We start from the raw sequence: 71,988 nt of genomic DNA on the forward strand, positions 1-71,988 counted from the left end.
TCAGTACTCAATATGCGATATTCTATTAGTAATTCTTTTGTATATCCAGAAGCTTCTCTTGGAAAACCACCTTGGTGCTAGGAACGTTCTCCTAGGACCTAAGCTAAAGAGATAAGCATAATGCAACCCAGCCCTTCTACCTAGGGGAGAAGACATATTCAGATAGATTTTCACTAGGCCATGTTACAAGCATCATTGGAGCCAGGGAGTGGTGGTGCACCCCCTTAATCCCAGCACTTGGGAAGCAGAAGCCTGTGGATCTATGTAAGATCTAGGCCAGCCTGGTCTACAAGAGCTAGTTCCAGGACAGGTGCCAAAGCTACAGAGAAACCCTGTCTCGAAAAAAGTCTCTAATCATCTCTAGCTTTTCAGCATTAGGAGGGGCGTCAAGATGAGTCATGAAGGAGGTAGCTAAGTTCCTGGTAAGGTGGAGAGAAGGCCTTCATGGCTGAGGAGACAGAAGGCATGAAAAGGAAAGACACTCGGCAGCATGATGATGGCCAGGATGTTGGGACAAGCCTTAATCACTTTCTCAGTGTGGAAGGAGAACACTGTGCCATCACAACCTTAGTCACACACAAAGAACACATGAAAGTAAGCACATTCCTTTGCTTTGGCCTCTAGTGGTCTGTAAGATCCTCAGTAGACTAGCTGTTTGAGAAAACCTTTGTTCTCTATCCCTTGCCTGCCACCAGTTTCTATAACCATCCAATACTTAGAGTCAATTTTCACAACATTTTGTACTGTTTTTCTCCTTTGAGTCCCTCTGCCTTCTCACAGCTTCCCCACTTCTCTGATGTATTTCAATCCATTTCTGTAACTTCCAGGTCTGCCAGCATCTCACCTCTCATCACAGTCTGAAATAGGCGGCCCGTCTGTCCACTTTTGCTAAGAGACCGTGAGACAAAGCCTATAAACTGACTTCAGGATAAATATCTGAAAAACAACACCAGGCTTTTTATGATGCCTCCTCTTGACAACTGCTAACAAGATGTTTACAGATTATCACAACAGAAGATAGTCTGAACTAGCGAGATTGCTCAGGAGGTAAGGGCACTTGATGTCAGGTCTGACTGTGTGATTTTGATCTTAAGAATACACATAGTAGAAGGAGAGAAAACTCAACTGACATGCACATGTGTCACACATATGCTATGGCATGCATGAAAGCCAGAACACACACACACACACACAGAGAGACATATGCACGCACACACACACTCACCCCAAAAGTCACTTTTTAAAAAAATTCAAAAGACAATTTGTCAAATTTCTCTTACTTAGTATGGATGGTTTAAATAGGTATGCCCCCTGCCATAGATTCAAGTGTTTGAATGTTTGGCCCATAGAGAGTGGCACTATTAGGAGGTATATTCTTGGAGGAAATGTGTCACTGTGGGGACAGGTTTTGGGGTTTCATATATGCTCTAGCTATGCCCAGTGTGAAGCACAGTCTCTTTGTGCTGCTTGCAGATCAAGATGTAGAACTCTCAACTCCTTCTCCAGCACCATATCTGCCTGCATGTTTTTTTTTTGTTGTTGTTTTTGTTTTGTTTTGTTTTTTTTGGTTTTTCGAGAGAGGGTATCTCTGTAGCTTTGGAGCCTGTCCTGGAACTCCCTTTGTAGACCAGGCTGGCTGGTCTCGAACTCACAGAGATCCGCCTGCCTCTGCCTCCCGAGTGCTGGGATTAAAGGCGTGCGCCACCACCGCCCGGCGACATCATGCTTCTTGCAATGGAAATATGGGACTAAACCTCTGAAATTGTAAGCCAGCCCCAATTAGATGTTTACTGTAAACACATGGTGTCACTTCACAGCACTAGAAACCCTAACTAAGACACTTAAGAAACATTTTTAGCTTAGTGATATACAGACTGTAGGGTTTAGGGGTGATGGAGAATAAAGGAAAATCGATCACATCAATGGAACCTAGACCATACAATGATTTTTCCATTGAAATGGGGAAGAAAGTCAAACCGCCTTTGTCATTAAGCCCTGTTTGGCTTTTGTTCTGAAGGGCAACGTGTTATAGGCATCAGGTTCTGGGAGGCTTGCTTTAAGAGATGAAAGCTGATAATAAGGGAACTCAATAGGAGATGAGTATTTTATATTTACTTAATTGTGTGTGCGCATGTGTGCACACTTGCACGCTTGTATTTGAGGAGGTAAGAGGACCACTTGCTAGAGCCAGTTCTCCCTTTCCACTCTATGGGTCCTGGAGATAAAACAGATTGTCGGGCTTCATAGCAAGCACTTTTTACTAACCATCTCGCTCAACCAAAGTTTTGATTTTGAAGATTTTTGTTAGCAGAAATACAGAAGAATGATCAGAGATTAGCAAGGCTGGGCAAAAGAAATGGAGACAAGAGCAGTCAAGGAAGCAACTGTGGTCGTGAAGGTGAGAATTGAGGAGAGCCTGGAGGATGGTGAGGATGTGGTTTGGTGAAGAGCCAAGGCTAAAGCCAAATGGTATTTAGAAGGAAAGTAAAATGTCATCTGGTAACCAAGTAGACATCTCCTATACAAGTCCATAAAGGCTGACAGCATGTGCATCTTGTTCACTACTATGCCCTAGCCTATAGCACAGTGCCGGATAGATACAGAGCTTGGGAAGGGGGTAGCTCAATGGATAACAAATGAACGAATGAACAAATACATAAACAATGACTGTCACTCACTGGTGGTTAGAAAAACTATAAGGGGATGTAAAGGGAAGGGAAGGCTTGAGTCCTTGCTTACAGTTTTATCTCCAACATACTGGGTTTTAGAAAACTGGAGACTACGGGACAGTTTTATTCTAAGATAAATGTGGAAGTTGTCCGTGGACAGACAGATGGCCATTTATAAGACAGGTGTAGATAGAAAACAAACATGGAGAATGAAACAAAGGGAACAAGGGATGAACATGCTGTTTCTGTGATGAACTGATGGGAGAGGATTCGGAGGTGTGTGTGGAGGCCCAAAAATCTGAGCCTGTTTCTACCTCGTCTAAAGGTCAGAGAGTTGGAACTTCTATTTCTTCAAAGTTATTGTCTGTTTCTATCTAAAAGGTCCCACCTGGATTTCGATCAGAGAGTTCTGCTATCTCAAGGTTATTGTCAACAGGTGTGGCTAATATCCAGGTCTTGTATTTCAAATATTGAGAAGTAGATCTGTTTCTACCTCAAACAAAAGTCTAAGGACCCAACTAAGTTCCTACTCTCTTAAGGAGATAACAATGGATTCCTCCCGGGGAGTGGTTTGCCTGTAGAATGTTTTGGTGTAGGGTGTGAGTGTTACTTATCTTGTTCTAGCAGCAGAATGTTTTTTTTGTTTGTTTGTTTTTTGTTTGTTTTTTTTTTTTGTTTTGTTTTTTCAAGGCAGGGTTTCTCTGTGGTTTTGGAGCCTGTCCTGGAACTAGCTCTTGTAGACCAGGCTGGTCTCGAACTCACAGAGATCCGCCTGCCTCTGCCTCCCAAGTGCTGGGATTAAAGGCGTGCGCCCCCACCGCCCGGCAGCAGCAGAATATTTTTTTTTTTTTCGGTTTTTCGAGACAGGGTTTCTCTGTGGTTTTGGAGCCTGTCCTGGAACTAGCTCTTGTAGACCAGGCTGGTCTCGAACTCACAGAGATCCGCTTGCCTCTGCCTCCCGAGTGCTGGGATTAAAGGCGTGCGCCCCCACCGCCCGGCAGCAGCAGAATATTTAACTAAGAATATAGCCCACAATCTTCAACTGGTCAGTTCATTTCTTGTATTATGTGAATACAGTTTTTTTTTTTTTTAATCTTATTCCTACCTTTTGGAGTCGGGGTATTTAAGCAAATGGAAATTAAACATGGGCGATTTCAGTATTCACTGGAACTCTCTCCCGATACTATCCTGTGCTTCTGTTTGTTATTTTCACTTAAATCTTTGTTCTCTTTACTAATTTTTTCCAATCCCCAGGCCCCTAACCTGGTAAGTGGTACCTTTGTCAAAGCTAGTCTCCAACAGGTATCCCTTGTAGAAGGAGGTATGTCACTGAAAGTGGGCTTTGAGGTTTCAAAAGTCTAGCCTAGGCCTACTGTCTCTTTCTCTGACTGTTGTCTCTGACTCGGGATGTCAAGCTTTTAGTACTGCTCTAAGCACCATACCTGCATGCTTCTTGCAACAATGATAATGGATCAACTCTTTACAACTGTAGTCAAGCCCCCAACTGATGCTTTCTCTTTTAAGAGTTGCCTTTGCCAGAAGTTGGACAGACTTTTAGCTTTGTTGTGTCTTTTGTTGTTGAAATAGAATTTACATACCCTAAAATTCACCATTTTAATGTATAAAGTTCAGTAGTTTGGGGCATTATGTTACCATAACCATGGCCATTATCCACTCTAGAACATTTCCGTCATCTCCCAAAGGAAACTGGCCATCTTCTGAACCATCTTTCTTTGTCTACAGATGATGTCTTAGTCACTGTTCTATTGCAGAGAAGAGACACCATTATCATTTGGGCAGGCATGGTGCTGGAGCAGTATCTGAGAGCTTGACGTCCTGAGCCACAGGCAACAGTCAGAGAAAGAAACAATGGGCCTGGGTTGGGCTTTTGAAACCTCAAAGCCTGTTCCCACTGACACACCTCCTCCAACAAGGCCATACTTCCTAATCCTTTCCTAACAGCTCATTAACTAGGGACTAAGTGGTCAAATATATGAACCTATAGGGGGCATTTTCATTTTAACCACCTCAGATGGCCAACTCTAAATACTTTTTTAATGAATAGAATAATAACAGTCTAGAATTTTCCCACAATGTATTCAAGGCTCTTCCAGTTGTGTGATGAACTGGTCCTTCAAATAGAAACTTAGTATTCAATCTTTCTTGTTGTCTGCCAGTCCTGAGTTCTTGGGTTCAAGTGATCTTCATGTTTCACTTCTTGGGTATCTGAGAATGAAAGACACATGTCACCACAATGGGCTAATGTGTAATCTTCAGCAAATTTCCTTGTATTCTCATCTTTGGTCAATAAGAAGATTCTTCCAGACTTCAGCTATGTCCCTCAACGTCCAAATGATGGGTCCCTTCATCAATTCACAGAGTATGCAACATCCGTATGCTGAAAGGAGTCTCAGCTATCCCTGGTGAATCTGACCCCTGGGAAACTTTCTTCTCTTGCTCTGAGAACCCTGGATGTGTGCATTGCTTTACTCCTGGGGGTAAAAAGTAGAAGTTATCTCAGGCTGTCTTTTTCTTCTACTGCTTGCAACATTAAGCTAACTATTATATGGAACTTTCCCTACAACTAAACACAATCCAGAATGCTACATAATTCCTACAAATTGCTAATCAGTTACCAGGAATAGCAGTTTTTATTTTTGAAATGTGTTTGGGCCAGATCCTCCTGCCTCTGCCTCTGAGTGCTGAAATTAAGTGTGTCACCACCCCTGGGCCACCATAACGGTTTTTAGTTTTTTAGTTGTAGCTTTCTATAGACACACAAGGAAGAAGAAGCACCCCCATCTCTGATGCATACTTTTCTTTTCATTATATTACTGTGATCTAATTACATCATGCATCTTCTAAATTTAGGGTTTGTTTAGGAAGAAGCGTTAAAATTAGCACCCGCAGAAATGTTACAATTCGGGAATTCACATTATTTTGTTAGCGATATAAAGAAGTCCCTGGCTGGTCTTTTTGCCTCCTGTTACACTCATATCCGGAACTAGTTATGATCAGATCCAAGGCTTCCAAACTCCAGATGAGCCCAGGTTTCCTGAGGACCCAGGGGCAATGTCTACTGTGTCTGTTGTCTGCATGAATTGACTTGCTCTCAGAAATGTTCTGTTGCTGGTGGTTGTTTTGTTTTCTGGTGTTGGGCATGGCACCTGGAGCTGTGGTCATGCTACGCTAGCATGCTACCACCAGGCTGCACCACCAGCTCTTGATGTTTCGAAACTGGAGCTCATTGTGACCTCACTGTGCTGCATGGGCTAGACTGACGCGTTCTGCCTCAGCATCTGAAGTGTGGGGGTTACGGTTGCATACTGTGTGTCTGGCTCAAAATTGTCAATTATTTGTTATAAAGAACTAAAAAGAGGGCCAGGAGAGTTGGCTCAGCAATTAAGAGTTTTTGTTCTTGCAGAAGACCCAGGTTCCCCGAATCCACATCTGTTTGACTCACAACTGCCTGTAACTACAGATCCAAAAAGCGTGTCACCTTGGTCTGACCTCCCCAGGCACCAGTATGCACATCGTGGTGGACATTCATACATGGAAGCACATACACAAAATACAAACATTTTTTTTTTTTGGATTTTTCGAGACAGGGTTTCTCCATAGCTTTTTGGTTCCTGTCCTGGAACTAGCTCTTGTAGACCAGGGTGGCCTCGAACTCACAGAGATCCGCCTGCCTCTGCCTCCCGAGTGCTGGGATTAAAGGCGTGCGCCACCACCGCCCAGCAATACAAACATTTTTTGAGGACAAAAAGAGTGACCAACTCCAAATTAAAGTGAAGTGAGCTCTCATGAGCCCTGATCATTCCACTGTGAAATGAGACAAAATGGATACACAATACAAGAAAACCATTATTCTTATTTAATCTTAGCCTGATATACCCACAGTGAGTTGTTTGTTTGCTTGGTTTTTGGTTTTTCGAGACAGGGTTTCTCTTAGTTAGCCTTGGTTGTTCTGGAACTCACTCTGTATACCAGGCTGGCTTTGTACTCACAGAGATCTGCCTGCCTCTGCCTCCCGAGTGCTGAGATCAAAGGTATGCCACCACTGCCTGGCCAACCCACAGTTTTTGTTTTCCTTTCAGTTTCATTCTGTCTATGCAATAGTTGAGAGTAGATTCGGGGTTGCTTTCTCTAGCTGTCTAGCTGCAAGGGATCCGAACAGAAAAACCAGGATGAAGATACCCTGATGACAGAGTGTCAAGAAGGTTAGATCTGATTTCAGTTTGTTTTTTTAACGTTAACATTCAAGTTTCTGTGAGTTCCGCCCACAAGTTTCACTAAAATAATACATCTTTTCTTCCAGAAGAAAAAAATGAAGGACCTTTCCATTCAACTCCTCGCTTTTTATATACTTTCGGCAAGCCCTCATTAAGTGTTAGGCACAATGCTAAGTACATGCTGTGTGCCTTTCATTTCATTCTAGAAATAATTGCAACAAGATAATTGTTTCCATGCTACACTTAAAGACTCTGATTCACAGACGGCTTAGGTTACTGACCACAGGCTCTAAGAAGCCCTAATGGGTCTCAGACTTGGGATAGGCTAAGGGACAAACACATCCTTTTAACCAGTACACAAAGTACCTCTCCTTTTCTTCACCAAGCAATGAAAACTGAATGACCCTCAGTCCTCCCCTGAGATAAGCAAACAATAGTAACTAGAGCTTTTTAAACAATTCTCCTTACTGTGTACATTGTAACAAGTGGCTCTTGTGATAATTCTTTATATGAGTCTGGGCTAGTATAAACCAGCATATGTACCAGAACTCCAAGCACAGTTTATCATGTGTCACAATAAGGCCAGCACTGCCGTACCTCCTGTAAACGTACAAAGGTTGATATATGATGTCTTCACATGCTTTTTGAGTGCACAGTAGAAGTTTTGTTGAAAACAGTGCAAGTTTGATTGATTTGCAACATGAAACAGATCAAATTATTTTGTCAGACTTTGGGAACAAATAATTCCTAAACTTGCAAATCAACTCTTTTGTCATGCTGTACCCATCATGGCTTTAAGGAACGATCTGGAAGAACATGGTGTCTGGGAGACTGTAGACTGGTTCAGCAGTGTGGTCTTCTTATTGGGTTAGCACTGCCAGTTCAGATATCGCGCACTTCCAGATCTTAGAAAACTCTCTGGTGGAAATGTTATGTGAGGACAGGGGCTTGGGTTGTGAATTTCCACATACCAGAGAGCATCCAGAGTGTCCCTGCGGCAGAAGATGCAAAGATTTTTATTCAGATGCGAAAGTAGAAAGGTCATTGTAGGCCTGTTTTCCCCGGAGTTACAAAATAAATAAATAAAATCATTTTTCCTGCCCAAACTAAAGTAGTGTATCACCTCATAGTAAAAAGTAGACATTTGGTCTCTTGAAGACCCAATAATTTTTATGTATTACTTTTTAAAGAATTTTTTATTAGCATATATTAATTCTACATAAATATGGGTTTATTAGTACCTTTTTGTACATGTGTGCAATGTATTTTGATCTTATTCACCACTAGCCTATTTTACCCTCTCTAGTTCTCTTCCTACTCTGGTTGATCCCCTTCCTTTTACCAACTAGCAAATAACTTCCCGTCTATGTTCACATATGTTCACATTTTCTTTTGTTTTCTGTTGTCTGATTAGCTTCCTTAGGGTTCCTCACAAGAGTATGGGCACTTTTCCAATGGTAATACCATGGAAGAAATGTCCTTCACTCCCCATCAGCCATTAACTGCTTATTAATTTCCACGGAGGATGAGGACCCCATGAACCACAGCCCTCCATGACAGGATGCCGAAGTGTGAAATCTTATGTAGATCTTGTCCCAGAAACCACGGTTGTGAGTTCAGGATTGCAACCGTGACTTCATGCCAAGAGGTCACAGATACACACACATCACTCATCCTTCTTTCTTACATTCTTTCTGCTCCTTCCTCTATGATATTCAAAGCATCTTATGGGCTTGGGATTGTTGTCCCGTAGTGGCTGAACATTCGATACTTACCCCAGTACTTTGGCCAAGTGTGAGTCTCTGTGGCTACTCTTGACCACTCTGGTGGGTGGGAGTGGGGTGGGGATGCTTCCCTGACCAACACTAGTCTATGGCCATAGATAATACGTAATTATTCAGAAGGATATACTATGTCTACTTAACCAAACAACAGCAGTAGCTTTCCTTGGAAGGCCTAGGACCTGCTTAGCTGTAGGCTTTTGATTGGTCCCGACATGAGTCTTGTGGAGTGCCACTCCAATAAGATTAGAGAGCAGTTGATTACCCCATAACAGACTTGCCACTGTGGTTCCAGAGGGCTCACCTTGCTGTGCTGGCTGGTTTGGTTGCACATAAGGTTCACGCTTGAGTTAAGACTGTTGGCTCTCCTCCGCTAGAAGCCTGCACACCACCTTTTGGCACTGTGAGGGATAGCTAGCAGACACCAATTATTTTTAAGAGACATGTACGACGAAGAAAGCATTGTTAGCTGTCCAGTGGTGAACAGGTCTTCTCACCCAGGTATCAATGCCTGGCTGTTTTCACATACACATATACACACTTGTCCTTGGTGAAAGGTTGGAAGAAAAGGAAATTTTTCCATGAGGAAGGATTAAAAAACATGGCTCCTTAAACTTTTCTATGTAAGACTGCCCCAGAAATGTTTCCGCAACCCCAGGCATACAGGTATATTAAGTAATACTACAAAACAAACAATTGCCTATGATGGTAAGTCCTCGAGTAAGCTGCCGAGTCTGAGACCAAGATGGTTGTGAGACTCTCTACTTTAAAAATATCTGAGCAAAGTAACTAATGCTGGCCATTCCCCTCATCATCCCCAGAGCGGATCTTGATGTAATTCTGCTCCCATTCAGCTGCTCCACCAGATATGTCAGCAGCATCAACAAGGTCACATGCTCTACCCAGTGCCTATCTGAGATAGTGGGAACATGCCCACACACTCAGTCACCAGCCAGCCTCCCCATCGGGGTAAAAATCTGCAATGGCTGAAAAACCTGTGAACACTCCTACAGCTGGGGGAGCCCCCTCCCTATAGCCCCCCAATACAAATGAAAAGACAATTAAGACAGTTCTTTTTCTTTGTATACACATTGTTATTTTTTTAAAAGACATCGTGTGTGGGGGACCAGTCCCATGAGGAACGGTGGTCCCACAAGAGGCAGCTGGTCCCACGCAGGGCTGTGGTGGGCCACTCAGGGCCTCGGAGAGTCCCCTGAGGCCTTCGTGGGTCACCTTGGAGGATGGGAGCCAGACAGACACATCATGCAGAGAGAGTATGGGTATAAAGTTTATTTAGTGGGTTATGGAAGGGAAAGGAAAGGGGGAAGGAGAGAAGGGGAAAGAAGAGAGAGAGGGGCAGAGGGGAAGAGAGAGAGAGAGAGAGAGAGAGAGAGAGACAAAGTGGGGGAAGGGAAAGGAAGTGGGGAGAGAGAAAGAGAGAGAAGTTACCTCTTCAGGAGAGGGAAGGAAAGGCTGGAGGAGCAGGAGGATCCACTTGTCTAAGCAGAAGAGGGTGGGGTTTGGGAGTGGGTGGAGCTTGTCTCTTAAAGGGACAGGGTACTCAGGGGACAGACCAGGTCAGCAGATCATACCACATATGATTTTACCATTTATTAAAGACAACAGAAACATTGTATGCTAATGAGATGGGTGCACTTGTTTCTTGATACAGTAGTTAAACTGTCTGAATATTTGAGACTCAGAGATATAGAACATCATCGTTGTTTTCCAGAGTTGATTTGTGCAATGATTTTATGGTCATCAGTGCCAGGAACACATGTGTTCTTCACATGAACACAGCACTAAGTGGTAGAAGCATGTTTAAGGACATTTCAGAAATTGTTGGAAATCCTGTTCTAATCTTTAATCAAAGTTCATTTAACAGACTTTAAGTGAAATTTATGTCAGCCGTACAAGGAATGATTGCTAAACTTAAGCCCTCTAACACAGCTACAATCCACAGATGTGCTAACTTGACACTAACACACTGAGTGAGGAAAGACAGTAGAGAAATCGAAAAGTCTTTGTTTTCCGCAATCGAACTATCGTGTTTGGTGAGAGCAGAAAACCTTGTGGTCAGTCAAAACACTGCAGTTCTTAATGAAAGACTCTGAGCAGAGGCATTTCAGGCAATACTGGTTGGGGTTGCATGTCGCGATGGCACGCATAGTTCAACGTGCACTTGTATGTAAAGAACTGAGGCCACCGCGAAGGGACACACTCCCGAGGTGAAGGCCTGCAGAGATACCTCAGCTCCCTTGGCTCCCTTGTGCATTGACTGTTGCTTCCATTGTTGTCAGGGTCTTTGCAGCCGGCCTTCATTTCCCTAGCACAGGATTGCAACCACAGTTTAAGACGTTGTGGATCAGAGGAATTGGTCTCCTCGTAAGACTTTACATTTGAGACAAAGTAGCTCTTCCCAGGGGTGGAGGGTATTGCAAGAACAGACAGAGATGTGCATCATGGCCCTTTTCTCTCTTGCTACAGCTCACACCAGTTCAACTGAACCTGGGAGTACACCCTCCGATTTGGGAACTTTTAATTTTGATTTTAGATTAGATCTGAGCAGAAAGTGTGTGTCCCTTCCCTCTAAGCTTTGCTAAGTACAGCTGAGTTCTCTGGCTAAGTAATGAATGCTTGCTAACGTGGAAGGCTTTGGCTTTCCAGGATGCAAGAGCAGCCTGGACATCTCTGGAAAGAGGCAGAAATGAAGGCTGTTCAGGGCCCCCAGGAGCTTTTGAACCATGCCTTTGCATGTTGTGTTACTGTCCTGTGGTGAAAGCAGTGAAACCCAGACAGTTCCCGGGACTCTTCCGGGGTCTGAATCTGCTTCAACACTGCATTAACAGTTCAGAATCCAAACATCTTCCTTTGCGGACTGGAAATAATCCCACTCAGTAAACAATCCAAACATCTTCCTTTGCGGACTGGAAATAATCCCACTCAGTAAACCGTTCACTTTGCTTCTGAATGTTTTGCCAAAGATTCACCGAATCACAGATTTTTTAATGTTGGGAATGGTAAAACATTGTTAGATGCTTCACTGGAACAGAGTGGGTTTAGGCTGAAAGAGCTCAGGCTGGGCAGCCCACAAACAGCAGTCCAGCTGTTTTGGAACAGTAGCAAAGATGGACCTCTTACAGGCAAGCCTATATAGACCACCTTCCCTGGATTCCACCTTCCCACCCGCTTTCTTCCTGATAATGCAGGCAGCTTTTCAGCAGCAAAGTCAATTCGATTTGTTAACTGATGACCCTGCTTCCTAAATGGATTAAAAGAAAATAATCATGATAAATACAGAGTGCATTGTGGGTGAAGAACTACTCCGGCCACTGGCGGGAGGGTGGGGTTGGGTGGGGTGGGGGACAGGGCTTACTGGATGGAGGTTACATGGGTCTGCTTGAAACAGCCGAGTTACATGCGTGATGCAATCACAGCAGAAGTATGAGTCTTGCACAGGGGCTGTGAAAGTGTGTTTGCAGGGTTTTCTTGGGATGCAGCTCCTCTTTTCTCGGGATGCCATGAATGTTCACCCCAGGGCAGTGAGAGAAAAGAAGGCCAGTGTTGGGAACAGCTTCTGCAATGGCAGATGAAGTTTGTTATTCCCCATCCCGAGGAATTTAGTAAATGGTTTTGGGAAAGAACAGAGTGCATACCGCATCGTTCGCTGCCTCAAGCCCCTGGGGGAGTTGCAGTTAAAGTCGGGGTGCTAGGGTCTGAAGGTGGGTGGAAGGAAGCGGCGTCAGTCAACTTCCTCGGCTGCGGTGGCTGTGGCAGCTGGGTGTGCACAGGGCTATGCCGCCCTCCCCTGGGCCGGGAAGGGGCGGAGCTGGGCGTCACCGGCCCGGGTTGTCCCCTCCTCCCCGCCGCTCTCGGGTGCAGAGCCCTCCGCGGTCGCGGCCGCTGGGAGGGAGCTCTCCCGGAGCCGGAGGCGTGAGTGTGGCTGCCGGGGCTGGGCTGCCGGAGCTCGGTCGCGCCTGGTGTTGGTGAGTTCCGTCGCGGGGTGGTGGGGTGGGGGTGGGGGGATAGGGAGCGGGCGGGGTGCAGGTCTCCACTGCGATGCTGGAGAGTCTCTGCCAGGGCTCGAGAGGCGGGGAGCGCCTGACCCGACTCTGCAGAGAGGATGTAGAACCGCATTGACAGGTGTCGCGACCCCAGGGGCTGGGATTGGGACCCGATGTTGGAGTTTCAGTACTGCTTTTTTGTTGTTGCTTTGTTTTGTTTTTTGTTTTTTAGAATGCAGGATAGACAGACAGTCCAGACCGTGGAGTTGGGGAGGTGTAGAGCCCTGAAGGGCTGGATCGAAGGACTCCGAACTGCAGTGTTGAGGAGCTTGGGGATGGAAGCCTGGGAAACTGGGGTTTGGGGTAGATGTCACAATGGTTAATTGAGGGTGTATGAACGCAGAGAGTAGGAGGGCAGGATCCAGAGGAGGGGGAGTCCTGTGCGCATTCTTGGGGCGCCCTCCACAGGGCAGAAAACGGAACCCTAGAGGGGAATATCTAGTAGAGGAAGAGCAGGACGGAAGGGGGTGCCCGAGGGAGGGGAACCCCGGAAAGAGTAAGGTGAGCCAGGCATGAGCTCCTCCTTGAGAAGGATGGAGCAGGGTATTCCTAGGAGACGCTACAAGGAGCTTAATTGTGCTTAAAACCGTGGTTTGTTGATTTAGGGGCTAAGGTGAACTGAGGGACTGGAAAGCACGAAGTTGCAGAGGTAGTTGGCAGAACAGTGCTGGGAATAAGCCATGGGACTACTGTCTATTCAGTGGAGGTGGTTGTGGACACCCCAGGAGGGTATCCCCTTGACAGCAGATTGAGGAGCCCTAGACAGGACAAGTGGGGTCCAGCACTCAGCAAGCCATGGAGTAACCTAGTGGAAGGATGACCAGTTAGTCGCCAGGACCTAGAGGCAACCAAGTGTGATAACTTCCTGAGCAGTAGTAAGTACCCAGAGGGACCCTTGGTCCTGGTGAGCACTTTGTCTTGCTTAAGTGGCACCTCATATTTCCGACCTGGGTTAGAAATGGCTTTGCTTGGGCATGTGATGATGAGAAGAGACTGGGCAAAAGGAATAATCACAGAGTGAGATTTCCGATACATAAGGGTTATCAACCTTGTGTGCTCTGGCAGAACACATATAATGGAGGTGTGTGTAGAGTCGTAATCCACAGGTACCATTTGCTCTTGTGCAGTCAGGGGCAGCTTCTGAGAAAAGATGGAGGGCGAGAGTCAACGAGCGCATTGCATACCACAGGCAAACTTTAGTGTTCCTGTAGTCAGTGTCTGTAGTAGCGAGCATTCCTTTTCCTGTGGTTAAGAGGAAACTGCCCTTGTAGAAGGTACTAGCCACAATTGCTCTGTTGAAATTATTCGTGGCCTGCTCCCATGTCTGTTCCATCCCTGGTATCTCAGAGGATAGGTGTCTAAGACATATCTAAAAACGTTGCCGGGCGGTGGTGGCGCACGCCTTTAATCCCAGCACTCGGGAGGCAGAGGCAGGCGGATCTCTGTGAGTTCGAGACCAGCCTGGTCTACAAGAGCTAGTCCCAGGACAGGCTCCAAAACCACAGAGAAACCCTGTCTCGAAAAACCAAAAAAAAAAAAAAAACCAAAAAAAAAAAAAAAAGTAACCTAGGCTTTGTCTATTTTCTATTGTTGAACTTGGGTGTATAAGTCTTTTCGTTGAAAGTAACGCTGAGTATCTGGTTGACCCACCCTGCACTGCTAGTTATGTGTGGTGTGTAGTTTATCTGTGTCTAACAACTGATTCATGGCACCTCTGATTTCTTTGCCATTGGAAGGTACTTGTGTTTGGGAAAGAATTCTTTCCTTCCAGGCTGTGGGTACAGGAACATCCTCCAGCACACACTGAGATGCCTGCTCCCTGAGAAAACCAAGAGCTATTTTAAAAAAAAAAAAAACATTTTTTGGGGACGGACAAGGACTCATGTAGCCCAGATTGGCCTCAAACATAGCTAATCCTTTTATCCCTATTCCCAAGTATTGGAATTATAAGCGTGTGCATTGCCAGAAGTATTTTAGTTATTTTTATTTATTTTTTGGTGCTTGAGATCAAACTTAGCCTAACACATGCCAAGCAAGCACTATACCCCTAAACTCCAGCCCCAATCTCTAAGAGGTATTTGAGGAACTGACATTTAGTGGGTCTGATTTTATTCATTTTGAAACAGGGTCTTCTGTGTATCCCTGGCTAGCCTGCAATTCACTATGTAGACCAGACTGGCCTTGAATTTACAGAACTCCATCTGTCTCTGCCTCCCTAGTACTGGGAATAAAGGTGTGTGCCACCCAGCTAGCCAAGTCTGGGTTTTGTTTTGTTGGGTGGTGATGGTGTGCTTTTTAATTTTAATTTTATTTTTTGTTTGTTTCAAGTTTCCTTTTTCATTCAAGAAATGAAAATCTTCAATAACTCTGCAAACTAACAGGAGAAACATGCTTTCATTTCAAAATATTATATTAGGACTTGCTTTGTGCCTAAAGAGAGCTTGCTAAATGGCCTGACCCTTGTATCAAAAATCTGAAATATCATTGTTACAGCAGTCTATCTATTCATTTCAACATAAAGCCAGCTGATAGTTTCAATTCTTTATTTAAGTATTAAAACAAATACATCTTTATTCTACATCCAAGTGAATATTTCTCCCCTTCAAAAGCATTCCTTTGGCAAGCGGGGTACTAAATCTAGTGACGCTGTCATTTCTGAGAATAGTCCCCGAGCGCCTGCTTTGGAGCTGTCTTCAGATGCTGCAGCACATTTTGCTGATTGCCCCAGTGCCTGCAAACCTGCAGTTGGCAGAGACAAAGGCAGAATGAGGCCAATGTGGGCTTCTGGAGAACCAGGGTTATACAATAAAATATGAAAACAGTGATGTTCTCTTGAAGGATTAGCAGTTCAAAGGGGGCTTCCGGTAAACATACGGCAGTGTTTCTCTCTGAGCTTAGTCAGAAGTTGTGTCATATTTATGACAGCAACAAGGCAACTCAGAGGCAAGAAGGAACACCCTGGGAAAGGCATAGAGGCTGTTGTCCACTTGGCCCACGTGATCTGGGTTTATGGAAGGGCTGAGCAGCAGGGCTGGGAGTACATGGCAGAGCAAGCTCTCACTTCATAGTAGTCGGGAATTAGAGGCAGAGGGGTATACCAGGGCCTTTTGTGGTTATTTCCCCACTAACTTTTCCCCCACCACTTCCAATACCGTAGTCCAAACCTTCTAAACAGTAGCTACTGGGAGACATTTTAGGTCCAAAACAGCCAGATGTAGTGGCACATGATTTTAATCCTATCACCAGGGAAACAGAAGCAGGTGGGTCTCTATTAGTTTGAGCCCATTCTGATCTATATAGCAAGTTCAACCCAAACTACACAGTGAGACCATCTAAAAAAAATTAAGATGCAAATCAATAAACATACCACCTTCATTTGGGTGTTTATGCTCTAGCATATGTAGAAAAAATAACTTAGAAATACCCTTTAAGCCGGGCGGTGGTGGCGCACGCCTTTAATCCCAGCACTCGGGAGGCAGAGGCAGGCGGATCTCTGAGTTCGAGACCAACCTGGTCTACAAGAGCTAGTTCCAAGACAGGCTCCAAAACCACAGAGAAACCCTGTCTTGAAAAACCAAAAAAAAAAAAAAAAAAGAAAGAAAAAGAAAAAAAGAAAAAAAAAAGAAAGAAATACCCTTTAATTGGTATTCCTTCTAATGTATTAAATCATGTGAAAATAAATATCTTTTCTCCTTGATGTTCTTGCCTGGGCGGTTTGTATTGCTGCAGATTTTTACAAGCAACAAGAGACGAGTTCTCTCTCCCCCATCTCTCTCTCTCTCTCTGTCTGTCTCTCTCTCTCTCTCACACACACACACACACAGTACCCAGGAAGCCATGCTTATACATGCTTATGCTTGAGTTTTGAATTGGATTTTTAACTTTCTATACAGGCTAGTGGAAAAGAATGACCTCTGAAAGTGCATTTAACATAGGGATTCCGGGGCACAGAGGAAGGAGCCAACAGAACCAGGATGTAACCCCTTTTTCACTCCGTCGTGGCTTGACTCTGGTGCACTCTCGGCCATGTTGTTTCACCTCTTTGAAGCTCCCTTTCTACCATGTGGATCGTAATTTTAATTTCAAGTGACATCTATTTAAAATAGGAATAATAATAGGTATGGACCCCATGGCTTTGGGAGGAAGATTAAATGTGATTTGTGCATAACAGAATAAGTACTGAGTGGAGTCTGGCTATTTTAATAGTCAAATTATTTGTTAGTAGGCTTATATTAAAGTTCTTTTTGTTTTTATGTGAAAATTTATAATTTTATAGGAAATGACAGTTGTTTTTTTTTTTAGCTAAGCTTCGTATCTTAATATATGGTTGAGAAATTTTTCTTCTTATCTTCCTAACGTCTTCAGTTTTTGTTTTTAATTTTCAAATCATGGCTTTAAAAGCAACTACAATTATTTTACTTTTAATTTAGATGTTTTGAACGTGCGCATTCCTGCTATGGTTGGATATTACAGCTCGGCATGGTAGTGAACATTTAAAGAAAAAAGTAATTTAAAAGTCTCTCCTGTAGCCCTTTCTTTCTACCTCATCCTATAACAATGCCCTTCCTTCTTACTTCCCTTTGCCCCTCCTTTCCTCTCTCCCACTCCCTTCCTTCCAAGGAAATGCATAGAGCTCACTTAACAGATTTTGAAGTGACTGACTAGCCTAGCACTCACTGCATAACTGGACGTCACTGAACTTCTTCTGATCCTCCCTTTTCCACTGTGATTGTTCCTGGGTCCTTATGAATGCTGTGCAAGTGTTCTCCCAACTGAGTTATGTCCCCAGCCCTGGGGATGATGACAATGAACATTCTTTTTTATTAAAATGGGAGTTCATTCTGTCTTTTTTTTTTAAGGACAAAGAAAAACAACTTGTCATTCAGTTCTCAGCTGTTTCATAAATATTGGCATTAAGTTTTTCTGTGAATTTTACTATTCAGATATAAGCCGGGAAGATGGTATAGTAACTTTGATCAAATGATCAGGAGTTATTATAAAACATCATATTTCATGAGAGCTCCTGAGTTGGAGATCAGCAAATGCCAGAACTGTATAGAGACATAAACTGTGGACTTTGCCTCTCCAGAGCTCACGTAGGTGCGATATACTGTCTTGGGAGTTTGTACTAGCAAAAGACTTCTCTTACTCCTTGCAGTGTGAAAGTCATTAACAGGACTTTCACAGAGCGTTCTTGTGTCAGCTACTTCTCCCATTGCTGAGACAAAATAACTAATAAAAACAAGTTAGAGAAGGGTTTATTCGGCTCACAGTTTGAGAGAACGGTATGGTGACAGAGCCAAGAGCTCTGCGGTCAGGAAGCAGCGGGAGATGAATGCTGATGTTCAGTTCATTTTCTCCTGTTTTCCATTTTATTCAGTCTGGGACCCCAGGGCATGGATGGCATGACCCATGGTCAGGGTGGGTCTTCTCTCCTCGATGAAACCCCTGTGGGCAAGGACAGGCCCAGCTGTGTCTCCCAGGTGATTTCAAAACCAATCAAGTTAAGAAGGAAAAAAGGCTATCACAGTTCTTCTGCCTTCATTTCTTGGAGGTGGGTTAGCTCTTTGAGGTTTAGCTCTCACTACAGGCTTAGCTGCCATGAGGGGAAACGACACCAAGGCACCTAGGGGCCAGGCTGAGTGGTCACACCAATAATTCTAGCCCGCAGGAGACAGAGACGGGAGAACTGTGAAGTCTAGATCACCCTGTGCTACATGGAGAGTGAATCACATAATGATCCATAACTGTAGAGTGGGCTCGCATTATTGTAATATCATGCGCCCCTAGAGACTGTGGAGTGCTGTGGTTTTTGTTGTTTGTTCCGGCAGTTCCTCCTCTGAGCAATGGCCTGTGTATTTACTTATACCAGGAAAACAATACATAGCACATGCCTCACCCTAGAGTGGTGGCTGTCAATGGGGAGGGAGATTGGCTTTGCCCGCCTTTGGAGACTTGGCCATGTCTGGAAATATTTTTGATTGTTATAACCATGGGGAGGGTTGCTGCTGGTCTGTGATGAAGGGAGGCCCAGAGATGCTACTGGACATCCTATAAAGCACAGGACAGTCCCTCCAGACACAAAACCATCCAAATGTCAGTCTAAAATGTCACTAACACCGAGAAGCCCAGGATGGAGCCCCAGATCTGGTGTCAGAATAAGCCTGTACTAGCATCCTGCACCGACCTGGTGAGTTACTTAATTTGAATAGCTACAAAAATATTCCAATAATGCTGATACATTGATATATTATCAAGAGATAATATAGAAATAAGTGAGATAGTCTATATGAAACACATAGGAAGGACACAACAGGAACCAATAAACCATCACTTTTAATGTGACTTCATAAAAAAAATCCTTGGATTATTCTCCCAAAAGAGATGGAGTTGGGTCTTTAATCTGTGTACAGAAAGAATTCATATTTCTTGATCCATCCCTGTGCCCGAAAGTAGGGCAAGCATGGACGAGAGGTCCCTTCTGCAGTCTAGCCCAGGCTTGCCAGGCCGATGAGTGCAGTCTGCAGGTCAGGAAGGATAGTCCCCAGACTTCTCTTGTGTAAAGACATGAGGATGAAGGCTTTCCTTTTCTAGATAGCTTTACCTGGCAGGAGAGGAGAGCCAGGGCGAGAGACCCTTCACTGTGCAACAAAGGCTCTTCTTCGCCCCTCCTTCGGGGTTCAAGCTTCTGCTATGTGAGCAGGCAAGGAGGTCTAGCACTGCACCTTTGCCTTTCCCTAGTCCCTTCGACCTTGCAAGGAACCCTTGTAGCAGTCCCTTTGCTCTTAACAAATCACTGTTAGTCACTTATTTTTGGTCTCACACGGCCTGACCTGATGCATAGGACGGTAAAGCCCCCGCTCTCCTTTGATTTCTATCGTTGCTGTTTTCTTCTTCTCCATTCGGTGTCACTGGAGTGAGTAACTAGCTAGCAGACCTTCCCCAGCGTGGGAGTAGGGCACATTCCAGGGAAGGCACAGTGCTTCTAGACAAGGATGTGAATAAGTGGCTTTTTAGCAGAAGGTTAGAAACCACGGAGCCTGTGGCTCTGTTCCTGCTGCACAGTAGACTTGCCTGGGGTGCCCCAACCCCATTGCAAACCACTCTTTGATTCTGAAAGTCAAGGGTCACTGCCTTGTTAGATTAATGGCCTGCATAATAAAAACAGGGGGGTGGGGACTGGCGGGAGACTGAGTTGTGGTGGCTCATGCCTATCACCTCAACACTTGGGAGGCTAAAGCCAGAAAAGCACTGAGGCCCAGGCCCAGCCTAAAATGCCCAATGAGATCTGGCCTTAAAGAAATAACAAACAAGCCGGGTGGTGGTGGCGCACGCCTTTAATCCCAGCACTCGGGAGGCAGAGGCAGGCGGATCTCTGTGAGTTCGAGACCAGCCTGGTCTACAGAGCTAGTTCCAGGACAGGCTCCAAAACCAGAGAAACCCTGTCTCGAAAAAAAAAAAAAAAAAAAAAAAAAAAGAAATATGGGCCTACAGTCGTCCTGTGTGGTGGAGAGGGTTTAGTGGAAAATACTTTTACCTTCTGAACCATCTCACTGACTCCTAATTTTTTTCCAACTTAGGCTTGAGAATCAGAATAAAGTTGTCAAAATAACAGAGAAAATGGCAAAGAAAAAGAAGGAACAAAACCTGGTACAGGATTGCCTGTCATATCTTTGTACCTCCCCTCCTCGTCCCCCCCCCCACACACACACACAAGCAGGGTTTCTCCCGGAAGTCACTCTGTAGACCAGGCTGGCCTCGAACTCAGATATCCTCCTGTCTCTTCCTCCTGGATGCTGGGATTAAAGACATGCCCAACCACGCCCAGTCTTTTTTGTACCTCTTTGAATTAAACAGATCCTACAATAAGGAAGGAGCCTGGGGTGGGGGAGTGTCAGTTGGTTCACCATAATGAAATAATTGCCCACGGCTCAGCACTTACCAGTGGCAGGCAGTGCATTTATATTGCTTCATTTAGTAATTATTTCTTGGTTCCATTTCCCAGACAAGGAGACTGAAGTCAGAGAGGCTGTTTCTTGTCCAAAAATCATGGGTCAAAGAAAAGTCTGACCAGTGTTCTCTGTTGTCTCAGTACTGATTTGTTAGTGTTTCTCTAAGCCTTAGATCCCTGCCATAGCAGGAGGGAAATGCCCAGGACCAGAGGCATGCTGCTGTCCACTGATTTGAAGAAGAGCGCTCTACTACTCAAACTATTATTATTATCGGGTTTTCGAGACAAGGTTTCTCTGTGTAGCCCTGGCTGGCCTAGAACCCACTTCATAGACCAGACTGTCCTGGTGTGTAAGCGCAGGTGTGTAAGTGTGACTGAATGTGTGGGAAAGTCAGTTCTCACCTTCGCCTTGTTGAGGTAGCGCCTCCCTGGTTACTGCGGCTCTGTCCTGAACTGTTTCTACTCACCCAGTGACAGACGCATGCCACCACATCTGGCTTGTTCTGTGGATTCCAGGGATGAAACTCAGGTCATCAGACTGGCATGTTTGCCAGCTGAGCCGCTTGCAGGTTCTGCAGGGAGATCTTTGATGGACCTCCCATGGTCCCATAGAAAACCATATTCACTTACTCATTCATCCATCAAAGGGCCTGCCAAGTACCAGTGCCCACAATAGACGTTGTGGGTGGAATGATGAGGAGAGATGCCACCTCTCCACCTTTGGAGGCTACATGATTGATAATTATGATAAATTTTAATATACAACAGGTGTAACCATAATCCAGATTTTAAGAAGAGCTAACCTATATGGCTAAGGCAGACCTCCCCATCTGGGCTGACCCAGTTCCTGACTTTAATCAACTCTGCCTCCCAGGCCTTTATGAAGGCGACAGTGCACGAGCTGCTGATTTAAGAGACTTCTTTGTGAATCTTGAGGCATAATGAAGAGGAGAGGTGGTGACATGTTTGCTTCTCAGCTAATGTCGTCAAAGATTAAAAGGGGAAAGAGAAAGAAAACGGGTTCAGTATCTGCAAACAAGAGAGTGTTTGCAGTTTGTCATCGGTGTCTGGGAAGTGTGTTTCTGCCCCATCCGCGGCATTGGCTCTTTTTAGCACAAGACACTATCCACTAGGGCTGTAGTCTGCAAACTGGAGGGAGGCTGTGCTTGCTCAAGCCAATTGCAGATGGAAGAGAAATATATATACTCAGCCTATAGACAATGATTTTATGGGAAATAAAACCTTTTTTTTGGGGGGTGGGGAGGGGAAGCTTTCTTCTTGAACAAGAAATATTGATGAAAATATAATAAGCAGAGGATAACGTGACGTCAGCAATGGAAAGCAAGGATACCCAAAATTACTAAATTTGTGTTCTGCAAAATGAATTCGGTGCAACATCCCACCTTAGCTTTCCCACTCCTACACTTAAGCAAGACTACGGCGTCAACAGAATTTTCTTGATTTGTAGTGAAGGGGAATTCGTCTTCCGCAAGGGCTAATACTGAAATGGCTACAGTGAATGAAATGCCATGCAGGCAGGTGATACTTCAGGGCCGTTTGATTCATTAGGGCTGCACAAGAGGCTCTGCTCCATTCAGGCAATGCTACTGGTGTTTCTCAGGTTGCAACACCCCTCCCTCCACATCCCCAATTCACAGGGCTCCTGACCTCCTGGCCTTCCTCCCCATTTCTTTGTAACTTCCCTTCTCCCGCCCCCCCCAGCTTTCAACCTCCCACGTAGCTAGAATCACAGGCCCGTGCCGCCAGGCCCAGCCTCACTTATGATTTTCTGTTTCATCTGAGATGTTAATAGTTTCAGATCTTTGGAGCCAGAAAGTCACTCTGACACAGAGGTAATGGACGAAAAGGGAAATCTATGTTGCTGGGGTATAAATGGCATCAGACAGCAAAGGTGGGCTTCAGGCAAGAAATTTTCATTCATCTGCAGGGATTTGACCACTTAATAAATTCCCAAGAGTAAACTAGACAGTAAGGGTTAAAATGATTTAAGAAACATAATATATTTCTCTCTGGGTCTCTGTCTCTCTATCTCTATCTTCCCCCTTCCATCCCCCTCTCTCCCCCTCTCCTCTCACACACAGTGCCTTCCTTTTGTCACTTCATAATAATAACAGTAATTCCTAGACTTGAATTGGGCCATGTTTTTTCTCTTTACTTTTTACTTAAAATTTTTCTTCAGGTATGAGAAATACACTGTCACAATACGTTTACGGAAGCAGGGATCATATAAGAGAGGACAAATAGGCACCAATGACAATAATATAGCCCATCCACACATCAACTCAGTGTAGAAGATTACAGTTGCAGCCAGGCGGTGGTGGCGCACGCCTTTAATCCCAGCACTCGGGAGGCAGAGGCAGGCGGATCTCTGTGAGTTCGAGGCCAGCCTGGTCTACAAGAGCTAGTTGCAGGACAGGAACCAAAAAGCTACGGAGAAACCCTGTCTCGAAAATCAAAAAAAAAAAGATTACAGTCGCATAAAAATCTTGCCTTGGGAAATAGAACACTCTAAAGTGTCCATGATTGTGTGATGTGTCTCATGCCTGCAGAACCACTGGTTTTAAGGACTAACTGAAGTCCAAAGGAGATAATACAACCATTCCTACAGGAAAGCACAACCTAGAAAGGTATACCAAGTAACTGCTATGTTCGAGGCTCTGTGCGATGGACTTTATTTGTATTTTCTGCGATCCCATGGCAGCATGAGGAGAGAGCTGTCATTCCAGTTTACAAATGAGCGAAGCGGGTCTGGATCAGGGCTGGTACCATACATTGCTTCATAATGATGGGGTTAGAAAATGCTGATTTAATTTTAAGTTAAGGGCTCCTGACTAGCCAACCTAGAATTACTTCAGGGTCGAGCTTCTTATCCAGCTCAGCCCCTCATTGAAGAAATTAGAAAACTTAAGAGTTTCTGGTGGTGGCTGAATTGGTACATGAGCAGCACAGGGTGGGGTTGGGAAAGTAGCTTCAGCGAACGCTTTTCATTCCTTTGTTTCACATGCCTGCAATCCCACAAGTCTGTGTGTCAAAGAGCTGCTCAAGTCAAGGGAATTTAGAAGTGCTTTGCTTTACAACTGTTTGAAGACACTACAGATCTATATCTCTTTGTGATTGTGTGTATCAGTAAAGGACAGGGTATAATTAATGCTCAATGCATTCAGATGACTTAGCAAACTCCCAAACAGAAAACTTGGCCAGTTATTGGATGGCCTCAGGTGACAGTGAAGTCTGCAGTGCACCCACCTATGTCCCTTTGTGCTGGGCTCAACTCCTGGTGACTCTGTAAGGGGGAATAATGCCTTTGAGATCTCCCCTGATCTCTAGCAGATTAGATTTATTGAGTTATTGTGTTAGTTATTATGTTAGTTCATATATTCTCTGTCTCTCTTTTTAAATTTGTATTACAAATATTTTGGAACAGAATGGCAGCAACCCTCTCCCCAGGTTCTCATCCAATCTGGATAACTATAGCCAAGTTTCTTTCTTTTCTTTTGGTTGTTGTTGTTTGTTTTTTAGGACAGTGTCTCTCTACAGATCTCTGGCTGTCCTGAAACTCACTAAGTAGGCAGGTTGGCCTTGAACTCACAGAAATTCATCTGCCTCTGCATCCTGACTGCTGGGATTAAAGGAAGGTGACACCACTCCTGGTCTGCCAAGGTGTTTATACACACACACACACACACACACACACGTGTGTGTGTGTATCTTACCTCTGTTACACCCAGATCGCAGGGGTCCCCCACAAACTACCAGAGTCCACACTCGTATGTAAAAGCAAAGAGCCTTTAGTCAAGCTTAAAGTTGGACTCTTTGTCTATCCGATGCAGCAGTTGAGAGTAGAGAAGTCCAGTGGGGGTAGGGTTTTTGTTTTTTGTTGTTGTTGGGGTTTTGTTTGTTTGTTTTTTGTTTTTATCATAGTAGAGGTTGCGGTGAGGCAATTTCCAGGGTTCAGGACCCTGATTGGCTCACATTTATCTAGAAGGTCTCGGCAAAAGGAGAATTGGTGAGTCCTGGGCTCTGGGACTGCTGGTGGTCTTAATCTCATCTTATCTAATGGTTGGAATGTCAGGTACTTCCCTTTGGCCCTGCCTGGGTGGTGTCAGCTATGGCTTTTCCTGGAACCTGGTGCTGCCTGCCACGGCAGCTGTGCCTCCTGGGCCCCTTTGTGTGGCCAGGCTGCCTCGGGCCCCACAAACTCCAGATTATTTTGAAGTACACCCCAAATATCATTTGTCAATCCTCTAAAATCTTATTTAAAAGATAAAGACTCATCTGTCTAATTCTTTCAGCTTCACAACAGCTCTAGTAATGGAATGCCATCACAGTCTGTGTCTCACAGTGAGACTGCAAGTTTACAGACTTGCTCAGGTCACTAGCTCAGGTCACTCGGCTTATGAGTAAACGGTAGACCACCACGCACATGCTGCCGAACTCGACAGCCTGTCCTGCTTACCAGATACCTCCGGACCCCACTGCTGTAGCTAATCCTCACACTAAAGGACCTTCAGAAGAGTGTGTTCCCAGGACTGTGACTGCATTTCCATCAGACAATCTCCATATTGGTTTCCACAAGCTCAGTACCCTGCCATGGCTGCAAACTGGATCCCTGCAGGCACGCAGGGACAGAATGGTTGAGAGAGGCTCTGGTGTCATCTCTAGGAAAGAAAGGGCCAGCTTGAAATATTAATGAAGTCTGTTTAATAAGGAGCATTGATTGACGAAGCAGTCAAACCCTTGTTGTGATAGTTTGACGTGTTGGAGAAATCCACACTGAGAAGGAATGTGACAGGAAATGTGACTGCCATTGGCGGCCGCTACCAAGGGAACGGAAAGGTTTCTTTTCAAGTGAATTTCCTTTTGCTTTCCTCTCTTGGCAGAGGGAGTCAGTCTTCCCACTGTGTCTTTTCAGTTTGTTTGGAGCACAGCTAATTGTGTTTGTCTCCCGTGTCACACGGCTGCCTTCACTCCCCAGCCCTTTCTTAGGTCTCTTGCCTGCTGGGTACAGCTTCCACTGCCAGAAATGCTTCCCAACCTGGGAGTCAGTTGGCAGACAAAACAAAGGAGATCTGGAGAGGCAAAACTTATCCCTCCAGAGACCTGACCTAGCAGGCTTCTCCTAAGCGTTCAAGCCTGCTGTAGAGAAGCCTGGGATAAACCAACAAAGAGCCAATGATTCCTCTCTTACAATGCAGCCACCTGGTCCATCACATGGTTAAGAACAGAGCAGGTAGCGAGCAAATCCTGTTTATCAATCAGTTAAGACACTTTGCTACCTCAAATCTAAGAAGCTGGAATCTGCATTCTCACCATTAAACAAGCGGCACCTTGACTTTCTGCTTCCTCTCATTGAGACCACTGACGTTTGTCAAGTCTTGAATCTGGGTTTCTTCCCTTGCCCTCTTCCCCAGTCCAGTCCCGCCCCTGAGGCTGTGTGACTGCTGGAGGACTGCCCTGCCTTCTTATTTTCTCACTGGGGAGCACAGTTGGGTCTTCTTTGTGATGATGCTCTTGGGGCTGAGAACAAAGTCCACCCTTGTCACCCATGAAATATGCCAACTAATTCCTAGTCAAGGTCCTTTCCAGGGAACATGTATATTCATTAGTATTTCTTTCTCCTCTATGTGTGTGGTGTGTGTATGTATGTGAGGGTGAGTGTGCCCTATATGTGAGTTGTATTTGGGTGTGCACATGTGTGTGAGGGTGAGTGTGCCCTGTGTATGTGGTGTGTGTGCACATGTATGTGAGGGTGAGTGTGCCCTATATGTGTGTTGTATGTGGGTGTGCACATGTGTGTGAGGGTGAGTGTGTCCTGTATTTGTGTTGTATGTGGTTGTTCACGTGTTTGTGTGAGGGTTAGTGTGCCCTGTATGTGTGTTGTATGTAGGTGTGCACATGTATGTGAACGTGAGTGTGCCTTGGCTACATGTAGAGAGGTCAGAGGTTGAAATCGTGTGTCTTCCTCTATCATTAACCACTTTAGATTTTGAGCCCAGAACCTCACTGATTGGCTAGGCTGGATGGTCAGTCACCGACCCACAAGATCCTCTTGTTTCTGCCTCTTAGCACATCCCAATAGGCCCACCTGGCTTTTTAAGTGGATCTAGGATCCAAACTCAGGTCCTCATGCCTGATTGGCAAGAACTGTACCCACTCTGATGTATTCCCTGCTCCGGAATCTATTTCCTTTACTCATTTGTTGTGGAAATACTTTCTTTTTTTTTTTTTTTGTTTTTGTTTTTGTTTTTCGAGACAGGGTTTCTCTGTGGTTTTGGAGCCTGTCCTGGAACTAGCTCTTGTAGACCAGGCTGGTCTCGAACTCACAGAGATCCGCCTGCCTCTGCCTCCCGAGTGCTGGGATTAAAGGCGTGCGCCACCATCGCCCGGCTGTAAATACTTTCTTAAGTAGCTTTTCATGACTGATGTGATTTCTACATTTTAAAAAAGTTTCGTGGGCAAAACAGTGGAGAATAAGTCTGATGTGGGATGCCTTTCTGCATGCTGTGAATATGTTTTATTACATGTTGGTTGGTTAATAAAGTAGCTGATTTGGCCAATAGCCAGGCAGAATAGAGCCAGACAGGAAACCCAAGCAAAGGTAAAAGGAAAAAGAAGGCAGAGTCTAGGAGATGCCAGCAGCCTCTCTAGAAGCAAGATGTGAGGTGACAAGCCACGAGTCTCGTGGTAAAACATAGAATAATAGAAATGGGTTGATTTAAGTTGTAAGAGCTAGTTAATAAAAAGCCTGAGCTAATAGGCCAGTTTGTAATTAATATTAAGCTTCAGTGTGGTTATTTAGGAACTGGCGGGTGGGAGAGAAACTTCCAGTTACACAAGTCACTTAGCTCTCGCCAGCAGAGTAGGCTCAGGCATGACACCACGGCTCTGCATGGGCTCAGAGATGACGTCATTGCTCCACGTGATGGCTCCCCTGAGGTTGGCCTCCCGCAAGAGACCGTGGCAGACCTTTCAGCTACAATACTTTCCATTCTCAGGTTAAGTTCAGGCTTAAGACTTCTCAATATGTGACTCCAGGAAGCCCTTACCTAGCAGCAGCAGGTGACAAGAGCCAAGAGGCCCATGTGCCATTGCTAAACCAGACGTTGGCCTGAGGTTTTGTTGATCCCTTCCCTAACATATGGGAAGAGGTTCTGAGAGTGAGAGCCAAGAATTGGAGAGATTAAGCTACTCGAAGATGCCAAAACACATCTGGAAGACAGATAACAAGAGAGATTTCCATCTCATTGTTGAGACAGGCTTTCTCTATGTAATCCTGGCTGTCCTGGAATTCACTATGTAGACCCGACTAAACTCGAACTCACAGAGAATGCTGGGATTAAAGGCATGTGCCATCAGATCCAGTTAAGAGAGGTTTTTTACCCCACTTAGATTTTCAAGACAGTGTTTATCTGTGTAGACCTGGCTGCCCTGGAACTCGCTCTTGTAGACCAGACTAGGTTTGAGAACTGCCTCTGCCTCCCAAGTGCTGGGATCAAAGATATGTACCACCTCTTCTGGCTCAGGAGAATATTTTAAATGCTAATCTTTCCTGGAGGCTTTGGGGGTTGAATTCTCCCTTTTTGCACACAGTATGTCTTTCAGGAAAGTTGTAGATTGGTTGAATAATTAGTAAGACTAAGTATAGTCACTCTTCTTGTATTTTGATGTTTGGCTTGTTTGTTTGTTTTTGACAGAGATTCTCATTACCCAGACTGACCTTTAACCTGTGGTCATCCTGCTTTAGCCTCCTGGGGGCTGTAATTCCAGTCATGTGTCCCTTCACCCACCTTAATAAAGCCCCTCTTTTAGGAGGAGAATGGGAATACTTACTGCAGTGCTCACGCGAGGTAACAGGAACCCAAACCCATAGCATGTCCTAACAGAATCCTTAATCTATTAGAGCCATTATACATGACTGGGTTTAGATTCACTGGGGTCTCACAAGACAAGAAAACGAGAAATCTACTGTCCAGTTATGGCTAACTCCTTCATAGCTGGCACAGTTCTCTTTGCTGTTGACAAAATTGCAAAGTATTAAGAAAATGGGACTTAGCTTGGCTGTGGTGGTGCACACCTTTAATCCCAGCACTCGGGAGGAGGCAGAGTCAGAAGGACCTCTGAGTTCGAGGATAGCCAAAGCTACACAAAGAAACTCTGTCTCAAAAAATCAAGGAGTAAACCGGGCGGTGGTGGTCTTTAATCCCAGCACTCGGGAGGCAGGCGGATCTCTGTGAGTTCGAGGCCAGCCTGGTCTACAAGAGCTAGTTGCAGGACAGGAACCAAAAAGCTACGGAGAAACCCTATTTCAAAAAAAAAAAAAAAAAAATAAGGAGTGGGGCAGGGGAAAAGAAAAGAAAGAATCCAAGACTTCTTTGATAGAAGCTGTTTGCTGTGTTCCTGGCAATGGTTCTTGTCACCTGTTGGGCAATAGGAATGGTGGAGGTGGGTCTGTGTTCGCTGGAAAGCATTTCCCTGATAAGCTATGTAGGCAGGAACTTGCAGGCCTTGCCTCACAAGGCCTGGCTGTCCCTAGGGAGACTGACAGAAGGTGCCAGGTTGTCTTCTGAATGCTGAAGATTTGCTTTTGTTGTTTTAATCAATAGCACTTTTTTTTTCCAAGGCAAAGTCAAACCCAGCCACTTTGAGGGTGCTCTGATTTGGATGCAAGGATGGATAGAGGTTCTTTGTCATTTGAAAGGTCTCAATTGTGTATTGAGGGATGGAGAAGGGAGGAGATAAAAACCCATATAGGTCAGACAGCACTCCTTTGACCAAGTACTGTAAGGGTATTTAAAAAAAAAAAAAGTAGAATTTAGAGGACTCTCCCTGCCCCACTAAGGATAATTTCTGGTAGCCATGCTTAGCCAAAAGTCTTTAGCTGACATCATTTCAAGCTTGCTATTTTTCTTTATTTTCTGTGTCTTTGTGGATGTTATCTAAAGGAAGAAAGAAAAAGGCCAAACACCATTTGGGAGCGTTGAAGTAACTGAACTCCACTGTACTGAACCGGTGAGCAGGGGAATGAATACAACGTTTCAGAATGTAGGACAATCCTTTGTCAAAGGCAGCACTGGGAGATGGAAATGAAGCTGCAAATGCTGACCTTGAATTTCCTGGTAACATTGAGTACTTGTCTGTTCCTAGCCCGGGTTTGCACTTGCCAAACAGCTTGAGTCGGTGCTGTTTCCTTTGTTTGCTGAAGGGAACTTGGGCCCTTTATCGTGTGCCCTTCTGGGTTTAAACTGAATCTTTGTTTGGTTTTGTTTTGCTTTACTTTGCTCGAGACACTTTGCTTTGATGGAGATACGATCACACTCTGGACCTCAGGCTGGCCTCAACCTTGCTGTCCCCTGCCTCAGTCTGATGAGGGCTAGGATGATAGTCACAAGCCAAGGCTTAAAGGTATCGTGTTGGAATGTTCATCTGATGGCAAACTGATGTACTATGGGTGAATATGTACAGAATGAGTTTGAAACTGAGAAGTGCTACTTGCTAATCCTGTAGTGGTCTTGATATCTGCAGATATCAGAATCCCCCAATTTGCGAGTCTTTATTATCCTCGGTTTAGAGAGGCACTGCTGGGGACAGCAGGATGGTGGTGTATTTTTAAGTATATGCTTCATTTAGTGTGACAGGGACAGGGGGCTTGGGCTATCTGCCTCCCAGCCTATTTTGCTGTTTCCAAGAGCAATACATCCTCCAAAGAAGAAAACTTGGTGTTTATAACAGATGTGCCTTGATATTAATGAATGTAGCTACAAAATATATTTGGTTTGGTGTAGTCTTTAATTTAGTTTTTACTGACATACTCCACTTGAAGAAAAAAAAACATCAAAATGCAGGAAAATCAAGTGCTAATGGATTTTTGTTGAAGCCCAACATGCCAACAAAGTCTTAGAGACACTGTAGATTCAGTCTGCCCCTGACTATGGTTACCTGCATTAGCCAAAGTTTTTTTTTTTTTTTTTTTTTGGTTTTTCGAGACAGGGTTTCTCTGTGGTTTTGGAGCTTGTCCTGGAACTAGCTCTTGTAGACCAGGCTGGTCTCGAACTCACAGAGATCCGCCTGCCTCTGCCTCCCAAGTGCTGGGATTAAAGGCGTGTGCCACCACTGCCCGGCTTAGCCAAAGTTTGTGTAGAGATGGAGGATGTGGACAGGCCCGAATTGTTAGGATCATGTTCTCACATCAATTGAAGGAAGTAGACTTAGACATTTTGCACTGATTTCCAGTAAATAAGGTTGAAACAGAAAGCATGTCCAAAATAGCACGGGCACTTAGGCTAAGGGCAAACTCAGAGGCCAGATGATTCTTGGCTCTGCTGCCTCCTCTCTGAGGAACTTTGGACAAAGGACTTAATGTGTTTCCTTCTCTGGATCATATCTAAAAATCGGTAGAGTGTAGTTCATCTAGTAAAGAAGACTAAAGAGTTAATGCATGCAGTGGACCTAAAACAGTGCCTAGCACAGACTGGGTGTTTAATGTATGTGAGTCATACTAATTTGTTTGCAGGTGGATAGATAAGGGTGCTAAGTCAGAAAGAGGGGGAAGGCCATCTCCTGTTTCTGCACAGGACGATAGCAAATGTGTGTGGAGGTGTAGGCAGGAGGATCAGGAGTTCAAGACCTTCACAGCTGCATGGGGATTTTGAGGCACCCTGTAACTTGAGATTCTGTCTCTAAATAAATAAGTAAATTAATTAGTAAGGGACATGGGACACTTAGGTTGGGGACACTTGATTGTCTTTGGGGAATGTTCAGTTTGAACTCTCTCTGTTTATCATCAGAGCTATCAAGTGGGCAGCAGACATGGCCTTTTCTGGATGATAGCTAAGTTTTTTAGCTATCACAGACTCTCTTTGTCCCCCCCCCCCCGCAAGCTTCTTGTAAGCTCCCCACAACCCCAAGTTCCACAAGCTTCAGATTCGTGAATAATAACAAGTATGATAATGGAATATATTAAAAATTCATCAAGTATGTTTTAAAGAGAGGATTTCTTTCCTAAGTCCTAAATGTCATATATAAAGGTGATATGTAAACATAAACAGAAACATGTCATGAGCAAAGCAGCGCTGAGATTGGACATAAAGACCAGAAAAAGAGTCCATTTCCTGTGTCTTTCTCCTACCCATTCAGTTCATTCTTGGTTGGGTTTGGTTTTGTTTTGGGAACAGAATGAAGGCCTTGCATATGCCTGTCTTGGGCAGTATAGCCCCAGTCAGTTTCTTGCTTTTTTTTTTTTTTGAGGCACAGTTTGCTAAGTTGTTTAGCTAGATTTGAGCTCACAATGGAGCTTGCAATCCTCCAGCCTCAGCCTCCTGAACAAGCTGGGCCACAGGCTTGCTCTACCAGGCTCAGCTTCCATGTATTCATGCGGACAGAGACTAGTCACCGGGTACCACTGTGAACTCAGACTGTCCTAGGCAAGGACGTGACAGTGAACACAACAGACAAGGATCTCTTTATTGGTGGAACTTGTAGTCTGGGTCAGCATAGAAGTTAGGAAGAAGAGACAGTCAACATAGTACACAGATACAGAATACACCTCATATCCATTCAGATGGCTGCCATTTAAGAAAAAAAACAAACCAGGGCTGGAGAGATGGCTCAGTGGTTAAGAGCATTGCCTGCTCTTCCCAAGGTCCTGAGTTCAATTCCCGGCAACCACATGGTGGCTCACAACCATCTGGAATGAGGTCTGGTGCCCTCTTCTGGCCTGCAGACATACACGCAGACAGAATACTGTATACATAATAAATAAATAAATATTAAAAAAAAAAAAAGAAAGAAAGAAAACCAGCTGGGTGATGATGGTGCATGCCTTTAATCCCAGCACTCGGGAGGCAGAGGCAGGAGGATCTCTGTGAGTTCAAGACCAGCCTGGTCTACAGAGCTAGTTCCAGGACAGGCTCCAAAGCCACAGAGAAACCCTGTCTTGAAAAACCAAAAAAAAAAAAAAAAAAAAAAAAAAAACAGAAAATAGGGCTGGAGAGAGAGCTCAGTGGTCAAGAGCACTGGCTGCTCGTCCAGAGGACCCGGGTTCAGTCCTAGAACCCATATGGCCACTCACTACCATTTGTCACTCCAATATTCAGGAATCTCATGCCCTATTCTGGCGTCCACAGGCATTGCATGCATGTAGTACACAGACATACATGTGTGGGGATGAGGGGGTGTACTGATAAACATAAAATATTGTTTATGAAAGAAAAACAGAAATGCAGCTGCTGTTGAGGATGGTACTGGTGGCTTCTCAAAATATTAAAAATAAAATTGCTGTGATCCATAAATCCCACCTCAGGGTGTGTATGTTTTAAAAGATTGAATGAGACATACTAAGAGGATATGTGTACATCACACCCATAGCAAGCATACTCACTCATAACAACCAAAAGGTAGGACTATTACTGACAGACGAGCAGACAGACAAGAGTGTGCCACAGGCGCACTCGAAATGCTGACCTGCGAAGAAGAAGAAAAATGCCGACACATACAACAAACGTGGGCAAAACTAGGGAGCACTGTGCCAAGTGAAATGCCACTTACAAAAAGATTATGATTCCATGAGTATGAAATTCCAGAAATAAACCAAAGAGTAAAAAAAAAATAATTGTTGGGGGACAGAGAGAGGGAGACCAGAGAATTAGTCAGTAGACATTGGGTTTTATTTTTTTTGGGGGGGGGGATAGTTGTGCATATGTTTTCTGTAAAGCACATGTGCTCAACTGTACCCTGAGAAGGCTTAAGATGGGATGCTGAAATCATTGGTTCACCCCTGTGATCCTACAGCATAGTAGCCTGGGCAGGAAGATGACAAATTAAAGGCCAGGCTAGACCAAATAATGGGAGTGGATGGAAGGAGAAGGGGGTGGGTTAAGGCAACAAATTTCATGTACTTTAACACACAAGGAGAGAAGAGAATACATGAAGTTACAAGGGATAAATCCAAGCTGAAACCAATGAGCAGAACAGGGTGCCAGGTGGCGTGTCAAACAGTTTTAAATCAAGAGGGTGACTGTAACTCCCGGAGAATGGGAGTCGTCAGCAAGGCCTGGAAGGAATTGTTTATCTCCTGGCAGCTGTAGTAATGTATGTCTAAATCTCCCCGGGGACCATGGGTGCTGTGGCAAAGCCCAGACAGTGATCAAACAGTGTCACGTGTAGGCAGCTGATGTTGAAGCTGGGGATGGATGCGTTTCAACTTGATTAGAAAGACAATCCAGACACTCGGGTGGCACCTGCGCCGACTTTAATGAGACGTCACCTGAGACCGCAGGTCAGGTTACGGCAATGATAAGTGCTTGTTCTTATATGTGACCCTTTCTTAAGTCAAACTATAGCCTAGAAATAGAAAACAGAGGTGTGATTTTCTTTTTTCTTATTTTCTTAAATCTTAGCTTTGCAGGTTGTTATTTAGCCTGAAGAGTCTTGGCTTCCTGGGAGCTGAGAAAGCATTCATTTCCAGTATGAATTTTAAGCCCCTCATAAGCCTGGGATTTTGCCAAGCTTCAGCTGACCTTCATGTCAACTCCTAAGTAAGGAAGGAGCTCAGATATGCTCATTCCACTTACTCTTTACCTAATAGATCATATGGCATGGAATAGTGAGCCACCTAGAAAAGTCTGTGACCTGGATGTGTCCTATCATGAACTTAAGACGCCAGAATAAACAGGTATCAAGTTACCATCATACAAATCAATACTTTCTCGTTACGACAAAATTTGGAAGGAAATGGTACTGTTGGGAGTCTTGGACTGAATCCCACATGCCATTTTTATGTCATTTTTCTAGATGTAATAAGAAAATAATGAATCTCTGCTCTGCAATCAGGAAGATGCCCCCTCCCCCACCCTGTACTGAACGTGAGTGGGCGATGAGCACATATGGGTGGCCAATGACTTTGCTCCTCCTATAATCCTGTCCTCTAGTCAAGGGGTTCTGAAGCTATACTCCAGGGATGAGATGGAGGTAGGAATAGCTTTTTTTTTTTTTTTTTTTTTTTTTTGCTTTGTCCTTTCTATACTATAGCAATCATTACAGATTGTCTGGGGGAAAAAAAAAACATAACATCAATCTTGAAAATGGTCCCTACTCCAGTTTTTGGTAACCATTACCACCATGGTGGGATATGGTGACATTCAGGCAGACGTCTAGGAGACGGAGCTGAGAGTTCTACATCTTGATCCACGCTGAGTACAGCTTGAGCAAAGGAGACCCCAAAATCCACTGCCACAGTGACACACTTCCTCTAACAAAGCCACACCTCCTAATAGTGCCACTCCATTTGGGGGCCATTTTTTTTTTCAAACCACCCAATGCTTTCACAGTAAAGAAAAGAGGTATTTTTCTTCATCTTTGTGTACACCCAGCTGATTACAGTCATCTACCTGTGGTTATCAAGCCTCTGGTTTCTCTCAGCATACAGTGTTGGTGATAGTCAGGCTTCTTACACTCAGGCTCAAATAACAGCACTCAGGATGCAGCCGCTCCTTACTCTAGCGAATCTGTATCCTTCAGTGAGGAAGCAGAAAGGCTCAGGTGAATTCTGCATTCATTGATGTGTAATCTGTGCTCTCACTAGAGAGGAAAAGGAATTTAACCTCATGCCACACAGCATTTACTTCTAAGAAATTATGACCTGATAGGGACGTAGAAGAAACACCCATGGAAGTACAGGACAAGATTGCATTTGAGTACTCCACCTGACTAACAGAAAAACAGATGTTTTGACTGTTGAGGATGGATGGAGAAAGGTGTTGCTTTGACTCAGTGCCTTGGAGAATATGGTGAGCTAGCATCTGAGTGTGCCTTCAGAGATGATGAAACTCAAGAGAGAGAGAAAGAAGGTCATTCCAGGTAAAGAGATCCACATGAGCAAAGATACCACAGAGGAAGCCCGCCTTGAGCATCTACTCAAAAACACGTGACCACTCAGCTTTGTCAAAATAAACAACTAGAAACAATGTCCCTATTGATTCACAAGAGGGTAGTCAAAAAATTATAGAATATTTAGCCAATTAGAAATGATCATAAGGGAAAATAGAGATTATGAAAGGATTAATGTGGTAAAAAACCAAAATAATATATATTAGATCTAAGAAAAAAGCCTGTAGAATGTTAAAAATAGCTTAAAGGAGCCGGGCGGTGGTGGCGCACGCCTTTAATCCCAGCACTCGAGAGGCAGAGGCAGACAGATCTCTGTGAGTTCGACGCCAGCCTGGTCTACAAGAGCTAGTTCCAGGACAGGCTCCAAAACCACAGAGAAACCCTGTCTCGAAAAACAAAACAAAACAAAAAAACAAAAATAGCTTAATGGTTAAAAATGTACAAAATGGTATGTTATTTGTGGATATGTAATTTCATGATATTTTTATAATATTACATGTTGATGCCTATTCAAATTTTATAATGAATATCTTCAAGTAAAAAGAGTAGGGAGCTGGAGAGATGGCTCAGAAGTTAAGAGCATTGCCTGCTCTTCCAAAGGTCCTGAGTTTAATTCCCAGCAACTACATGGTGGCTCACAACCATCTGTAATGGGCTCTGGTGCCCCCTTCTGGCCTAGGCATACACACAGAATATTGTATACACAAGCCGGGCGAAGGTGGCGCACGCCTTTAATCCCAGCACTCGGGAGGCAGAGGCAGGCGGATGTCTGTGAGTTCAAGACCAGCCTGGTCTACAGAGCTAGTTCCAGGACAGGCTCCAAAGCCACAGAGAAACCCTGTCTCGAAAAACCAAAAAAAAAAAAAAAAAAAAAAAAAAGAATATTGTATACATAATAAATAAATAACTATTTTTTTTTTAAAAAAAAAGTAGTGGGATGAACAACTAATCTGGTATGTAGTAACTGTTTCTGGGGAGAGAAAAAAGTTTCAGCTGAATCTATCTTACAGTAAAGGATCAACAGGAAGTTACACACACTTATACTCATGCATTTATTTAAAATCTGAAATAAACACAGCATGCTAAGATTTGGCAAACTCCTGCTTGTTGTCTATATTTCTATACACTCAAATTCTTTAATAATCTTAAAGTGACAAATATGGACATAAGTGGCACATACTTGGATCACGGTACTTGAGAGGGATATAGAGGCAGGAGAAGCAGAAGTTCAAAAAAGAGAAAGTCATGGTACATAAGTAACAGCAAATGAATCCCATGTCCCATGGAGGCCAGCATGGTGCAGCAGGAAGACAACCATGAGTTCAAAGTTCAAGGACTATTTGGGCTACTTAGTGAGCTCCAGTATATCATGGGAGATCTTGTGTCAAGCACATAGACCATACACACACACACACAAGAGAGAGAGAGAGAGAAAGAAATACACACAGACAGAGACAGAGAGAGACAGAAACAGAAGCAGATAGATAATAGAGAGATAAAGAGATACAAGGATACACAAAGATAGAGAGATATCCTTGGCTCTGGCATTAGTTCTGTTTGCTCTCCTTTGTCCTGCATGATGTCAAGAGAAGATGATTTCCACGGTTGTGGACCAGGGTCAGGTTATGGAATGCTTTGACTGCCAGGCTCAGGGATGTGTGCTTTAATTAGCAAATGGAAGTTACCAGAGGCTTTGGAGTACATTGTTTTTTAAGCTGAATTTTGGTCAATCAAATAAGATAGAACTGGAGCCAAGAACAGTTAGGAAACTGTCACCATTGATGTGGCTGGGGCAAGATACAGGTCTGTAGAAGTGAAATAAAGTAACAGGCTTTCTCTATAGCCATTCTTCGCAGGGCACACTTTATCTTGTCAGAAAGGACAGGGTTTGTATATGCTGGAAATGTTTAAATGACTAGAAGGTTTAAAGGGAAGTGGGAGGCAAAGAGAGGAGACTGGTTCTTTTTACATATCTCTGCAAACAAGCACTATATAGTCCCTGCTGTCTTGGTTTTTATTTCAAGACTGGATCTCACTGAGGTACATAGGCTGCCCTTGAGATTGCACTACTGTGTAGTCAGCTTTGAACTTCTTGTCCTTCTGCCTCTGCCTCCTGCATAGCTGGGATTATAGGCCTGCACCACCAAACCTGGAGACAGATGTCAGCCTAGACCTCAAGGGTCTACAGGAAAGAAATTAGCCATGCCAATAACAAAATTAGGTATGCCAGGGGAAGTTTGCTTGAGGTAGCAGTGAGGATGGCTTAGAGAAGTCGTGGTTTAAAAGGTCAAAGCCACAATGATCTCACAATATGTTCGGACTTCCCACAGCACACCAGATGAGAAGTAAAAGAAATTATGTGTAATTGGGGCAGCAGAGGGGGGCGGGAAGAGGCAGACTAAGCCAACGGTAATGGAGGAGGGATGGAGGCAGGGTGTGCTGGTGAGGGATGAAGTGAGTCCCATTTGTGTTGGGATGCCCCAGGCTCCAGTCATGCAGTTGGACTAAGAGAAGAAGGGGGACTGGAGGTTATAAGGGACCCAAGGTACACAAAGACATTGGGTAGAAGTTTGGACCCCTATAATCAGAAGGGATTATAAACCTGGTATCTCTGAGCCAGAGTGATTCTGGGTGGTGAACAATCACCACCTTTGTAGACAGTGCAGCGGGCTGTTAGTACAACGGCCAGGAAAGCCGTCCCGTGTGGCAGCTCTTTAGTGCTGTGAGCTGCACATACTGGCTTTCCAATGAAAGCCTGTCCGTCAAATAACGAATAACTTTTAACAATTTCAACTAACTGCTGGTTATGAATTACAACTAGCAATTACGGAAAACGCAACTATGGACTACTGCTAACAGCTATGGAAGAGGTCACTGTGGATCACCAATGGTGATGAGAGCCCTCATAGAATAACCTGGGAGATGAAGGTCTAGGTGGAGCTTCCGGCTGACTTCCCAGGATTCTTCACCCAGAATCAGCTCAGAGGCCACCCGCTTGCCATCTAGGTCTGCCTGTTCGTTCGTGATTGATGAATTTTCTTTTACTGCAACATAGTCAGTTAGTCAGTTGTTGGACTCTTGGGACGGGAGCGTTGAAAGCATGGGGTCTCTCTGATTATTGTCACTTTGCTGTAAGGCTTAATGCTCTGTCTCCATTGTTTCAGTGCAGTACCACCAAACTAGGGGGAAGGGATATTTTTGTGATAGGGTACTTGCCTACCAAGCTCAAAGCCTTAGGCTCAATCTCCAGTACTATAATTAATTCAGTTAATTAATTAATTAATTAAAACTTTACAGTCTTTGTACAACTTTCATATGCATCTCAGTGATATTCACAATTCCAAGTAAAGGAAAACACGCAAGTTATAGCTTAATGCTAAGATGGTGTTACAGACTGCATGTGCCCCCCCCATCCACATGGTCAAACCCTCATCCCAATGTAAGGGGGTTAGGAGATGGATAGCATCCACGACCTTATAAAACTCACTCTGGAAACTCTGTGGCCCTTGTGCCTTGCAAGGACCCAGCTAGAAGAGGGCTGTCTGAGAGTCAGACATGAGTCCGCAGCAGGCACTAGGCTTATTAGGGCCTTGTTTTGGCCTTCGAGTCTCCACAGCTGGGAGAAAAAAAATGTTTGCTGTTAGAAAACATTTGGCTTGTGATATTATGTTTCAGCAATCTGAAATGCCTAAGATAGGGGCAGCTGTAGTCACTTCTGCCTGGGGAAGCTCTAAACATCACAGGGAGGTTCTGAATTTGAGGGTAAGTAGAAAGCTGCTTTTGCCAGGCACAGTGGGGGTACAGTAACATTGGCAGTGTCTGGCTTGCTCAGGGAACCAGGACAGGCTGTTCTGGCTTTCTCTATGCACCAAGAATAAGAAATTAGGTCCCTGACTCGTCTCCAGTACCATTGGCCTTTCTTTCTTTTCCCTGCCTAGCTCTCCATTCCCTGCATCTTTATTAGGCATTCTGGGGACACGAAATTACCAGTAATAGGAGATGAAAGACTAGAAGCAGGCTGATGGTTTGAAATTCAGCCAGCAATTTAAATATCGTTATGGATCTCTACCATGTAGATGAAGCACACACAGATTCCAGTGTCCAATACAGACAGTGAATGCTTCCTGTTGCAAAATGCATCACCATTTCATTACCTAAAATTCCACCACTTTTGTGTGGATGTAAGCAGGAGTGTGTCACAGAGCACACGTGAACATAAAGGGACAACTTGTGACATGTGGGTCACAGGAATTGAACTTAGGTCATTAGGCTTGGCTTGGCAAAGGTCTTTACTTGCTGAGCCATTTTGTTGACGACAACTGTTTTAAGTTATCCCCTCCCCCCTCTTACTATGTAGCCCAGGCTAGTCTTGAATTCACAATATAGATCAGGCTGGCCTTGCACTCATAGCAGTCTCTCGCCTCAACTTCCCAAGTGCTGGGATTCTAGGTGTGAACCACCTGTTCATTGACCATACCTTTAGAAGCAGGCAAAGGATGCCTTACTTCATTTTATCTTTGAAGCATTGTTATCTATTGATGAATCCTTGCATCCTTTTACCCTGCTAGTTTACCAACAGGAGAAAGGAGGAGTAAGGCCATGTTACAGTCTCAAAAGAGCTTGGGCTGTAGGGACAAAGCTCCCTATGCTACGTATATATCCCTATTCACGTAGTGAAATAGCCTGAGCTTCAGGCCATAGCCTGTGAAACAGGGAAGCAAGCATTTCCGAAGGGAAAGCCAGCAAAAAGGCCTGAAGAAGGCTTCCTGATGATGCAGAACTGAACTAAAACCTCCCAGTTAATGAAAGAGAAACTGATAAACAAGTGATTTGCTTGAACTTAGAGCAAATAAAAAGATGAGATCCGGGGACCCTCTGCAGAGTGCACCCTATCAACAGCAGAAGCGTTGAGGTGGGAACTGAACATGGGTCCTCTGCAAGAGCAGTCAGTGCTTTGAACCGCTGAGCCCTCTCTCCAGTCCCCCAGCTCCCCACTATCCACAGAGCAGTTTTAATAGGAAGGTTTCTGTCATGCCATGAACCACACAGTCAAGGATTGACTTGCTTGCTAGTGCCCTTTGGGTTTGTGTGCTGTATGGAAAGTCTTTGGTTCCTGTGTGCCCAGCCTTTCTTTTTCTTTTTTCTTTTTTTTTATTCTCCTCCTGACTACAGTTTCCCCTCCCTCCACTCCCCCTCTCCCCCAGATTCACTCCTCCTCCATTTCCCTTTAGAAAACAACAGTCTTCCCAAAGATATGAACCAAACATGGCATAACAAGTTACTACAAGACTGGACACATACCCTCATACTAAGACTGGCCAAGGCAACCCTGTAGAAGGAAAAGGGTCCACAAAGCAGGCAAACAAGCTAGAGACACCCCCCTGACACACACACACACACACACACACACACACACACACACACACACTGTTAGGAGTTCCCACAAGGACACCAAGGTACACAACTACTACATATATGCAGAGGGCCTAGGTCAGATCCATACAGGCTCCCTGGTTGTCACTTTGCAAGACCCTATTAGCCTTGCTTAGTTAATGCTGTGGGCCGTGTTCTTCTGGCGTCCTCAGCCCCTCTGGCTTCTGCAACCAACCCTTCCACTCTTCTGTGGAATTCTGGGAGCTCCACCTAACCTTTGGCTGTGGGTCTCTGCATCTGCTCTCATCAGTTGCTGGATGGTGCCTCTCTAGTGATGACTATGCTGGGCTCCAGTCTATGACTATAGCAGAGTATCATTAGGAAGGAAGCATTTCATTGACTTTTTTTTTTTTGGTCAGGGCATTTGGTTCTATGCTGGGTCTATGCAGAGTCTAGACTCTGGTTCCTAGTTGTCCAGGCAGTGTAAGGCATGGGTTCACTCTCGTGGCAGTAGGCCTCATATTGGACAAGTCATTGGTCAGCCACTTCCCACAAAGTCTGGCCACATTCCCCAGCACATCTTGCATGCAGGACAAATTGTAGGTCGAAGGTTTTATGGCCGGGATGATGTCCCAGTCCTACCGCTGGAAACCTTGCCTAGTTACAGAAGATGGCTGGTTCCTGTGTGTCTAGCCTGTCTTGATTTAAGAAAACATGGTTGTTACTTTCACAAATGTGATTTTTCCCACTTCTAACCCAGCCGCCATACCATTGGTTTATATTATAGCAGGATTGGTCAAGTTATTCCAAACAGCCTCATTAGGATGTTAAGCGGCAAGTTTAAAATCCACAGAATAATGCACACACGTGTGTATTTCTTTATAATAATGAATGCTCTTTGAAGAATGGTAGCTTAATTGTTAATGTTTGTTTTACTAATTAATCACCTTTTATCAGTCTTTACATACTTATGTCAAATATTCTTATTTGCAAAATGGACATATCCCTCGCTTTCCAACTGTACAAGTAAACACTGACAAAGACTGTAATGATGGTGTTTACCCAAGAAGTAAATTTCCTGAAATCCTACCATATACTGTTATCAGGGTCACAGATTCTGTGCACAGCTATGTTTTCTGTGCCACACTTCTGTGTTTGCAAAAACAGGACGCACTTTTGATTTATCTTCTCCTTGTAATAGTGCCTTTTATTTACTTACTCAGCAAGTCTTTTCTGAGCTTATATGATGCACTCGCCAGTCACTGCTCAAAGTGCACAGTCACTCCGAGGAAAATGGGGGCACCCAATTCTACTGTGTGCATATTTCCAGAAAGGAGATATAATAAATCTTGTATAGAATTATAATTTATTCATTCTAGTCTTCCATTTGGGGGATGTCAAGATACTATTGTTGGGTTTTCTCAACTATAAGGAAAATGTGCCTTGACCGTTGGTGAATCCAAGTTAAAATTACCTCTGCTAATAATAGTATTTGGTTGGCAATGCTAAGCCTTAAACTATGACATTATAAACAGTGATCCGATTCTTGGCAGAAGTTGCAAAGATCTGGGAGGGCCCAGCATTCTCTTGCTTGATGGGTGACTGGAGGTTCTGGAAGCATCTGAATCTGTACCCTGCTCTCTCTCTCTCTCTCTCTCTCTCTCTCTCTCTCTCTCTCTCTCTCTCTCTCTCTCTCTCTCAGTTTCCAAGGCTTCTGGGGCAAGCTCTGGTTCTAATGGTGCCCATGCTGTTCCTTTAGCTGTTGTTTCTTCTCCGCCCCTCCCCTATGGTTATGCAGCGATGTGCAAGGATGACCCGGGGATTCTGGAAGCATCCCTTTTGACCTCTACCGAGAGTGTTTACCCTTCTGTTCTTTGCTCAACAATCAGCAGGGCCACCTGCCTGCCATCTGTGTGTCCTGCCCATAATAGCGTGAGGTGATGTCATAGAATCTGTTTGCTGATGATTGCAGTATGAAATGTAGCCCAAGCAAATTCTAAAATCACACTGTAACTGAGCATGTACAGACTATACCCTTGTAGAGACTATACCCTTGTTTTATGGCCAGGGACGCCCAGATGCATTGAGGATGAATGCCTTGCTGCAAGTTTTGTGGTTAGTAGAAGAGTCAAATTAGCAGCTGGAACTTCTCGTTTCTTATCCAGGTTCATCCCACGGGATTGGCAAACCCAAGTTTGTGGTGGGATTGTGTGTGATCTTTGGAATGGGTCAAGGAACACCATGGCTTTGGAGAGCGTCTTGGTGGTTACCAGTTAAAATGTCTTTCATACCAAGCTATGTCAGTTTCCCAAATATGGAGCATCTACTTAATTCTCTTCTTTGTTGATCTGGGAGAGGCTTTTTGGAATGCATGGAATATGAGTAGCAGATTTCAGTGGCTGTTCTCTGTTTAAGTTTCTATTAACACCCATTAGTTATATAAAAGCATAGATTTCACTATGGCATTCTCATACATGTGTTTTTGTGGTCGTGTGCCTTCTACCAGTGTCTTTAGGTTGGAATGTCTCAGTGTATTAGTTTTGAAAATCTAGCTACAATGGGTCTGAAGAGATTGCTCCATTCTTAAGAGCACCGTGCTGCTTTTGCAGAGGACCTGGGGCTCAGTTTCCCCTACTCACATGCTGGATCACAATTACCCGGAAACTCCTGTTGCAGGAGAATCTGATGCCCTCTTCTGGCCCCTCAGGCACTAGAATCACTACTGAGAAATCGCTGGAGACCATGAGCTCAGTCTGTGAGAGCTGATGTTTGCAGGTTGGGAGAAATCATTCACATCCCTGGGATCACACAAGCTAGGGGTGAGCCACAGTAGGAGGAAGGCAGCTGGATTTTCCTCGGGGGGACATGTATTTTAACTGTTTTTAGGGGATTACACTAGAAACTCGTCATTTTGTCCTTACTAAAAGGGAAATGTGTTCTATGTGTTTTTTTAGCAATCTAAACTAGATAAACAAAACCAAGCCTTACATTTAAGAGCTAGAAAGATGGCAGAGTGGCTAACAGCACTGGCTGCTCTTCCAAAGGACCCGGGTTCAATTCCCAGCATATACATGGCAGTTTACAACTCTCTCTAACTCTGGTTCAGGGGGATCCAGCACCCTTTTCTGGTCCTTAAAGGCACTTGGCTCACATGTGGTGCATAGACATGCATGCATGCAAAAGACCCATACGTATAAACTGTAACAACAACAACAATAATACATGTATCCTTTTAAAAATATTACTCTGTTTAGTGCTGTAATTTCTGTTTTTTGTTTGTTTGTTTGAGACAGGGTCTCATAATGTAGCCCTGGTTGGCTAGAAACTCACAATCTAGATCAAGCTATCTTCAAGTTCACAAAGATCTACCTGCTTCAGCCTTCAAGAATCCTGAGATAAAAGGTGTGTGCCACCACATCCTGCCTGTGATATCCTTTCAAAAACATCTAAAGGCACAGTTTTGACTAAAATGTCAAATTATTGCTGTGAATACGAGATTTGCCCTACTTTTATCTCTCTACTTTGCCTTCATCTTGCATGTTTCCAAATGACTTAGAAGTTTCTTAGGGTAAGACTTTCAGAATGGAGCCTTATAAAACACGGACATGACATAACACTTTGTAACTTATATCTTTACTTATTACATGCATTCACGGTACACATAACATATCTGGCAGAACCTTTCATGGCAATCCCATTCTAATCTCAATCTGATTAACTCTGGGCTGTAGGTGTAGCCCAGGGGCAGGGTGCATTGTAAGTGTAAGGCCATGGATTCACTCTCCAGTACTACACACACACACACACACACACACACAAACACACACACACACACACACAGCCTTGAAAGGAATTGGGGGAGGGTTGTGAGGGGTCCCAGAATAAAACAATAACAACAAAAAGTATGTTCCTTTTTTTTTTTTTTTTTTTTTTTTTTTTTTAGTTTTTCGAGACATAGTTTCTCTGTAGCTTTAGAGCCTGTCCTGGCACTAGCTCTTGTAGACCAGGCTGGTCTCGAACTCACAGAGATCCGCCTGCCTCTGCCTCCCGAGTGCTGGGATTAAAGGCGTGCGCCACCACCGCCCGGCCAATATGTTCCCTTTTAACATTAAAAATTATAATAGGTTTCAAGGTACAAAATATTAGCCCTCATTTTCATTTCCCATTTCCAAATCAGAGGACTCAGAGGATGCTAAGGTACCTTATGTAAAATAGCTCCGTATTTGCATATGACCCTTGTACATTCTGTATACTGCAAGTCTACAGTCTAGGTTACCAAAAATAGCTAACACAATGTAAATGTTTACAAACAACAAGAAAACCTGCTATAGAGTCAGTAAGGACATGACTGAGATATTTTTAATCTATAATTACTGGCCTCTGTGAATGCAGAACCGACACACAGAGGGACAACTGTGCTGGCAAGTGTGTCGGGAGTGTGAATATGTTATGAGTCCCAGCTGATAAAGTCCAGTCATCCAGTCCAGTGTGCTTGTTGAAGAGATGTTTGATGGTAAACGACAGATGAAGAAGATTTAACCAGTGTGACCACACCGGGAAGCCATGTTCGGCAAACTGAAAAAAGTGTTTGGTGACTTCAAATCTGTTGTCTGAATGCCCAAAGTAGCTTCACACTAAGAATCAGTCAGGGGACAAGGGCCAGGGACCACTAAACCATCCAGGTAAACTGGTCTAGTTGACCACTGACTGGTTTTACAGGTGGATTGAGGAAACCCTTGTAACTAGAAGAGACAAGTTCCTCCCATAGATTATCCTTCTTGCTTAGGGTGACGTGTCTGCAAAACTCTGCTGTTCCTGGAATCCAAGACGACAGCAGGTTCAGGGCAATCACTGGATACCTTTTAGAACAGGACATTGCAAAAGCTGATGGTGAATGCCTAGCGGAGAGAGACACAAGCTGAAGGCTGTTACCCCACATTTAGCTACTCTCTTAGTTGGGGTTTCCGTTGCTGCGGTGAAACACCATGAGCAAAAAGCAAGTCGGGGAGGAAATGGTTTATTAGGTTTACGTTTCCACAGCACTGTTCATCACCAAATGAGGACAGGAATTCAAGCACGGCAGGAACCTGGAGGCAGGAGCTGATGCAGAGGCCATGAAGCAGTGCTGCTTGCTGGCTTGTCTCACATGGCTTGCTCCACCCGCTTTCTTATGGGAGCCCTGGACCACCAGCCCAGTGACACCACCCGCAATGGTCTGGACCCTTTCGCATCAATTGCTAATTAAGAAAATGCCTTACAGCTGGACTTTAAGGAGGCGCTTTCTCAGTTGAGGCTCCTTCTCTGATGACTCTACAAGTTGACATAAAGTCAGCCAGTACAGTTACCTTGTAGGCCAAGCAAAGACCTAAATCATCAAGGTGTTTTTTTTTTTTTCAACCAAAGCAGCTCCTAGGTGCCTGTCATACCAAGTGGTGGTCTTTTATTGTAGATACTACCAGAACCTTAATATACATATTTCATTTTTTCAAAGTACTATCACTTCTGCCTACTTTACTCTTATTTGTTATTTTCCTGAGCCGTGGCTAGAGAAGAAGTCACCTCCTCTTGCCTACCCCATTAGTAGGCAGTCACACTGAGTAGTTCAATGTCTTGGGCAGGGGCACGTCGTTAGTTGAGTAGAACAGACCCTGGCAGCCAGACGTCCTGACTACCAGTCCAGTAGTTCCTTTCCCCCCTTTATGATCTAGTCAGTAAATAATTTAAGTGTTTTTCAAATACTGGATACTATTTTGAATATGGAAACTTCCACAGTAAACAATCCCTGCCTTGAACTAACTGGTGACTAATGAGGAAGTGGGTGGAGAATATCAACGACCAGGGTTCAGGAGAGAAGTGAGTAGGGAAAAACAAGACTGGACACAAGAACCAGGCAAAGCCGTAACTTAGGCACAGCACTGGGGAGGCACACCATTGGAAAGGCACACCATTGCAGTGTGAGCTGGGCTTGAATGGTTTGACCATAGTAAGTTTGCAAACATGGGAGACAGAGAGTACTGGGCATTCTTCAGCAAAGTTCAGTGCTGTCATCCAGACCTCAGCCATTGACATTGGCTGGGGGCATGAATTCAGGGAGCAACGGGTAAATTAGGCAGATAGTCAGCAGAGAAAAGGGTACCTGGAAAGTCAAGGCATAGAGTTTGTATTGTAAACAGCTGGGTGTTTCAGGAGGTGAAGGCGTGATTTTCACTATCTCCAGAAAGTAGTGGGAGACCATTTTGAAGACTGTGAGTATGAGGCAGGGGAGGGTTATTAACAGAAGAAGGGATGCTCATGGGACTGATGTTGCTATAATGGAAGTTATTGTGAGAGTTGTAAAAATGACATGTTAAAATCAGTAGGCCTGGATTTCTGAGATGTAGGTTCAGGAACAAGACCGGACTGAAGATGTTTGAAGATGTTGAGTTTGAATGCCCACGCAGCCTGAGCAGCCATGCAGCTGGACACTTCTAGAGCAGTTGGTTATCGAAATCCCAATCTCAGGAATGGTCTGGCCAGAGGAGTATTTGGAACTCTTCAGGTATACATAGTAGCTGAAGTTAAGGGCCGAGGAGCAAAACCTGAGAGAGAAGCGGGATGGGGATGTGCAGGGTGTCTTCTTGGGTCCACCGTAGTTGACAAGGATGTTGAAATGCTGGAGATGAGCGTGACAGTGTAACAGTCACACTCAGGCAACACTGGAACTAGCTAAGGGGAGAGGACTGCTTCCTTCTTGGTTTTGCTTCTGTTGTTTTGAGACAATGTTTGAGAATGTAGCCTAATCTGGCCTGGAATTCTCAATCCTCCTGCTTTCCAAGTGCTGCCTGGGATTATAAAGATGTGCCATCCCTCCTGGCACAATCCCTGTTTTCCTTCTCTAATACTGAACCTCCTCTCACTGATGTCACTTTTTACCTCATCCCCTTCCCTGTTGCTTCAAATATTCCCTCTGCTGTGAACTCACCAAGAAGCCACACCTAGGTTTACATTTCAGCCCTTTGTAGCCCTTTAGACTTGATACCAGTCAATTTTCCTCATGACTGGTCTCGATTAGTCTGTTCCATAGACATTTGTTTGTGTTAGAGTCCACTTTACATCTGATTTTGGGCTAACTAGTGTTTCAGGCTGGAGAATTAATCTCTTTAGAATAAGCTTTTTGAGGAACGGGATCTTGTTTTAATCTTCTTTGGTCTTTGGAGTCTGGAGTTGGCTACCAACCAACTACTTGTTGTTTTGCTTTGTTTGTTGGTTGTTTATTTTTGGAGATAGGGTTTCTCTATGTAACCCTGGTTGTCCTGGAACTAGCTCTGTGGACCAGGCTGGCCTCAAACTCAGAGATCCACCACTCTCTGCCTCCCAAGTGCTGGGATTAAAGGCCTGAGCCACCACCAACTGGCTTACTTATTGTTGTAAGAAACTTCTCATTGACCCAAATGACTGACTTATCTATTTGAAGAGGATTCTTGAGGTCCAGACTTGCAACTGTCCAAGGGGAGGAAGGTTGAGTGGACTTGTGTGAGGACATCATTTTGAGATAGCATCTTAGTTGGCTACTAACCACATCATAAGAAAAAGTATCTAAAGGAAAAGCCCAGGAGTGAGGGATGAGTCTTTACTCAGAGCAGCCACTAGGAAAGTCATGTGCCTGTATCAATATTGAGATGTCAATATTCAGTTTCTCCCCAAATTGACTCAAACTTTACAGTTGGCCCTTTGCAGCCTCCTCCTGTGAGCATGAGTTGATGAAAATAAAGGCCATCTGGGTAGGATATCAAGATGCCATAAGATGTGTCATAGAAATTTGTTGTTAATAGACTTATAATGTACTGTGGTCGGTATGTAACTGGAATTTAAGAGTTAAAATATCAGCTCCAGTGTCAACAGTAAGTTAGGGTTAGCCACCTATCCCAATATGCCAAGTAAAGACTCAAGTTGTGGTGGAATAGAGATAGGGGATTCATTAGGAAGAGGAGCGCACAAATGAGTCTAGTGACTCCCAAGCTGGTCTTCGAGGCACTGGCATGATATTTAGGTGTGGCTGGAGGAAGAGCTGAGGCGAAGGGGCAAGAGGTCTTCATAATTGAGCAATCCTGATTCAAGTGTAATCTGATTGATCATAGTCTCAATTCTATGTCTTTGAGGTGGTCTGAAGAAGCCCTTGTTTCTTTTTTTTTTATTTTTATTCTTTTTTTAATTAAAATTTCCACCTGCTCCCCGTTTCCCATTTCCCTCCCCTCCTCCCAAATATTGCCCTTGTTTCTTGAAGGGATCAACCTATCTTTAAATGTGATAAGATGGTCTGTTATGTCATGGATTCCGTTGGCATGGAGAGGGCCATGAAAGTTCTCTTGTCGTGGAATCTATAGTGAGTGCAGGTTTAGGACAGTGAGTGACTTATCTCTGTGAAGGAAGATGAAACAGGTTAGGTAGGCAGACACTCTGAGTGATGAATGTGCTTGTAGAGACTCATGCAGGAGACTGTCCCAAAGAAAAGACGGTGGATCTAACATAAAGGCAGCAATGGCAGACTTTCATCACACTTTTTATAGGCCCAAATGAGGGGTCAATGGTGTTTTAGCAAAACAGCATTAAGTGCCCTATATGACTGTTGTTCTTTGGTTACTCTTAAAGGGAGAATTTCATATCAGACAAAGAGGTAGTTACTAAGGAAATAACAAAGAAATAGCACCCTGTCTTTCTGACAGGTTTGGAATTTCATACCCCTGGACTCCCAAAGGAAATGTAAGCTTTTCCCATCCTTAGAAAGAAGACTCAATCCTCGGGATCCTGGAATTGTTGGGCCAGATAAGGAATCACGTTCTGGGTTGGAGGTAACGGCAGCTTTATTCCTGGATTACCAGGATCCAGTTTCAGGTTATACAACACTCAGGGTTAAGGAGGACTGGTGTGGCTGCATTTTAAACATCTAGTTTCAAAGAGAATAGTGATTCTGCTGTGTGTGAGTGTGTGTGTGCATGCACATGTGATTTCCTTTGAAATTAAAGTTATTATTCCTTCAGTCTCATCCCTTTCCACTTCCTACTTCCACCTCCTCCTAGTTTGCTTATTTGTGAAAGCAAAGTAAAAGTACTCAAACCTTAGTAGAAATTCAATATAGAGTCAAGAGGGGTGCGAGCAGTAGGAAGGCTGGAGGAACTGTAATGGCTCAGCAGCCAAAACTGTTTGAAGAGAATCAAGAGGACAGCATCACACTCTGTCTTCTCTCTCAGAGCAGAAAGGCAGCCGTTAGTTCCCAGGGCTGAATTACGGTCCATTCCATCCATTAACCAAACCCTAAAGTTTTAGTCTTTAGAAATTCTGTTGTCATTGGGTCATAGGATCGCATTGAATAGTCATCCTATCCTAGAGGACAGGAAGATAAGAAGGATAGATTTGCGCACTAGTGTACCTTTTAATTCTGGATACAGAACTGTATGTGATTGACATGGGTCTCTCAACACAATGGAAATATCCTTATATTCATTATATCCAGATAAAGTCTACGGGAAAGTGTCTTTTTGTGCAGTTTGACACGCTTAGTTTCTCCTGACCATAAACTGGAATGGTAGTCATTATTTCTTTTTTAAAAGATTTAAATTTATTTGTGTGTGTGTGTGCTGCATGTGTGCAGGTGGCCACAGAGGCCACAAGAGGGTACCAGATCCCCTAGAAATGGTGTTAGAGAGTTCTGAGCCACCTGAGGCTCTCTGAAAGAGCAGCAAGCTCTTGAATGCTAACCATCTCTCCAGCCCCCTCATCTCATTTTCTTACCTGCTTTACAAGAGAGATAACAGGAGTTTATGTATGAACAGCAGAGTTCCATAAAGCCGAGCATCTCCTGGAAGGATGTGGTTGACAGCAGCAGGGCATATTGAAAAGTCAGCCTACCTCCTAGGCACCCTGAAGATGCCCTTTAAGCTGAGCACAGAAGCCCAGGCACTGATCTCTGTTGGCCCAACAGCAGAGACACCGAGTGTCCCCACCCCTTTTTAGGTGACTCCAGGTATCCTGACCATTACTTTCTGCTATATCTTTTTCTGTGTCCCTTTCTGATTGATTCTGTAATCCTTATTGTTTCTCTCTTGGTACCTTCAATTCCTACACTGAACTTTACTTAGTTCAGAGCCTGTACCTGGTGAGACACCTCTGTTTGGTGCTGGCTGAGTGGAATGTGTCAGTACAGGGTGGCGGGTGCTATGACAGAGGAACAAGGTACCCACAAACCATTCTTGTGTTTCAGATAAGTTGTGGCAATAAGTACAGCAAATTAGGTTTTGGATTTAGAAGGAAACGGTTTGTTAAAATACCTCGCAGGCTATGTCTCGTAGATCTTACTTACGTCAGCATGTGAGACAGCTTCTCATGAACTCTTTCGCAGACAGAGAGGGCACATGACTTATGAACAACCGTACTCAGGATTGGAGCTTCAGGTCTCTGGTGCTGCTGTCCTACAGAGCCTTCGCTCAGAGGCTGGGTTTGACTAAACAAAAGTTCTTTGGGTTGCAGGACGCGATGAGATCCCATACTTGGGAGGCTAAAGTGGGAGTTCCATATGTTCAAGGGCTAGCCTGGGTTACAAAACATAACCCCATCGCAAAAATAAAAGTAGGAGGGGCTGAAGAGAGAGCTCATTGATTAGAGCACTCGGTGCTCTCATAGCAGACTCAGGTTCAGTTCCTAGTTCCCACAGGCTGGTTCACACCCATCTGTAACTCCAGTTCCAGGGGAGCCACACACTCTTCTGAGCTCCACTGGCACCAGGCACATGTGTGGTGCCCATACACGAATGCAGGCAACACATTCCATAACATACACAGAAAGCATACCCACATATAAAATAAAACTTAAAGGTAAATGGTTTGCTCTCTGCTTGAAGTCTTATGTTTTGTTTCATGTTTCAGGAATTTCTCAGGCCCTGACTGAAGTATTTGAAGTAGCCTCTCTCCCAATCCACCCACCCATCCTGTTTGCAGAGACCCTGGGGGTCATCGCGCGCCTCAACTGGAGCATAGACAGCGCTTTTCTCCCATAATCCCATGACGTAGCTTTCGACCCAGCAGCACGACAGACGTTAAACTCTACAAAGGCAAGTAGGCCACCTTTTTTGGTCATTGCATCCCTCCTACCTAGTGCTCAGTACCTAGTACCTGGTACTTAGTACAGAGCACAGAGCCTCGCACAGAACTACCTAGCATTTTCTGATCACCATCCCCAACCAGGAAACTTAGACATGACAGCAATGTATGCAACAGGCAAAATTGTTACCCTTGTTTTATGAAGAAGAGACGGAGACCTCTAACATTCTAACTGGCCATTCAGGAAGCAGCAGAAACCAGGCTTGACTCTAGGTTTCCCTAAACTTCCCTCACTTTGATTTTCTTGTTTGTTTTTGGTTTTTTTTTTTTTTTTTTTTTTTTGACATAGGGTTTCTTTTTGTAGCCTTGACTGTGTTGGAACTTGCTCTGAAGATGAGGCTGGCCTCAAACTCACAGAGATCCCCCTGTCTCTGCCTCATGAGGGCTGTCACACCTCATGAGGTGTGAGCGACCACCACTCAGCCTTCTTTCACGTTTTTTTTCTTTGTATTCCGGACATTTTTTTTTTTTACCTGATTAGATATTTTTCTTTCAGCATCAAGAACTATGAAGTTGGGCTGGAGGGATGGCTCAGAGGCTATGAGCCGTGGCTGCTCTTCCAGAGGACCCTGATTCAATTCTCAGCACCCACATGGCAGCTCACAACTGTCTGTAGCTCCAGTTTCAGAGGATCTGACACTCTCACACAGACATGCATGCAGGCAAAACACCAATACATATAAAAAATAAAAATAAGAAGGAATCATAAGAAAGAAAGAAAGAAAGAAAGAAAGAAAGAAAGAAAGAAAGAAAGAAAGAAAGAAAGAGGGAAAGAAAGAGGGAAAGAAAGAGGGAAAGGAAACGTGAAGTTAGTTAGTTAATGGTGCAAGCCAGGCAGTGGTGGCACACAGCACTTGGGTGGCAGAGGCATACAGATCTCTGTGAGTTCGAGGCCAGCCTGGTCTACAAAGTGAGCTTCCAGACAGCCAAGGCTACACAGAGAAACCCTGTCTTGAAAAACCAAAGGGAGGGAAAAAAAAAAAAACAAGAAAAAAAAAGTGAGATTGAGAGACTTTATTTCCTGAGAATTACCTGTTATATTCCCTTTAATTGAAGACCTTTGAAGAAAGAGGGCCATTTAGATAAAACAAGGATTTAACTTTCTTTTTAAAAAAAGCATAGAAAATAAAAGACACAGAAAGTACCTGCATATTAAAACACAATTTACTCAGTGGAAATTCATCCATTTTTGAAGTAACTCTTGTGTGCACCTGTCCTAACCATCACCTAGAAACCCGACGGATACAGCAAACATTTCAGAGGTCTGAAATTCATCACTCACAGATGTAGTTTCCCGGGAAAGGCAGATCCCGAGCCACTTGCTTTCCTGAGCACCTTCTGACATGGCACCCACGTGCATACGTGCATACAGGCATACAGGCATACAGACAGACAGACACACACACACACACACACACACACGAATAAGAAGCCAAATCAGTGTTTTTGTTTTGTTTTTAAATGAAGAAAGAAAACAATCAGCAATCAGTAGAATATACTCCTCTAAAAACAGGCAGAAAAGGCTAAGCTGTGTTTCCACCGTCGGCCAGCAGAGGGATCTGTGAGCCTGAGCTTCTGGGACTGACCTACTTGGTGGCAGCACTGAAGTAATGGCCTAGAATCGGATGAGGCTTTTGCAAATGGGTTACCCAAAATACCCAGCATGCCTATCTTTCAAACGCTGGTGGCTTCGCACTGCTAAGATATCCTACGGTGTGCTGTTGTTTGTTTGTTTGTTTGTTTTTTACTCCTCTTTTGGCTTTTTGGGGAGGACCCACTACCCAGCTCCCAAATAAATCACACACGGAGTCTTAATATTACTTATAAATGCCCGGCCTTAGCTTGGTCTCTTTTTAGCCAGCTTTTCTTAAATTATCTCATCTATCTTTTGCCTCTGAGCTTTTACGTTTCTCTATTTCTGTATCCCTTTCTTTACTTCTTTCTCTGGGCTGACTGTGTAGCTGGGTGACTGACCCCTCGAGTCCTCCTCCTTCTCTTCCAGATTCCTCCTCCTATTTATCCTCTCTGCCTGCCAGCCCCGCCTATCCTTTCTCCTGCCTCACTGTTGACCATTCAGCTCTTTATTAGGACCATCAGGTGTCTTAGACAGGCAAAGAATCACAGCTTCGCAGAGTTAAACAAACGCAGCATAAACAAAAGCAACACATCTTTGCCCCATTAAACAAATGCTCCACATCATAAACAAATGTAACACACCTTAAAATAATTTCCCTCAACAGTATACACTGCTCTTTCCAAGTCTCATCGACAAATAATCTGCCTTTAGTTCGAGTTTCAGCTAATTGCTTAAAGTTCCCAGTAAGATTAGTCAATAGTTTAAGATTAGCTGGGTGCTAAAGAAATAAGATACCTTGCTGGGCGGTGGTGGCGCACGCCTTTAATCCCAGCACTTGGGAGGCAGAGGCAGGCGGATCTCTGTGAGTTCGAGACCAGCCTGGTCTACAAGAGCTAGTTCCAGGACAGGCTCCAAACCACAGAGAAACCCTGTCTCGAAAAACCAAAAAAAAAAAAAAAAAAAAAAAAAAAAGATACCTTACTTTTCTTTTTAATCGATAAGTATTGTTATCTAGCACAGGGTGGTCTTGAACTCACTGAGGAGGGCAGACTGGCCTCCAACTGTCAGCTTCCCCCCTCAGCCTTCAGAGTACTAGGTTTACAGGCATGTGCCTCCTTGCCCAGCTAAAGTGTATTCTTCTCTTTCAACCTATTTAATAATCCAGGGGCATCTGATGGTTGCATTTAGCGACATCTAGGGAATATAGTGATCTTTCAGAGTATCTTTATCTTCTAGGCACCATTCTCTCTCACTTATCGTTAGGCCATGCTAGGTTATCATGGCCCTTATACAAGAGATGCCTCTTCCTCACACTGGTGAATAGTAACCAAGGCGTCAGAATGTTGTCAGGGTGAGGCAGGATACTGCAACTCTTCGGTACAGATGAAAGCGAGGCGGCTCAGAGAATCCATCTGGACCTCCTAGCTTTCCGGGTTGTCTTTGCAAACCGTGACTTTTTATGGCCACCTTGGTTGCGTTTGTCTCTCAGTTTTCCTCTCTATCCGTTTAGCTTGTCCTGCCGAATCCTGTGGAACCCGGGGCCACCGCTGCCATGACGACCGCCATCCTGGAACGCCTGAGCACCCTGTCTGTGAGCGGGCAGCAGCTGCGCCGTCTGCCCAAGATTCTCGAAGAAGGGCTTCCCAAGATGCCGTGCACTGTCCCAGAGAGCGACGTGCCCCAACTCTTCAGGGAGCCTTACATCCACGCGGGCTACCGCCCTACGGGGCACGAGTGGCGTTACTACTTCTTCAGCCTCTTTCAGAAGCACAATGAGGTGGTCAACGTCTGGACCCACTTGCTGGCGGCCCTAGCGGTTCTCTTGCGATTCTGGGCCTTTGCGGAGGCTGGGGCATTGCAGTGGGCCTCTCCCCACACCCTACCCCTGCTGCTCTTTATCCTGTCCTCCATCACTTACCTCACCTGCAGCCTCTTGGCCCACCTGCTGCAGTCCAAGTCAGAGCTGTCTCACTACACCTTTTACTTTGTGGACTACGTCGGGGTCAGCGTCTATCAGTATGGCAGCGCATTGGCTCACTTTTTCTACAGCTCGGACCAGGCGTGGTACGAGCGGTTCTGGCTTTTCTTCCTGCCAGCAGCTGCTTTCTGTGGCTGGCTCTCCTGTGCTGGCTGTTGCTACGCCAAGTATCGCTACCGAAGGCCTTATCCGGTGATGCGGAAGATCTGTCAAGTGGTACCAGCCGGGCTGGCCTTCATTCTGGACATCAGCCCTGTGGCTCACCGGGTGGCTCTCTGTCACCTGGCTGGTTGCCAGGAACAGGCAGCCTGGTATCACACCCTCCAGATCGTCTTCTTCCTGGTTAGCGCCTACTTCTTCTCCTGCCCGGTACCCGAGAAGTACTTCCCAGGTTCCTGTGACATTGTGGGCCACGGACATCAAATCTTCCACGCCTTCCTTTCCATCTGCACTCTCTCCCAGCTGGAGGCCATTCTTCTAGACTACCAGGGAAGGCATGAGATCTTCCTCCAGCGCCACGGTCCCCTGTCCGTCTACACGGCCTGCCTCTCCTTTTTCTTCTTAGCTGCCTGCAGTGCGGCCACCGCCTCCCTCCTGAGGCACAAAGTCAAGGCCAGACTGGTTAAGAAAGATTCCTGAGGTCTGCAAGCGCAGAAAGATGTAGCGATGTCCTACTGTGATTTGGAGAAAAACTTGACACAATAATAGAAATGGACTTTTCGTTTTTAAGGCTTGATTTTTAAATTAATATGTACTACAGGCTGGGGATGAAACTCGCTTGGTAGAGAATGCTTACATAGCATGTAGGAAGCCCAGGGTTCGATCCCCAGTACCCCACAAACCAGGAGCAGCACTCAAGGAGGCAGAGGCAGGAGGGTCGGAAGTTCTAGGTCATCCTTGGATGTATACCTTATCTCAAAAAAAAAAATCATTGCATATTTTCAAGGGCATGGTATACAAAATTTCAAATTCAAGGCATTTGAGCGTTTTAAAAAGAAATATCCATCTTCTGTCTGGGTTATAGACTTGCATGGGGAGGGATCCTGGCTGAGATTCATGAGATGCCAAACTAAAGAAAAGCATCCTCAGTCATGAACACTTAGCAGAATTCTGGGTGTGGCTCCCAAAGCTGAGTCCTGAACTGGACAGATAATGTAACTGAACTACCATGTAAACTGTGGGTGTTCCACACCCTAATAAAACAGCCACTCTATGCTGCTGGCCTTGGTAACTGAGTGACTGACCCATGGACTGACTTTGTCTGACTAGGAGTTCAGATTGTCTAGGGTGGAAAAGTCATAATTTTCAAGAAGACTCATTGAAACCCTTAGGATGGACCTATCCAATTTCCCCGATTTCTGGTCTCTGTGGCACTGGTCCCTTTCTCAGGATAACCAACTAGCTGGCTGATTGTTCCCACCCCTAGTCTGCATGGTGACATAAAGAATTCCAAAGCTATCACACTTCCGGGAAATGCTGGAGCCATGTGAACATTCAGGAAGCTGATTTTCATGTAATACGTAAACGTCAGAAAACGCAGCAGTGCCAAGAGCTACCGGGAGACCCAGCCAGCAAAGATGGATACCCTTGTCTGTCTGTTGTGCGTGGGGACCTTTTCGTTCCTATGGGTGGACTGCAGTATTAGCTGCAAGCTTTTGGGGTTGTCTTGCAGGCCAGGAACTTACTTATCTGAAGATTTGAACAGACTCTTTTAAAAGCTTAGTTCTAAACTTGCTCAAGGGGTCTGATTATTTTAAGAGGAAGCTAACACCCAAGGTTCAGATTTCTGTTAGATGCTGTCCTATGAAGGACCACCAACACAGCCACCCCAATCTGGGGTCCTCAGACAGGGAGTTCTGTCTCAGATTTGAGAAGAAACCTTAAAACAGGTCCTAGGACAGGTAATATGTGCTCACTGTGGTTGGCCCCTGAAGGTCCTTTGTGTAAGAATGAGGCACCTGATGGCCCAAGGAACTGTGGGTCACATGGCTGGGAGCAGCCACTGTGAGACGGGCGGTGCTTTCGGCGGATGTGCTCTGGCCACACTGGTCTCTCTGAGGACTGACTTCCGTGTTAACCCAGTGAAGGAGGCCGTGGTCCAGGAAGAGCCGCAATGCCATCCGCTCCCAGGCTGCGCTTCCTATCAGTATAAGGTCCCTTTGTACTAAAAAGAGAAGTGATCTGTTTCATTTGCAGTCTGATGAACTTTCTCGTCCACGAAGTTACTTGCTTGTCTTTAAACCTTCGGTTCTGTTTGTGTGTTGTTCATCTTTCTGTGAGAGGTTTGTGAGTTTTGTGCCTTATACATGGGGATGTCTAGACATTTTATTTAATATATGCTCCATGGGATTTCATGTTTTGGTTTATTGAGACAAGAAAAAAAAAAAGAACCCCAGAAAACTACAGTGATTTGTCGAACAACTATTATCTATATGGGAGGGAGGCAGGGCCAACAGGAGCTTCCCTACTGCCTTTAAAGCAGGAAAGCATGTGTCTATTGCATTGATTTACTATATGGGTTTCTTCATGGTCAAGAATCTGAACTTCCACGCTAGTCGAGTGTCTGTCTACACAAGCTTGTCTAGGCCAAGTTCATGGCAAGGACTGTTAGCAAAATTGAATCGGTTTGAACTGAACAAAAGATGGCTGGAGATCGGCAGGGGCTGGGGGTGGAGGTCATGGAAATGCTACAAGTGAAGGTCTGTCTAAAACGGGAACCGGAAACTGTTGGGAGTGCTTGTTGTTATGGATTCAAAGACTTGGTATTCTTTTAAAAGTTGGTGGAATCGTGAGAGAGGGAAGGGATGGGGAGGTGCTCTTGACTGTAACCGTGGAGGTGTTTATGAACAGAGATTTTTGTCCTCTCCTTCTTCTTTTTTGAGTTAAGATCTCACTCTATAGCTCTGGCTGGCCTCGAAATCATGCAGACCAGACTGGCCTTGAACTCTGGAAATAAATCTGTCTCTCAAGTGGCAAGGTTAAAGGTGTGCGCCCCACTCCTAGCCTTGTGAACAGAGATCTAGCGCTCTTCCGTGCACCTGCAGGCCGGTGCCGAGCTGAACTCTGTCACTGGTGGGTTCATGATGATACCATACGTGTAAAAAATGAGATAGTGGCACTCAATATTTAGTTTAATTACACAAATATTGCTAACTAGTGGTTTGGAAGTTGGTAAGAAAAAAAAGTGATTTCTGTGGAATTGGGACTTGAACCCAAGACCTCTGACTTGCTAATAACCAGAGGTCTTCCATCAATCTACACCCCCAGGCCAGGGGTATAATAGATATTTGGGAGGCATTGAGGTGGGGGGCTGTGATCTTCCCCCAAACATCAGTATCTAATTAGAATAGTATAAATATGGGTGGATTTTAGGTTTTCACGCTCCCTTTCCATCAGCTGTTAAAATAAGTCTTTCAGTATGGAAAAGACCTGGTTAGTTTCAATGTAACAACTAAGAATTCTACAAAGGAGTATGGCTGCCTATTGATCTGCAGTGGGATTGCCGCCCCCCAAATCAACACAATGCGAAAGGAAAAACAGTGGAAGGGAGAAATTCTGGTTGCCGTCACTTCTCTTTTAATTAAGACTTGCAACCCATTAACATGTAGATGTCTCTGATAAAATTAAACTGTCATTCATTTACATTCATGAATAAAATTTCTATGAATTTATATAAGGCCCTACTTAGTTCAAGAAGAGGGGCCGACAGGATGCATTTGGGAAAGCACCTGTTTCTCATTTCAGAATCCCGGCTTTTATTTGCTGGTGAAGGTTGTCTCTGTTGTTGTTTCTGGTTTGGGGTGTTTTGTTTTGTGTTGTGTTTGAGAAAGGTCTCACTGTATTTCCCAAACTGGCCTGGAATTCCTGATTCTCCCATCTGTCAGCCAAGGAGCTGGGAATACAGGCTGCGCCCACATCACACTCAATTCTAATGAACTAATTTTAAAGTTTTTAAAGGTGTTAGGGTTACGATTTCAATTTTTAAGTCGCCATGGACTGGAAGCTTGAAACAGTTCCGAGCCATGACATAAGGGCAGTTTATCCTGTTTCTGTTGCCCTGTTTGTCTCTGCTTACTGCTCTGTAGTTCCATCTGTGTCCTCCAGATGGCAGTGTTGTCTCACTCGATGCTTTCTCAGCTCTTGTTACCAAGGTTTTGCCTCCTGTACTACTACTGTGTTTTGCTTGATTGCTTGGTAAAGAAAATGTGGGATTATTTTCCGTCTCTATAAATCTACTTACATGAATAATCATTAAACAATTTTTGTATGTGGATTTTTGTCGTGTTAACAATATAAAGAAAGCTACCTTCCTTGATCCCTTGACAAGGGCTACGTGGACCTAAAACTCATTCAAAAGTTGGGTTCACTGGGTTGCCAGGCGGAGGAAGTGGGGACATTAAATAAGACTAAAATAAGTCTGCTGCTAACCTGTATATGTTTGGACTGAGCAAACTACTGCTTGAAGAGCCATGGAGTTGATTTCTATGAGGATTTCAATATAATTACATAAACATTCCTGGCTACATTCACAATTGTATTAAAGATTTTAACATTCTGAACTGGTGGCCTACAGTTTTTGAAATTAAAAAAAAATATTATGAATTACACAAAGCAATGTAGGATTTCTAGGAACATAATGCTTGACCCTTTGCAGAAGGAAATGTGGGTTGTCCACCAGAGTACATGTTTCTGATTTAATAACTTTAAAAATATAGAATAATCTTGCTAGCATATCTAAGGTAATTTTTTTTATTATATCATGATTCTTCCAGGAGGATGTGTTCATGCTACCTTAGACTCCAGGAGGCCTGACCAAATCAGGTTTTAGCACACACCATGCTTTCCCCTCCACATCCATTTGAGCTTCTGAGGAGCTATGAGCCAAGTAAGGACAAAGGGTTTCCATTGCTGTAGAGCAGGGCTCTCAACCTTCTTAATGCTGGGACGCTTTAACACAGCTCCTCATGTTGTGGTGACCCCGACCATGAAACTATTTTCGTTGCTGTTTCATAACTATCATTTTGTTACTGTTATAAATTGTCACAAGAACATCTGTGTCTTCCAATGTTCTCAGGTGACCCCTGTAAAAGGGAGTCATGATACATAGGATGAGAACCACTGCTCTGGAGACTATGAGAAAAGTAGTGATTTTTCTGAGCCACACAACTCATTCTAACGTAATTTTCAGAAAACTTCAGGGCCCAGCTAATCAGAGAGGTCAACTCCAAATAGCCGCGGTCTTAGGTGGTGCGTGTCAAACAGTTTCGTGCAGCATGCGGCTTTTTCATAATTTCACTGGAACTTCTGGTCCTAGACACCGCGTAAGTGGCCACGGCTGTGCTGCTGTTTCTTTTTCAGCTAAAGCGAACCTCACACCATCTTCTCGGATGTCAAAGAGATCTTGCGTGTCCACAGAGGTCTCTTAGAAGCCCACAGGCCCATTGTCCATTGTCAGCCTGAAGTGCAAAGTCAAACCCACTGAGGGTTTGAGAATAACGTTGGATCCTTACATGAGAAAATCGTCTTGTCTGATAATTGCCTAGTCCCAGGTTCTTCTCACATTTCACTGGTCTGTTGCCCAAGAAATTCACACACAGACACATACACACACACACACACACACAAGACTATAAGGATGGAAGGAACTTTAAACATTTCTCTGCCTTTCAAGGAGCTGTGTAGATTTCATAGACTAGTAAAAGGTCTTTTTCAAAGTAATATCTGATTATTGAAGGATATGTAGAAAAGTGGGAAGAAAAGATAACCCAAGGAGCCATTAATAAAATAAAATGTTTTGGGGGAAAAGCAATGCTTTTACCAAAATATTTTCAATCATAAAATGTAAGCTAGTAATGCCATCTAAAATTTCCTGGTAGACAAAAAGGAAGTCGAATTTTTCGGCAACCTGGTACTTTCATTTTATAAAGTACAAACCCAACAGTCTTCAGATCAGGTTACAGCAAGGCCAAGAGCTCCATTGCCCTCCCTTCCGACATTACACTGTGTAGGTAATCTGATGACACCAGTTTAGCAAACAAAGCCAGGGATACACTCACTGAAAGAATTGTGTGAAATACCTTCTAGGAGTCAAATGGCCAGCAAGGGCTGTGCTGGAGAGACTTCTGCTGGAGCCCAGCCAGCCCAGCCTGTGAACTGAGTATGCGAATTCACTGATAGTCATCCCCCAAACACTGAGCACTGCCAAAAGCCGGGCTTTGGCCCTAAGCACCTGGGACACAGTAGCAAAGAAAACATTTAATCCCCTTAGTGGTAGATCAACAGAAAACTACATAAATGAAGTATTTGGTGTGTTGAAGGTGTTGGTCCAGGAGAGAAAGAGAACAAAGAAGGGTGGGGCTGAAGGACTAGGGTGAGTGTGCAGGTTGTTTGGTTTTGTTTTGTGTGTACAGGTATTTTGCCTGTGCACAAGATTTATGCAGGACCCATGGAAGCCAGAAGAGGGCACTGGGTCTCCTGTATGGATCCCAAATACTTTGCCAGAGCTGCCAGCAGCTTATCATTAAAAGGTGAGCCATCAGCGCAGCCCATTTGACGTTGATACAGAGGCTCAGGCAGCTCAGGCTAGCCTCACACTTGCTCTGTAGCTGAGGATGGCCTGCTTCCTGCAACTCCAGAGTGCTGTCATCATAGACTTGCGTTTCTATGCAAGCTTTTATGCAATGATGATGAACTCTTACTTGTAGGCAACTGTTTCACCAGTTGAGCTACAACTCTAGTCCCCTCGATTCTGACTAGAATTAAGGAAGACCACTGAAAGAGGGGTGAAACCATCTGTATTGTGTCCAAAGTATGCCAGATTGGAAGGGAGACTGGCGAGAACAGAGGTAGGGGTGAGGACAAAGAGTGTCCTATATTACAAGGATTCATTGTAACTTCAGGAAATAGAGGGGGGTATTTGGGGTCACTGTTAATTTTTTTCGCTACCTATGACTCATTATGCTTCTATTTCCTTCAATTTACACAAAACAAGGTTATTGTTAAGTTCTTTGATTCATGGGCCTGGCCCAACCAGCCCTGCCTTCCTGAGGGCACACTCTTGAGGGTAGCAGATTGTTCCCAGAGTATTTTTATACTGCCTAAGACACTGGGTTCCACTTCCTAGAAAGACTTTGAAAGTTTCTTCATTCAGCCGACGCTAGCGTTGTACTCTGAGTAATTCTCTGGGCAGAAATGGACTCCCACGTCCTGGGTAGAGTCTATAAACAACAGTAACAACATATGTGGTCTACACTATCTGACTTATCCTGAGATGAGCTCTCACTCCCCGATCATAACAAGCCTATTGGTAGTGACCATTTTTTGTTGTTGTTGTTTTTGTTTGTTTGTTTGTTGAGACAGCGTTTCTGTGTAGCTCTGGCTGTCCTGAAACTCACTCTGTTGCTGGCTTTCAAACTCACGAAGATCCACCTGCCTCTGTCTCTGGAGTGCTGGAATTAAAGCCGTGCACCACCACTACCCGGTGTTAGTTACCATTTTTATGGTCTTTGTTTTACAAATAAGGAATGGAAGCATAAACCAAATAGGTTAACCCAGGACTGTGTGGTTAGTAACAGCGTCTCCCAGAAACATGGGCCTTTGGACCCAAAACTCCCAGTCTTCCCCATCAAAATCAAGGGAATGTAGAAAATATTTACCATACACCATTGTGTGAACTAGAAAAGTTTGTAAATAGAGAGGAACATGTGATGCGGATTCCCCGCTTCCCCACCCTCATGTCCCTCAGTAAGTAAAGCAAACCTAAATGTGCGGTCCTGTTGGCATCCCTATGCAGGTTGCCCACACTTTTCCTCTAAGTGATGCTGCAGGGGTGGGTGGTACTAGAGATGAAATTCCATATGTGTGCAGTGCTGGGATTCATCTATAATCACCAGAAAGACTTCCTAGACCATAAACACGCTGAAAGAACCACCAATTGGCCTCGGATTCTCTCTCTGTACTTCTGCAGTGTGTCTAAGATGACCGAAGGGGATCAATACACAGGATGTGGTAAATGGATCCCATTCCCCATCAAAGTAAATCTGAGCACTATTCCAGGCTGAGCCGATTTTATTTTCCTGAATACAGCTAGGGAAGTATGTCAAACATCCCAGAGACTTTCTCATAGCCTCTGCTTCTTCTATGGGAAGAATACCGTAGCTCGGCTCCTGGGGCTGCTTGCATTTGACAAATGTTGTCTGCAGTCTCTGCTGTTAGAAAGCAGAATGCTGTGGGTTCTAACGGCCAGTACCCTCTCTCTGGATCCAGGCTATCTCACTCCAGAGTGGAAGTCTTTGCTCTTGGGAAGGATTTCTGCCCTCCAGTATGGAGTGAGATATGTTTCATCATCCCCGGGACAGAGGATAGAGAGGGAGTCCTGCTGTGTCTTGGGGAGCAATTTCTTTTTTTATTTTCTTCCATATTTCTTCCCTCATGCTCAGCATCAGTGATCACATCAGTGACGGGCATCAGGGGGCAGGGAAAGTCTTCTATCAGTACCCCAAACCGCAAACAGGCTGGTTTACCCATCCTTCATCACAGTGGTGTCCAAGTGCTCTTGGCCTACAGAATAAATAAACCTCCCGGTCCCCTTATTCTTCTCATCTCAATTTCCACCTGTTTCGGGTTATGTCTGACAAAAAGTATGCCAAGGGGATATTTCCCTGTGCAAACCCAAGGACATGCGTTCAATCCCCAGAACCCATGATTTTAAAAATGGACCTAATGCTGTACACTTGTAATCCCAGTGCTGGGACACAGGAGGTGTCCACAGGAGGACCCCGGGGCTACCTAGCCAGTCAGCCTTATTAGCAATCTCCAAACCACAGAGAGACCCTGCTTCAAAATGAATGGACAGCTCCTAAACAATCCCTGGGGCTGTGCCCTGGCCTCCATATTGCCTGAGCATGCACACTTACAAGTGTGTGAGTGTGTGTGTGTGTGTGTGAGAGAGAGAGAGAGAGCAGACAGACAGACAGACTATTCACGGGGAGCTGTGAATAACTGTATTTGCCCCAGATAGAGAACTATTGACAAATCAAAGTATGGATAGCACCAAAGTCCAATCCCCAGCACCCACAAGGTGGCTCCTAAGCACCTGTAACTCCAGTTCCAAGGGATGCCATGCCCTCTTCTAACCTCCTCAGGCCCTCTACACAAGTGACACCACGCAGACATGCACGTAAGCCAAAGCGCATACACATAAAATTAAATACTTTTTGCGATGCCCCACATCCTTTGCCTCTTTTCTTCCTTAGTTGTACCTGGATCTTGTCATCTCTAGCTTTCCCGGTCCCCCGTCACTCTTTCGACCATCTATTCGGAGTTCCCCACCAGACAATGCTTACCATGGTCATTGCCCTTACGAGATGCCAATGGCTATAGCAGGAGCCGCCATGTGCTTACTCATCCTGTGCTTACAACAATGTCACGGTTTGGGAAGTGGCTATTATTATCCCATTTTCCTGCTAGGAAAGGGAGAGGTTAACAAGTTTCCAGCAGGTCACAGAACTGGCAAGTGACTGAATCAGGACTTTTACTTCTCCGGTCATGCTCAGAGGCTGTCCATATGCCCCTTCCTTCTCTTCCCTTCCCCGCTCCCTCCTCTTTCTCTCTTCCCTCTTACTTTTCTTCTTTCTTCCCTGCTCCTCCCCTTCTTGGAGCTCTTGTATTATGGAAAAACATCAACCATACAAAGTCAGACAGAATTGTATAATGCATCCTTATGTAATCAGGTCAACAATTATCCACTTGTAGATAATCTAATTTCATTTATATCCCCATACCACCCTTGTCCCTTTACATAGTATTTTGAATAAAATCATGCACTTTCCCATAATATTTGATTGTTTATTTTTTAAAAATGGAGATTTTGTCTTGTTTGTATCTATTTAATTGTTTACTTTTGTACTTCCTCAGAGATGGGGTCTTTTTTTGTGATGCAGATTGGCCTAGAATTTTCTGTGTAGCCCAGATTGTCCTTGAGCTTGAAGCAATCCATCTGCCTCAGTAAAGGGATTACAGGTATCTGGCTAATGTGAAATTTTTTCAAAGTGAAATCACAGTACTTCTACTATGTCTAAAATATTAAGCAATTTCTTGACATCCTTAAGAAAACCACTGTTTGATTCCCAGTAACTTTACTAAATAACCAACATGACGTTTATGTGTTTGGATCAAGGTCCCAACAGAGCCCACACTGCCATCAATTGGCCATTGTTTATGTTTCTTTTGATCTGTAAGGCTCCTTCCACTTCACTCACCCCTGCCACAGACCCTGGGATTTATTGGTAGAGCAAGAATTCATGTCCTGGAAAAGTCACTTCTCTGATCAGCTCCTCCACCCTGTCTCAGGGATCCGCCAGGACTTCATCCTGACCTGGGATTCCTTCAGGACTCCTCTTTCCTCAGATTTTAGGGAAGAGGTTGACAATGAGTCATAGACTCACAGGAACTCCCTTACTGACTACGTGAAACTGTAAGTAAAGTCTATTTATGTAAACACATTGGCTTGGGGGGCTGTTGAGAGTGGCTCAAAGGTACTTGCTACAAACCTGATAACCTGAGTCCAATTTCTGGAACCCATATGGTGGAAAACCAGTTACCTTGTGTTGTCTTCTGACTGACAGACATGCCATGGCACCCCCATGCTCACACATACATATGTAATTAGTAAATAAATAAATAAATGTAATGTATTGGTTTGGGTGACTTTGATTTTCTACATGATCCCCATGATGGCCAGTGTCAACTGTCACCTAGATAGAAGTTAGAATCCCCTGGGAAGGGGCCACTTGGGCTTGCCATGGGGCATTATCCTGGTTGTATTTGAGGTGGGAAAATCTGTTCGCGGTGGTTGACTCATTATTCTGACTGGGGTGCTGGACAGCATACGTGGAGGAAGGGGGTTGAGTGGCAGCATGATTCACCTTTCTCAGCTTCCTGATTGTGGATGTGAGGTGACCAACTGCTCAAAGATTCCATGATGGAGTCTTCCTTGAACTGTGAGCAACAAAACAAACAAAATAGAGCACACACACACAAAAAAAAATATTCAACTTTCCCCTTAAGTTGCTTTTGTCAGAGTGTCTTTTTGTTTTGTTTGTTTGTTTTTTATCCTAGAAACAGGAAGAGAAAGCAAGACAGTTGTGTAAGCCGGGAACAACTAGTGAGCCTTATTTTCCATCTATTTTAGAGATGAGGAAACAAAAGACTTAAGAAGATGCTCGGCTTCCATTTGTACAAACACAGCCTTCATAACTCAGGTAGGGTAAGAATACAGCTCCAAGAATCCAAGCTGCTGTTGTTTTCCCTTTCCATACTGCATATGTGACAGGGGAATAGAAGACTATCAGATATTCTGATCTCATCAAGACCACTCCCTGTGTACTTTTGGCTGGGCAGTTAGCAGGGGTTCTGTAGTACTAGGTGATGAACCCAGAGACTTGCATATGCTAGATAAGCCCTCTATCATTGAGCTACAAACCAACCCTTATTATTATTTTTTTTTTTAGTTTTCCGAAGCAGGGTTTCTCTGTAGCTTTGGAGCCTGTCCTGGCACTAGCTCTTGTAGACCAGGCTGGCCTCGAACTTTCAGAGATCCGCCTGCCTCTGCCTCCCGAGTGCTGGAATTAAAGGCGTGCGCCACCACCGCCCGGCTCCAACCCTTATTTTTATGGACTGGATCTCACCCAAGTTTCCCAGGCTGGCCTTGAACTCACTATCCAGCTCAGGCTGACTTTGAACTTGTCACCTTCCTGCCTCAGCTTCCTGACTGTCAGAACCACAGTGCCTGGCTTCTCTGTTGTTTTAAAGTCAACATGTTTCTGTCCATATTTGGAAGCCCAAACTATATCCAATATTACTATCCCATCATTTTTACAGCTGAAAGTCTTACTTCTCCAGAGTCATTTAACAAGCAGGAGATGAGTTCAGTGATGTCTCCCTTGCTAAACGAGGACTCTTTCGTTTTCATCGGTGTGAAGAGATTTAGGTAAAAAAAAAAATATTCAGTTAGGAAACACTCACTAGGAATAATTCCTTGATCTCTTAAACCTCTGTCTTTAGACTTATAGTTTAATGTTTTCTTAGTCATAGTGCCTATGTTCATAAACCAGAGATTATTCTCAAGACACAGGGACCTACCTGATAGCTTCTAGTTGGGGAATGAGCAGGAAAAGGAGGTATTGCCATAAGCAAAATTAGATCAACCAATCAGGAGCCCTATTAGGGATGACTAAATGTATAATGTTGTCATTATAGCCCACAGATTTGTTATAATCTTTTCATAGTAATATCTACAATAATCAGTGGCTTCAGTGACTAATTGGTGTCTTGAGTGACTGCACTCCGTACAGCATTCCTTCAGGTTAATAATATACACTTCGGACTTCTCCCTAGAGCTGAAGTAAGACCAGGTGCAGTGTAAACTGCGCATCCACTGTTAGTGGGAAACCTAGCCCACGGCAAAGCATGCACTGAAGCATTTTCTCTCCACATACCAGGTGTGTCATCAACTCTAGGTGCAATTGATTTTATGACTACAGTTATTAGTAGAAAGCCCCTGCCATGACAGCATCAAATTCCTTACTCAAGGGGCTGGAGAGATGGCTCAGAGGTTAAGAGCATTGCCTGTTCTTCCAAAGGTCCTGAGTTCAATTCCCAGCACCCACATGGTGGCTCACAACCATCTGTAATGAGGTCTGGTGCCCTCTTCTGGCCTGCAGGCATACACACAGACAGAATATTGTATACATAATAAATAAATAAATATTTAAAAAAATTCCTTACTCAAGGGACCAGTTCTTATTATAGCTGTACCTCTTTTCTTATTATCAGCCCTAGCTCCAGGCATTATAATGCTTCTAATTGAACCAAAGTGTAATACAACTTTTTTTTGGCCCTGCAGGAGGGGGTAACCCGATTTTTGCTAGCACTTCCTTCTGATTCTTTGTGCATGCAAAAGTCTAGTCCTAACTGAATTTGGCATTATTTCTCTAGTTTTTCCTTATTGCTCAGGTGAAAAATAATGTTTTGAGTACCTAGCTGTCTTAGCCAGGGTTCTATTCCTATGAAGAGACACCATGACCATAACTCTTAGAGAAGAAAGAAGACAGACATGGTGCTGGAGAAGTAGCTGAGAGCTCTACATTCGAATCCACAGGCAACACAAAGAGGGGACTGGGCTGGGCTTTTGAAATCTCAAAGCCCACCTTTAGTGACACACTTCCTCCAACAAGGCCACATCTACCCCAACAAGGCCACACCTCCTAATCCTCCTCAAGTAGTGCCAGTCTCTTATGACTAAGCATTCTACTAGACCAGCTTATGGGGGCCTTTCTTATTCTAACCACAATGGGGATATTCTAAACTCTGATATTAATTTGCTTCCTGTTTGAGTTCATCATATATTGATTTTAGGTCTAGACCTCAACACTGCAGCGTACTTTACCTTGGCCATTATCGTTATCACTATCCCAAGAGGAGTAAAAGGACTTCTTGACTAGCCAGTGTCCACGGAGGTAACTGTACTGTAAGCCTTAGGCTTCGCCTTTCTATTTACAGTAGGTGAAGTCACTGGAATTTTCTTATCTATTTGACAGGCATCATAGGTGCTAGGGGGCAGAACTCAGGTCCTCATGATTGCCTGGCAAGACTTTACAGACTAAGGCATCCCCCAACAAATTGCTATTTTATAAGGCAGAGTCTCACTGTGTGTCTTAGTTAGGGTTACTATTGCTGTGGTGAAACCCCACAACCAAAAGCAAGTTGGGGAGAATATGTTTTATTTGGCTTATATCTTTATGTCATAGTCCATCAATGAAGGAAGTCAGGACAGGAATTCAAACAGGAACTTGGAGGCAGGAGCCGATGCATACACCATGAAGGAATGCTGCTTACTGAGTTATTGCCCTTGGTTCCCTCAGCCTGCTTTCTTATAGAGCCCAGGACCACCAGACCAGGAATGGTACCACTCACAGTGGCCTAGACCCTCCTCCCCATTAGTCACCCATTAAGAAGATGCCTTAGGCCGGGAGGTGGTGGCGCACGCCTTTAATCCCAGCACTCGGGAGGCAGAGGCTGGCAGATCTCTGGGAGCTCGAGGCCAGCCTGGTCTACAAGAGCTAGTTCCGGGACAGGCACCAAAGCTACAGAGAAACCCTGTTTAAAAAAAACAAAAACAAAAACAAAACAAAAAAAAAAAGATGCCTTAGTTAGGGTTTCATTGCTGTGAAGAAACACCATGACCACAGCAACTCTTATAAATGAAAGGATTTAATTGGGCTGGTTTGCTTGTAGTTTTAGAGGTTCAGTCCATTATCATCAAGGTAGGGAGCATGAAGGCATTCAGGTAGACATAGGGCTGGGCAAGTAACTGAGAGTCCCACATCTTGTAGGCAACAGGAAGTTGACCGAGACACTGGGAAGTATCCTGCACATAGGAAACCTCAAAGCCCACCCCCACAGTGACATACTTCCTCCAACAAGACCATACCCACTCCAACACCTCCTAAAGGTACCACTCCCAAGAGATTATGGGGGCCGATTACATTCAAACTACCACACCCTATGAGAGATGGCGGCCCATTACATTCAAATGACTACAGTGGGCCTGTATAGCTTAAGTTTCTCACGCTGAGTCAGTTACCAGTGATGCTGGCTACCCAGCAGCAGAGAGGTACAGAGGAGTGGAAAACTGAAGAGTTGCATTTACCATCATGACTAATTCTCCCAGTCACTATCCTAGTCAGTGTCTCAAGTACAACGGCAGGGGCTTTTAAAGTTTGCAGTAACTGCCGTGATGTTCATCAATTCCTGGAGAGTTCTAATCAGATACTGGGGGAGTCTTAATTAAGCTAATGTACATAAGAAAGATAAATGAGAAAGAATATTTTTAAGGGACAAAAGCTGGGTATGGTGGCACACACAACCCAGACTGTCCCAAGAGGAGGAGGAACCACTGATGCTAGGTACAGTGCACACCTTTAATCCCAGCATTAGGAGGCAGAGACAGGCACATCTCTGTGAGTCTGGTCTTCATAGAGCGTTCCAGGAGGCCAGCCAGGGGTACGTAATGAGACCCTGTCTCAAAAAGAACAAGAAAAGGAGGAGAAGAAGGAGAGGAGGAGGAGGAAGACAGGAGACTGCAGACAGGCAAGAATAAGAAACAGTAGAAAGGAGAAATGAAGAGGTACTAGGTGGGAATTTTGATGGGTAGGTGTAATACCAGTGATGGCTGTAGATACCACTTCCTGTCTTCTTATCCTGGCCCCTGGAGCTCCATGCCAGTTAGTGAAACCCACAGGAAGACTTGCTGTGGCAAGCACCCACAAAGGCAAAGCTGTTGGGATGGCTAGTCTTTCTTGTCAACTTGACTACATCTAGAAGTAACTAAAACCCAAGTGGCTGGCTACACCTGTGAAGGATCTTTCTTAATTAAATCGCTTGAAGTGGGAAGATCCACTTCTAATCTGGATCTTTGAGGTAGGAAGATCCACCTTAAATCTGGGTCACACCTTCTGCTGGCAGCCTATATAAAGGACATGGAAGAAGGAAGCTTGCTCTCTGACTCTCACTCTCGCTAGCAAGTCCATGCCTTCACTAGTGTTAGAGCCTACTTCTTTGGGAGTCTAGCATACACCAAAGACCAGCTGAGACATTCAGCCTTAAGAATTGAACAGCTACCGAATTCTTGGACCTTCTGTTGGTAGACAGCCATTGTTAGATGTTGAACCACAGACTATAAGCTACTCTAATAAATTTTGTGTGTGTGTGTGTGAATGGGTCTTATCAGTTTTGTTCTAGAGGAGCCTAATACAGCTGCCATCAGAACTGCTGGTGGCAGCAAGTGACCCATGATGCTAAGTTATGTCTTCTCTTTCAGGCTTACTACTCTATCGGGTCTCTTAATTCATAGGTCAGAAACGCATGTTTTGAAGACCAAACTCCTGGAAAAACTTGAGACACGATGAATCCAAACCCTGGGAATCTTGGCTTCGTTTTTACTTTTAAGCTCTCAGTGCTGATGGATTCTTGATTTTTTTTTTCTTTCCCCAATGACGTTTCAAGAATAGGGCCATTTTATGTTTAAGGAAAATTTTTAAGTTGCCCAGAAAGTGCCGTACTCCGCAGTATTTCACTGTCGTTAATTGCTCCTTTCTTGTGACTCGGTCTCTCTCTTTAAGGTGTTCTCTTCCGTTGTTCTGATTTATCACTGGGCTGTAGCTATCCAGCAGGACTGACATGGCCACTATCCTGCTCTGTAGTCAACAGATACTTGGGACAGTTCTGAGACCTCAGCACACAGCCTGCAGAAACAAGTGGCCCAG

The 71,988-nt window shown here is 44.4% G+C and overlaps 1 protein-coding gene across 4 annotated transcripts; it reads left to right on the plus strand.

Moving 5' to 3' along the window:
* The first annotated feature begins 12,556 nt into the window (after window positions 1-12,556).
* Paqr8 (progestin and adipoQ receptor family member 8) lies at window positions 12,557-60,218 on the plus strand. 4 transcript variants are annotated; one of them, XM_057751626.1, is made up of 4 exons: window positions 12,566-12,671; window positions 44,271-44,379; window positions 51,876-52,060; window positions 55,196-60,218. In XM_057751626.1, exon 4 carries the CDS (start codon window positions 55,238-55,240, stop codon window positions 56,300-56,302), a length of 1,065 nt encoding a protein of 354 aa, XP_057607609.1. In that variant the 5' UTR covers window positions 12,566-12,671; window positions 44,271-44,379; window positions 51,876-52,060; window positions 55,196-55,237; the 3' UTR covers window positions 56,303-60,218. The 4 variants fall into 4 exon arrangements, with proteins under 4 accessions (XP_057607608.1, XP_057607609.1, XP_057607612.1 ...); XM_057751627.1 differs by lacking the exon at window positions 44,271-44,379 and adding an exon at window positions 29,664-29,730 and having other exon boundaries at window positions 12,599-12,671; XM_057751625.1 differs by lacking the exon at window positions 44,271-44,379 and having other exon boundaries at window positions 12,557-12,671.
* The last annotated feature ends 11,770 nt before the right edge of the window (window positions 60,219-71,988 follow it).

The sequence above is a fragment of the Chionomys nivalis genome, chromosome 19 (genome assembly GCF_950005125.1).
Source record: "Chionomys nivalis chromosome 19, mChiNiv1.1, whole genome shotgun sequence".
NCBI lineage: Eukaryota > Metazoa > Chordata > Mammalia > Rodentia > Cricetidae > Chionomys > Chionomys nivalis.

Excerpts from the sequence above, each read along its gene's own strand:
- Paqr8 (XM_057751625.1), top strand. The coding sequence starts at position 55,238 with ATGACGACCGCCATCCTGGAACGCCTGAGCACCCTGTCTGTGAGCGGG.